The sequence below is a fragment of the Diplotaxodon limnothrissa genome, linkage group LG3 (genome assembly GCF_057381915.1).
Source record: "Diplotaxodon limnothrissa isolate DT_005_m linkage group LG3, D_limnothrissa_male_GT1.1, whole genome shotgun sequence".
In the NCBI taxonomy this organism is placed as follows: domain Eukaryota; kingdom Metazoa; phylum Chordata; class Actinopteri; order Cichliformes; family Cichlidae; genus Diplotaxodon; species Diplotaxodon limnothrissa.
In genome coordinates this window covers 48,960,418-49,025,441 of record NC_140598.1, presented here as the reverse complement: position 1 = coordinate 49,025,441, position 65,024 = coordinate 48,960,418, and the positions used below count along the sequence as shown (strand labels likewise).

The window sequence follows — 65,024 nt, the reverse complement described above, 5'->3', positions numbered from 1 at the left end:
AAAGACCACATGCATGGATTTTCCCCCTTTATATTATATGAAACAAAAAGGGAGGGGTGGGGGTGTTATCTGTAATATCCAGCATCATTATTTGCATTAAGATATAATCTCATCCTTTTCATAAACTCTGGAGACGTGGTCTTGTGATTAGTAAGAAGCTTTCGGCCGTACGCCAGGGGAAGGTTCCTCTTTTTCGAATCCTGGAAGTGGGGGAGGGTTTAAGCTGAAATTCCCTTCTGCTTCTTTCATAATAAAGCTGTTCAGGAGAAAGTTGTGTTTTTGTGTGTGTGCTGGAACGTGTAGCTCTTTTTTTTGTTTACTAAAGAGCGAAAAGTTGAAAGCATTGCAGGATGTGGGTACAAGATGAGGATGAGGACACTGCGGCTGCAGGTAAGACTCAATAATCTGGCCCTAAAGAGGTGCTGAAGGAGCTAAATAAAAGTTTCAGCGTTTAAAACGTCAGAAAAATAAAAAAATTTTACATTGCGAGGATGTTCATTGTGTAGGTTTTCTAGTTGATGCACATTTTTTGTGTTTGATTGTTTACAACAGCTTTTGTTACCAGCTAAATTCGACTGTGTAAAATAAAATAATGCTAAAATTTCACTTTTGATCTCATTGCAACTAAATCTTTTTTGACCCCCGCACAGCTGTCATGAAGTCGTACAGAAATGAGGAACATTTTTTCTGCTTTAAAACTCAGCATTTTAATGTGAGGGTCTGTTGGTAATGACTTGCTTTTGGAGCCGGCCTCTCTGGCAGTGAGTTTCTTACGCCTCAGTTTTTAAACAGCTTAAACAAAAGACATATGAGGGATTAATCTGTGACTTTTGGAGGTGCTGCTACACGTGTTGTTTAACCTGCACAAGCAGTGTAGTAGTTTTGGTTTCATAGGTAATGTGCTGCAACAGGAATGACTATTCTGATCTGACGCTCAGCAAGAAAGAGGATTCTTTCTTTGATTTCAACACTGCTGACTCCTTAGTCTGTAGGACAAAGTGAAGTAACAATGGGAAACTTCAGTGAGTCACAGGCCACGGAAAGCGAAAACCTCTAAAGGTTCCTCATGTGATTTCCACTTCCCGTATTCCTCGCAGAGCACAACAACCTCATGGAGTTTCTCTTCTATTCATTCTGATCTTTGGTCGTCTGCCAGTGTCTTTTTTTTCAGGTGCCATTTCACAATATAAAGTGTCATGTTTTTGCCCGCAGACTCGGATGAAGAGTGTGCTTTCTCCTCCGAAGATGAGGAAGACCTTCAGGTACTGATGTGACTGACACCTTTCACAGGAGGGATCGCTGAGCCCTGCTCAGGCTGGTGTACTGCTAGCTTGATGGAAGGGAAAAATTTGACTGACTCTGGTTTAGAAATCTTCCCCGTGTGCCAAGAGCCTGCTATTATAGAGAAAGGATAAAAATGAAATGACACAAAAATTAAACAAAATTGCCAAATCAAAATGGTCTAAAAAGCGCATAAACGTGATTACGTTGAAACGTAATTTGGCGCCTCAGCTGTCTGATAATGGAATAAAATGTGAATGAAAATCAGCTGCGTCAATTTGCCGTTGCTTGATTGATCTCTTTCTTCCGTTTTGCTGGTTGACATTTGATTGCCAGTGGCACATCCTGGAGAAGCAGAGGGACGAAGCCAATCACAGGCTGTCGGAGTTGGAGGAAGGTGAGACTCTTCACTTCAAATATCAACGTTGTTTACATGTTTTTTAAATGACAGGACTGTGGGACAAACAAATGAGGAGCTTTCGCACAGGAAATTGTCATGAATGTGTTTGTTTTGTGTGTTTTCTGAATGATTGTATCCTCTTCAGTATGCTTATATGAAGAGCTCGTGACTGACCACTGTGCTCTTTATCAGCTTCCAATCAGCTCCTGAAAGAGATCAACGTGCTGGAGATCCAGTTCCAGATAGAGCGCTCCTGCAGGGAGAGCGCTGAGGCACTGGCTCTCAAAGTATGTCTGTTAACTACTGGACTCTTTTTCCTTTCCTTTCCTTTTCTTCAGCACCTGAATCATCAGATCTCTATTTGATCTGGTTTTTCCCCAGGTGACCAAAGAGAACAAAGTCCTGAAGAGAAAGAGCCAGATGTTGATGCCACTCATCGCTGAACTACCTGAAAACCTGCCTGATGTGACCTTTGACCCTGCGGTTAATGGTGACGAGGTGGATGGTGACGAGGTGGATGGTGACAAGGTGGATGGTGCCGGAGGGAGCAGCAGCGAGGAGATGCTGCTGCTTGAGAGTCAAGCCAAGATCACAGGTTAGCTGGCACTACCCATGATATGAAAACAGCTATTTTGAAATTAGAATGGGAAAAAATAGAAAATGAAATCTTGTTATTTGCTTTGTTTTGTTTTTTGTTCCTGTCATGTGTGTCAGAGCTGCAGGCGTCTGTTGACGGTCTGCTGGCTGAGAAGCTTAAACTGGAGCAACAAGTGGAGGATCTGACCAGTGAGCAGACGCAGCTCAGAGAGCAGGTAATGTAGACAGTGTTTTTATATTTGTGGAGTCTGAGCACTTAAAGCAGGGATGGGGAACTCCAGGCCTCGAGGGCCAGTGTCCTGCAGGTTTTAGATCTCACCCTGGGCAAACACACCTGACTCAAATGATTAGTTCATTCCCAGGCCTCTGGAGAACTTCAAGATATGTTGAGGAGGTCATTTAGCCATTTAAATCAGCTGTGTTGGATCAAGGACACATCTAAAACCTGCAAGACCCCCCACCCCTGTCTTAAAGAATCCTACCAAACACAGTATGTAAAGATGCCTTAAAGCTACATTCTTTCTAATAGCCAGCAGGGGCCGACTCATCTAGCTATAAAATGAAATGTAATGGAATTAATGGGGAAATGGCCTGTGGCTCCCTTTACCCCGACCCTGAGTAAACTCTTTTTCACTCTATGGTCTCAATCATTTGTTTAAAGTCTTATTGAATAATACATGTTGTCCATTTAGCAAATTATGGTTCCAATTAGTGTTCAGGAGGTCAATAAACAGCCTTTTATATCACCCGTTGTGGCCGTTGCAATCTGCTGGTGTGAGCTTGTCGTGCACTTTTTTGATTTTTATCTCCTGGTGCTTTTGCTGTGGCCGGGTTGAAGACATGATTCTGACAGTTTTTACCACACACAGGAGCTCAAAGATGATTCAGAAGGAGATGTTGAAACAGTATGAATCAGATTCTTTGGAGAAACTTTAAAATAAGGTTTGCATGACGCTGTAATGAGTGGTGACACCTGCAGTCTCTCCCAGCACTCAGAACTGTTGGTCAGATCCGCCCTCGCTCATCGAGTCCAGTTTCAAAAAGCTCAATGCTTTAAAACAAGACTTTGCAAACCAGCGAGTGACATCCATCTTTCATGTACAGTCAAAGGGACTGGCTGCTTTGTGAAAGCGAACCTTACAGCTGCTTCTTTGTTACAATAAAACAAATGTAAATCATCAAACCATAAGACTATAACATGTCATAATGTTGAAGTTCGTGTTTTCTGTGTGTGTGTGTGTGTGTGTGTGTGTGTGTGTGTGTGTAGCTTGCTCTGGAGGTTGCAGAGAAGGAGGCCATTCTGAGGAAACTGAACAAACAAAGCAAGACTGTAAATAAACTCAAACGAGGTAAGTCCTGAGATGAGACTGAAGACTGAAGATTACTTTCATTATTGATTCACTTAAAAAATCCTTTCATGAATCAACAGACTTGAGATTATTCATTTTTGTGGTTCATTAATTTTTCAGTGTAACAACAGTCCAGCTTTTGAGTGCAATTAAAGGAGCATGTCACTGAAATTACACACAAACCAACACACACACACACACACACACACACACACACACACACACACACACACACACACCACTTTTCTCTAGTTATGCAATTTTTTTCCATCTTATAGACATATCTGAGCCATATTTGGTACATTGTGTATTTTTAATTCATAAATGACATTCACCCTAAACCATTATGCAATCAGGAGTCTGCTTGCTTCTAAATCAAAAGCATCATAAATTCGTCATTAATATTTATTTTGTGTGTCTCCCCCTCCCCCTCGTGTGCACACCCAGTGTCCCAGCTTGTCACCGATGAGTTCACAGAAATGTCTCAGAAGCTGGAGCTGGAGCAGGGCCTCCGGCAACACGCTGAAGTCTTAGCCACCCAGGTGCGAGCGCGTGCGTGTATTTGTGTGTGTGTGTGTGTGTTTGTGTGTGTGTGTGTGTTTTCAGCACTGGACAAAACATTTTGTCATATATGTCATCACACCTATATATACTGAGGGTGACAGGTCGTGCCACAGGAACGGGACAAGGAGTGTTAGCGCTGACCTTCGGGCGGGTGTGGGGAACGGACGGACACTCCAGTGAAAGGGGAGGGAGGGGGATGCACACACACACACACACACGTTTCTGCTGTCGCACCGCAGCTGATGTGGCGGGACAGCACAAGAGGTCTCCATTCAACGTTTCTCACACCGACGACACTTTGGTCAAATGTGTGTCGCCTCTATGAAGAGACAAGACAAAAGCACACACGCACTTGTACACATTGACGAAAAACATCAATTCACTTAAAAAACACACACACATACCCAAGCAGAATACACACAAACACACACACACAGCACAGTTGTTGCAGTCCCAGCTGCTCCCATAATGAAGGGCTTTTCTTTCCAAAAAAAAAAAGCTGTCTCTCTTCCCATTTAGCCCCTCCCTGCACCATAATTAGTGGTCATCACTGCCGCCGAAGGAGAATAGTGGTCTTTAAGCACAACCTGTCTTCGCCTGACACCTTTATGTTTTGCCGAGCATATAGCAATTGTCGCTTTTGTGCGCAGCCTCCTCCATTTACTGGACAGGCGCACAATGGGCTTCCTCACAGGGGTCCTTACCTGTGAAAAGGACCCCCGACTCTCCACACAATTCAGCCCCTTTACTCTCAATTCATGGTAAAAGACCCCCCTGCGCTGAATGCCTCTTGTGTGCACCACTATTTGTCTGTTTTCATGTGTTTTGAAAACAACAACCATTCACACCTCTCCTGTGTGATGCACGGTGGTATAATGATGCGGGGGCCTCAAACAGGAAACGATTTGGAGCTTTTTTTTTTCTGTGTGTGCTTCTTTGTTCCTTTGTGTTGCAGTGTGTGTGCTCGGGGTGTGTGTGTGTGTTTGTATGTATGAAATAATTGTGCTAATTGCTGTGCGAAAATTGGTCTCTGCTAAAGGGAGCCCACAGATTGAAGCGGTGTAATTTGCAGCGCGGAGCCTCGTGCTGCATGCTCTGACACCAAGCTGCTGCTTCAGTTTACTATCAGTCCCGATAGTAAAAACACAGAAATGAAAACCTCATTTTCTTACACTTCCTGTTCTCTGATCACGGACCTGCTCTCAAAAAAAAAATCTAGAAAATCTATCAGAGAGACGCCCATTATAAGCAGAGTGCACCGAGGTCACGTCCCTTGTATTGTTTTGAGGGGAATTAAAGGGTATTAGGGGCAGTTACACACAAAATAACACGTAGCAGGTTTTCTTAGCTGGTTTTATTTTGGATCTGGCTATTTGTGTCATTTAAATTAACCATCACCACCACACCAGACCATCTCTAAGGTTATAATTATCTCTGTCAGGATACTTCTTTAGGTGTGGTCAGCTTTTTTTTTTTTTTTTTTTTTTTTTTTTGTGTCACAGTGTTTTGGTTGGGGAACACATTACAAGACTATGTGGACAAAGTACTGTGCCACCTACAGATGATATCAACAGCAGCTGCTCAGCTGTGGACCCCCATGTCAGGAAATGACATGGGGGTCATGTAATGTAATGTAATGACATCTCGGTTTTGATGTCATTGTTGTTCTTTTCCCGTTGATCATGTTTTGTTTCCTGCCTTTCTTTGTCCTACATGCTTCCACTTCCTGTTTTACTTTGGCAACTGCTTTTCCTTGCGCGTCTCCCGTGCCTTGATTTCCTGTCTCTGTCTTCTCTCTGAATGACTGATCCTTCCTGTGTCTAATTCAACAGTCTGTGTGCATTAGAGGCGAGCTCCTCGATCCAAATATCGATAGCACCGATACCAATGTTGGTATTGGTATTCGATCGATACCAGCACGACACAATTGTGCTAATTGTTGTGGAAAATTTAGTGGTCATAAATATGCGTTCAGAATTAGCATCCAGCTCAAAAATCATGACAAACTGCTCTGTCCTACATAAGCTGTCTTTACGGTACTGTTATCGGTATTGGTATCAGCAATCCTGGCTTTGTATTTACTTGGTATCAGATCAATAGTAACATTTGCAGTATTGCGATGCATGATCATTCTGCACTTCTTTTGGCTACACATGTGCATTACTTCTCTTAACCACTTATCCAAGTTAGTGATAGAGGAGCTTGAGGATCACAGGGGCCCAGCTCACCCTGACCAGGCTGCTGGTTTGTCACATGGTCAACACAGAGAGACACACCTGCAGCCAATTTGCAATCACCAGTTAACCTAATGCTCATATTGCTGGAGACGAGAGGAAACCAGAAAAACAACTGGCACATGGAAAATGTTTGAATACACGAAAGCTCCAGCCATTCAGAAGGTTCAAACCAAGAAGCCTCTTGCTGTGAGACAACAGTGCTAACTGCGCCTCCCTTATTGGTTCGAAAACTAATCAAATCTGCTCAAACCCAGCATTTTGCCTATATAACTGTGTGCACAACTAGCACAACATTAACACATGTCACAAACGCCTGTGCAAAAGAGCACTCTGCTGATTGAGGAGATCTACACAGCAATGATTAAGCACAGCTGGTGTATTCATTTTCCACAGCAGAGAAGAAAGAAGCACATTTTCCAAACGATTCAAGGCAAAGTCTGACATTTTTTTTTGTCACAATGCGAGAACAATGATGCTTTGTCTCACAGAAAATAATCCTGTTCGCATTGCCGCTACTCTTCAGTGAAGCCGATGAGTAATACGTAACAAAGCTTCAAAGTCATTGTTCAGTCAAATGCTGGTTTGACAACCACCTGCTGGGAGACAATCAGCAACCAGTCCTTTAGATCTCACTTCATCTTTCCTCTAATTATGGTTCATTGTCAGTGATGTATTTCTTTTCCATTTTCTTAGAAACAAAGAATCCAAATATGTGTTGAAATTGTCAAAGCTCCATTTGTTTCTCCCCCCCCCCCCATCAGATGATCCTGGAGCAGAAGGCGGCCCAGGCCTCAGAGACAGACCTGAAAATGCAGGTGCAGCTGGAGCAGGCACTGCAACAGATATCCCAACTTAGCACAGCCCTGTGTGACATACAACTCTACTACCAGGACCGGGTGGGTAAACGTGATCACTGAGAGTGTCACGATAACAGAACATAGTGGAAATAACTGATATCTTCATCATGCCTCTGCTCTCCTGTGATCAGTTAAAACAGAGCCAGAGTGCTGTGGAAGAGAGCAGTGCCCTCTCTGAGCTGCAGAACCTGAGAGAGCAGCTGGAGAAGAGCGAGGAGGAGAGGAAGACTTTAGAAACTCAGCTATCTGACGCTAACAGCTTGGTCGCCCGGCTCCAGGAAGAAGGTACTCCCTTGTGCCTGAAGATACGACCTTATCACAACAAAATAACTGTACATGACATGGAATACATTTTAGAAAAGTCTTCTGATGTCTTAGAAATATTCAGGTTCTCTTGAAGCAGTGATTGGAGGTCATCACCTTCAAACGGATGTGCAACCAGTGATTCGCTTCCAGCCTCATCAGTTTGAGCACCGGTGCATTAAAGAGACTTTTAATCAGCTCATCCATATCAGCTTTTGTTATTTCCCATTCTCTATTCTCTTTCTTTTTAGTGAAAGAGTTACAACAGACACTCAACAGCGATGATAAAAGTGATGAACCAGGAGAGAAAGCCATTCCTGACTTCGTTCCACTGTCTCCTCTCCCTCCTCCGCCTCCTCCACCTCCTCCGCCTCCCACTACTGTTACCAAGTATGAAAAACATAAGCCATAGCTTCGTCTACTACTAAGAATACAAGTCTAAGTTTCACAGGATGGTTTCAGATATTGAATGCACATCAGCTGAGTTAAGTTGGTTGTGATTATGCTGGTGAGGATGATGTTTTAATATTAAATGTCCATATGTAAAACTCAATGGTCGACTGATTTCAGAGACATAATCCCTTTCTCTGCCTCCCGCTAGCTTTAAGGATTTCCTGAAGAGCAGGAAGAAACATGGTGCCAAGGCTGCTGATGATTTAAACAGTACGTCTAACCACACGCAACATAACCTTCAGCATGAAGCACTGAGATTTAACAGGGACTCTGCTTTAATCTTAGATTATCGACGAGATCCCTCATCTTGATATATGTCCTGTGTTCCTGGAAAGCATCTTAATTTTTTCAGGCAGTAATTCTACAGCATCTCTTCTTTGCATAAAACATTTGATGGAACAAACATACAAAACACGCAAATATACACAGACCCCTGACAGTGCAGTAAATAGCACAGATTATGTCTTCATCATGACACCTGTTAGTAGGTGGGAAATATTTGGGTGCAAGTGAACATTTTACCATGAAAGTTGATGCTAGAAGCAGAAAAAATGGGCAAGCGTATGGATTTGAGTGATTTTGACTCACTGTGATGGCTAGATGACTGGGTCACAACATCTCTAAAATTGCAGCTCTCGTGGGGTGTTCAGAGACTCCCGTGGTCAGTGTCTATCAAAAGCTGTCCAAGGAACAGCGGTGATGCGGTGACGGGCTCATGGATGGCCAAGGCTCATTGATTCACATTGAGCGAAGGCTGACCTGTGTGGTCTAAACAGACGAGCTACTGTAGCTCAAATTGCTGAAAATGTTCTGATAGAAAGAGAGCATCACAATTTGTTGAGTATGGTCCGCAAAGCCACAGACCAGTCAGGGTGTCCATGCTGACCCATGTCCACCTCTGAAAGTACCAACAATGGGCATGTGAGCATCAGAACTGGAGCATGGAGCAATGAAAGAAAGTGGCCTGATTTGAGAAATCACATTTTCTTTCACATCACATGGATGGCCAGTTGTGTGCATCAGTTACCTGGGGAACACCAGGCACCAGGATGCACTATGGGAAGAAAGCAAGTTGGCGGAAGCAGTGTGATGCACTGGGCAATGTTCTGCTGGAAGACCTCAGGTCCTGTCATCTATGTGAATGTTACTTTGAAATGTACCACCTACCTAAGCATTGTTGCAGACCATGTTCACCCTTTCATGTTAACAGAACTCCCTGATGGCTGTGACCACTTTCAACAGGATAATCTGTCCTGCCACAAAGCAAAAATGATCCAGGAACGGTTTGAGGAGCACAACAACGAGTTTGAGGTGTTGACTTGGCCTCCAAATTCCTTAGATGTCAATCCAATCGGGCATCTGTGGGATGTGCTGGACAAACAAGTCCATGGGGGCCTCAAATCACTTTTTACAGGACTTGTGAGATCTGTTGCTAACACAGCTACAGGGTCTAGTGGAGGCCCTGCCTTGATGGGTCAGGACTGTTTTGGCATCAAAAGGAGAATATTAGGCAGGCGGTCATAATGTTATACCTAAATAGTGGAAGTTGTCAAAATAGGGACAATACACCACACTGATTTAAAAAAAACTGTCATAGAAGACTAAGAAAGCAATCTCAGCACCAATATTCATTTTCATTACTTAAGAAGCAGCTCCCTTGTTGGACATGAAGGCAAGAGCAGTGGATGAAATGATGGAGAGAATAAAGAAAGGCATCGTCCTGAGACCTATGAAGAGAATACAGGTAGAAAAATCGCACTGTGAATTGACATTTGATATATGAGTGTTTTCCAAAGAAACTGATAAAAAAGCATAGCCTGCAGAAATAAATATAAACTCTGTCTCATAACCATCTAACTTCTTCCCACAGGAGGACGACAGTTCCTGGAAGGTCAGTTATCCCGCCGTTCTTCATTTTCTGTTATAACATAGCTGTGATCTGTGTCAGTGACAGATATTTGTTTTTTTGCAATCCACACTTTTCTTACAGGACCAGAAAAGTGACAACAGAAAGTCAGCCATCCTGGAGTTGAAAGGAATGCTGGTAATAACTATAAAATCAAATTTCACTGTGGGCTGAAAGTCACATCTGTGTTGCAAAAGAAAAAAAAAAACCTTACAGCCGTGAGCGATGCATGGCTTGATCTGCTGTGTTTGATCCATCTTTAACTATTTAATACATCAGGACAACATGAAGCGTCAGCACATCCGCAGAGTGCCATCCAGGAGGGGAACTGGCCGAAATGTGGGCGAAGCAGAGCTCCTGATGGTGCTCCAGAGGAGGAGGAGAGCAATGGGAGACAATCAGGAACCACCACCCTCAAATCAACCACAGGGTACGCTGACAAGCATGGTGTTTTCTTAACCATATACTATACCTGTACCTTCACAGTGTGACGCTGGCTAATTATAAATGGCCTGTCTGCCATTGATACATGAATGATTCATGCTTAATTAAGGCTTCAAAGAACAGAGAGTGATTTTACAACACTTGTTTTTGGAAAAAAAGCATCTATTATCACACAATATCCGATTTTGTTCTATCTAAAACATGAAAACATAGCTGCCAAAACGAATGCTGGGTTTTGTGCATGTGTTCCCACACTCAGCAAAATGACAGCTCAGGTGCCTTTATAATCTTATGACCTTCTAGAACTCTTTAATCAGCTTAAATTACAATGAGATCACAATAAATTGATTCTAATTTGTTTATTAGATTGTTTTCTTACATTATTTGTGCTTTCAGGTGCAAGGCACGAGCACAAACAGATGAATACACTTTTTTAGCCTTACCGAACACTCAAAGGTCTTTTAACTACAAGTCACACTTTAACTGTGTGCACTTGAGGCTCTTTATTTACCTCACATTTAGACCAATTTAGATCGCCATTTAACCCAACAAGTCTTTGGAGTGTGTGAGGAAGCCTTAGTCTCCAGAGAAAACCTGCTTCAATGGGTTTAACATGCAAGCTCCACACAGAAAAGCCCGACCAAGGATAAACACACCAGTCTTCTTGCTGTGAGGCGACAGTGCTAACCACTCCACCACCATGCCACCAGTTCTGATTCTGTGACTTCTGTGTGTCCTCTGTTGCTTATGTGCACCACATATAATTTCTATGCCAGGTATTTCAAACATAAGGTTGGGGAGACCAGAGTCTCCAATCTGGATTTTGTTCAAATATTTGTCATATATTAAAATGGGGCGCATTAACCTGAACTATAAGGGTTAAGTGGATCGGTCTTACTGTTGTTGTTTGTTAATTGTGTCTATTGTATATAAATATGATGCATTTGTTTCCCTGCTCAAAGAGGCCAGTTTAATTTGCCTTCCATATGTCCCACTCTGATATCTCATAAATGCTGTCAGATTGGGCACAAACATTCACTTTGACTCAAAGATGAGTGGAACTTGGTGGCGGAAGGTCAGCGTTACTCTGACCTCACAAAACAGCTTTGGACTTTACATGGAGACTTCATTTACCAACTAGACACAATTTCACAGAAATGTCTGATAGTGTAGAACGATGAAGATGTTACCATTTATATCAACCTGCTCTCATCTCAAGACATCGGATCCTGCCGTTTTGTCTGAAGCTGATGATGTCAGAGAAATGCAGTGGGTTCTGTTTGATAGGTCAAGACCTGCGAGGAAGTGGGAGTGACAGTGTTGCAGATCATCAGTGAGCCATTTCTTACCATCTGTTTAGGTTTGCTTTCACTTGCTGTTTATCTTAGCGTTGGAAATATACCCATTAAATCATAAACCCTGCACAGTGAAAAATAATGCATGTGTGTGTTCAATGCACATCAAAAATAACACACCCACTGCATTTAAATGTTTAATAAAGAAGGGTTTCTGTGCATAAATGACAAGCTGGGAGTGACATTTGTCTCCTGATTGCTGTGGGTGGCGTCTTGGCACCAAGATCTAAGGACACCTTTGCGCTTGTCTCCATGTCGCTAGCGGCTTGTGACAAAACTAAAAAGGTCAAAAGTCAACTTCACTGTGGCTACATTTCAGATGTGGTAGGGTACTGAATAGGTGACGCTGATTGGTTAAAGATCTTCTGTGCTGCTGGGTTGAAGACGTATGCGAGCCAGCCCTTCTGTAGTATTGATGGCTCTCATGATTATAACTTAGTCGTCCAAAAATAAATGCACGTGACACGTTTCATTAAACTCAAAGTGTTAGCGCAAATACCACATGAGTCTAGGGCAGATGTGAGTGGTCGGTGGCTTACAACCAGGAGGTTAGTTACAAATGCAAAGTGCCTACCAGGATGTAACCAGGACATATGCTTTTAGATGTTTTTCATTAGTTTAAAAAAAAGAGAGAAATTCTAGATGCCAGCTTTTAGTATTTGTTTGCATTAATACTTCTAATGATCTTCATCCACTTATTTTTAAAAAAGGAAAGAAGTTATGCAAATTCACTGTTAAAAGGGAAAGATACAGACACAAAAGGGAGAAATAACTGGCTCCCTTTCAGGCCGAGAGCCATTTCGCTCCCTCTGACTTACCTATATTTCCTAATCAGAGAAAACCTCTTTATTCTCTACCTGCTTTCAGTTGTTTTAGCCCACCCTTTAGCTCCCATTTTCAGACTCGTGCCTAAAATGAATATGCGGTGATCTCTGTGCAGATGTCCAACCAGGTTTGCCGTGTGTTCCAGTGGCAGGCGACGCTCCCTGGGCAGGTGAGAGCGGCAGCGCCCCTGTGCTCCGGAGGCTGAAGCAGAACCGAGAGAAGAGAGACTCTCGCATCAGAGCATCAGCACTGTTCATCAGTCACCAAGCCTGACAGCTGTGAGAGGAGGACATGCTGGTTGCTATTATTATTATTATTATTATTGTTATTATGATACTGCAGGTTTATATGACAATAGACCAAAGATGATTGAGCAAACTACGCATGTTTGACTTTAAAAGAATCCATTTTATCTTTACATCTTTCGGTATTTAAATGCACTGCCTCCTTGATGTCTTACAACAAACCAGCACTGCCTGACTTGCCTTGAAAATTTTAAATAAAAACTTTAGCTGTCAGCTCTCTATCCGACAGCAGTTGCTTGTGTTTGTTTTATTTTCTTGAGGGAATCCGAGGGTCAGGATTATATCGTAAACGAACATTAAATCTTGCATTTCCAGCTAAAGAAAAACAAAGAAAAGCATTTTTCAAATGCCGTTTAACCCAGGTCTATAAAAACCTTGTTGCGTGTCAAAGGAAATGGCACTCTTTCAGCCGTATTTAATAGTCAGCATCATCCCTTTCAGAAACTGGGATTTCAGCTGATCTAAGTGCAGAAAATAGATGGAAAATAGCCCGAGCCATTAAAGAAAACACTTGCGTGAATGTGATTGCCCGCTCCTCTCCCAAGGTGTCTGTCTCTTAAAGCTCGATCCAGCAAAAGAATAGTGGCAGCCATTCATTTGGACACATTAAAGCTGTCGCACCGAGAGCCCAGAGGTGCTGCTGAGATAAGAGCCTCGGGTGATCTGTGTGTGTCCCCCCTGAAAGTTTCTTTAAAATGTAGCAGGCTGCCTTTTGTTTTCTCACCTCCACACAGGTCCTGCATATATATGTGCGCATGCATGCATACATGAATGAATCCATGCACCTTCACACTGTGCTACCTGCCTCCCTGTCTATCTGCGTTTGTTAAAAGCGTTTGAAAAGAGGATGAAATTACTCCCACCTTTGACTTTGACACCATTTTACTGTCTTCACACTGTCTTCACATTATATATTTACTTTATTTAGCTCTGTACCAGAAGGTCTGCCTTTTCACTCTTAATCATGCATTTTTTATTGGTTTATATCTCAGTCTCAGAAGTGTCAGGCTTTGAGACATAGTGTGTACTCGCGTCTTTCTAGCTGTTGAATCCATGCACACAAAAGCTCGTGTCTAAGTGCGAGAGAAAGAAACGAAGCCCTCTGAAAAGGATCCTATAGATACAGATGATATTAAAGATGTGTCATTGACTCACACTGAGGTGAGATTCAAATAATGTAAATTAATTTTCCTCTTAATGTGTTTTTCTTTAACTATAAATGCGCGCTGATTTCCTTGCAATGAGCTCTAATCGTGGCTGCTATTAAACCCACTTCTAAGTCTACGTATCCTGAATCAAATTTAACTGAGCCAGTGGCCCATTCTTCAGAAACGAACACAGAGATCTGGTCTTCTTGGTTAAAACTAATTTTTGTATTCATCAGCTTCCTACAGGGGAGGCTGAAAAACTGCTTTAAGCTGCAGAATAAAATAATTACACAGATATCGTTAATCTAAAGTATATACAATGTGGCTACTTGGGGACCAAGAGAAACGAGGTTTGACGTCCTACTGCTGCTGATGTCTGTGGTTTGTATATTTAATTAACGGTGGAAATACTTAGAGCACACATTTTCCTCACTTTTTCTTACAGATTTCCTGCCATCATGAGCTATAGTAGGAAATATTTTGACTTCATAAGGATACATTTGGTCTTACAGCTGTGGAAGCCTGAAACTGCCATAATTAAACACGAATAAATAAAAAACTAAATAAAGAAGTAAAGAATACCCATTAAATAAATCTGCTTCTATTAAAAGCCTCAAAAATATAAAAATGACTAAATCTACGTTTTAAATAAATTAATACAAGTAAAAATGAAATGTTAATGTCACTAACAGGTGAATTAATGCTAACTGAGATTCTATCTCAGCTGTCACGTGGTTGCTGGTCTGCAGAATGACCAACAATCATGCACACTCACACCTACTCTTAATTTAGAATCACTAGTTGGCATGAGATGCATGTCTGTGGACTGTGGGAGGAAGCCCATGCAGCCCATACAGAGCGTCCAAACCCGACACAGCTGGCTGGCAGGTTTGAACCACTGTACGCTCGTGCTGTGAGGCTGTAGTGCTAACCACTGCACTACTGTAACTGCTTTAATATAAACATTCATATCACATTTTTGGCGCATTTAATGGCATATTTGTTTGTTTTTGACCATGCCAGTACAATTTATCACGATTTTGACCTTTATTAAATAGTAGATGTAGTAATTGTTATTTAGAAAGAAATACTTTTTGACTTGATTTCTTAAAGATTGACTTGAACATTTTTACAAAAATTTTGACTTACTGTATTTTCTTTCACATTTCTAAATTTTTGTGTATTTTTGTGGTTGGCACAAATAGATTTACATGGTGAAATTTAACATATTATCATTAAAATATCTTTGGACATTTGGAGAGGGTGTACCCGGAGACCCCCGTCCCACAAACACACACATAGAGGCACCACCCTTTATATTTTTTTTATTATTAACTCAAAAAACATTATTCCTCTGGCGTTGCATTACTCCTCCCACCACAGGTGGGACTGTAACTAAACAAGTCAGTCCTTCCGGGCTCTGAGGCCTGGCTTTACGACTCTCCTCAGCTCGTACTGAAACACCAGGGGGAGGAACTTTGACCAGCGCTAGTTAGCTACCAGCTAGCTGCTCTCTCTATTATTTTCTTATTTTGTGTGCTGTTGCATATGCAGAGCAATGTGGTTTATTTATTTACTGAGCTGGCTGTCGCTGCTCATCCAGATATCCTTCGTCACGTTAGCAATAGGTAAGTGCTTGCTGAAATCCCCCTGCAGCTGTTAGCCTAGGTAGCTCATATTTGCCTGCCAATGCTAGCGGATCAAGTCAGCAGATTAAGGTGCGCTAGCGAGTGATAACTGAGCTCCGCTTTGCCAACAGCTATCGACTTAAAACGCAGTAATAAAATATGCATGTAAGCCGTGTTAGTGAACGAAGCAGAGTCCTGAAAGCTACCTACTGGCGTCTGGGCTAGTTAGCTTTAAAGGACAGGAAGTTAAGAGGAAGAGAATTGATTGAAAAAAAGATATTAGATATTTTGTAATGACTACCTTTTAAATGTTAACAGACAATCTTTATTAGGTAAATGTTCAAATTTTCTTTTTTTGGGGGGGGGGGGCGCAGTAGAATCACTTTCTCTTTGTCTTTAACTCCTAATCGATACTAACTGATCAGCCGATTCAGCAGCACAGAGTTCGGCCTCTTTTTGTAATCTGGTGTGAAGACCGACTCCAACTGCAGGATTCATGCTAATCTAACGTGAAGGCTTTAAATTACGCTCATGTATTTCTGTTTACATCAGAGAGGAGGATGTTAGCGCAGGAGAGGAGCAGCCTACATGTACGAAACTTTTAATGAAGGCTTGGCCCAAAGCCAGAGGTCCGTCCATGTAGACTTTTACCTGGCCACGTAACACCTACTGCATGACACGCTCAGTCATGTGACCTGACCTGTCGGCAGATGAGAAAATAAAACAGCAAATATTCATGACGTATATCGTTTTCATTTTCAATGAGACAACTCATGACATGAGTTATCTCATTGTGTCCTCATTTTTTTATAGATCAAATCAAATCACTTTTATTGTCACATCACATGTGCAGGTACATTGGTACAGCACATGTGAGTGAAATTCTTGTGTGCGAGCTTCACAAGCAACAGAGTTGTGCAAAATACAATAATGTAAACAAGCAAAATACAAGAATGGCTACATCTGAAACTAATAAATATATGTACAATATATAATAGTATATGCATTTCTGGATGTGTATACTAAATATTTTTCTACGTGTGTGTGTGTGTGTGTACACATATTTTACAAATTAAATAGAGTAAACAATAAATAAAATATATAAAAATATACAGAGTAAGACATGTGCAAAACAGTGGCATTACTGTACAGTATGGAGTGCATAATGTTAAAGTTCCAGTAGTGAAGCTGAGGTGTCTATGACGTGTTCAGCAGTCTGATGGCCTGGTGGAAGAAGCTGTCTCTCAGTCTGCTGGTACGGGACCGGATGCTGCAGAACCTCCTTCCTGATGGAAGCAGTCTGAACAGTTTATGGCTGGGGTGACTGGAGTCCTTGATGATCCTCCCCGCTTTCCTCAGGCACCGCTTCCTGTAGATGTCTTGGAGGGAGGGAAGCTCACCTCCAATTATCCGTTCAGAGCACCGCACTACTCGCTGGAGAGCTTTGCAGTTGTAGGCGGTGCTGTTGCCGTACCAGGTGGTGATGCATCCAGTGAGGATGCTCTCAATGGCACAGCGATAGAAGGTCCTGAGGATGCGGGGGCTCATGCCGAATCTTTTCAGTCTCCTGAGAAAGAAGAGGCGCTGTTGCGCCTTCTTCACTGTTTTGTTTATGTGTACTGACCACGTAAGATCCTCAGCCAGGTGTACGCCAAGGAACCGGAAGCTGCTCACTCTCTCCACAGCAGCGCCGTTGATGGTGATGGGGGTGTGTACTTCTCTGCACCTCCGGAAGTCCACTATCAACTCCTTTGTCTTTGCGACGTTGAGGGTGAGATGGTTGTCTTGACACCAGTGGGTCAGGGCGCTGACCTCCTCCCTGTAAGCCGTCTCATCACCGTTGGTGATAAGACCCACCACTGTAGTGTCGTCCGCAAACTTCACAATGATGTTGGAGTTGTATAGATCAAGGCCAGCGTACGCCAAGCTTAACTGCTTATTAAGTGTTCATTCGTTTTAGAATTATTTGTTTTAATATTTTTGGACACGTAACAGTGTTTGTTATTACTGTTTAAGGACTATAGTTTGAGTAAGTTTAATTGTGTGTGCAAGCTGCAAACACATGGCCTTCAACACACAAAGCCATTACTCATAACTCAGATGCTTATTCTGATTAATAACGCATAACTTCTTTTAAAAAAAATCATACTTTAGCCAATAGTAGTTATAGAAAGCTGTTATATTTAGTGAAAGAAGTACAGACATGTTTTATGTCTTGGCTTCTCCCTCACAGGTAGTATCCAGTTCACACATATTGACGAGTCTGATCAATTTACTGTCTGTTTGGCCTTCCTTCCACATGAGCTCAGTAACTGTGGGTCGTGTCAGTGTTGCTCAAATGAACCTACATTATTTGGTCAGTCTTTGTTGCTCTGCCACGGCTGTTCACAGGAGCTAGGTATTGAATGTCGATAAAGCCTTTGCAACAAATCTTGAAAAATGTCACATACTCAGTTTGCCTTCAGTAAATTTTAGCTGCTCAGGTGTTGAATCCTTTCTCCTCGTGGCTCCAAAACCTAAACTGTACCACCTGCTTTCCCTAAATTTGTATGTAAATGTTTTATTTATTTCTTTTTTTAAGCAGAATGATTTGCAGCAAAAGCGACAGAACAAATTTAGCAGTCTATAAAAAACAAAAAACAAAAACAACCCTAAAAGTAACTGTGTCTTACTCTTTTATTCACACTGACGCCCCTCCCCAAGTCTTCTTCTTTGGTTGCTCATTACCTTTCATTTTCTCTCAGCTGCTGGCCTCTACTACCTGGCTGAACTAATAGAAGAGTACACAGTAGCCACCAGCCGAATAATAAAGTACATGATACTGGTGAGTATTTGGGTGTGACTTAATGATGAGATTGTCTTTAGGTACTTGTTTTAATGATGTGCTGTACATGCAGGTCAACAGTGGTTTTTACGATTTCTGTGGATGTGTCCAGTTCTCTACAGGGGTGCTGGTATGCCTCTATATGTTCGAAGGCTTTCCAATGTTGATGGTGGGAGTCGGTCTCTTCACAAACCTGGTTTATTTCGGACTCCTGCAGACCTTCCCTTACATACTTCTGAGCTCCCCAAACTTCATCCTCTCCTGTGGTAAGTGTAACACACATTTGCCTTGAATTATTTGGTAAAACTAAGCAAATACAATCTGAAAAGGGGGGAAAAGTTAACAAATCAATAAGGATGCTATCTGCTATTAACACTGATCAGCCTGAACTGCTTTAACTGTGTTTTATTGATCATATCATTACCAACCAATATTACACTGGAAAGCCTTGAGTTCTGGTAGTGGGCTGTTTGTTTTGTTTGCTGTGCAGTGAAGCACATTATCCTGCCAGTGGAGGCCACTACCAGCCAGATTAATGGCTTGGTGAGCTGTGTCAAGCTTAAAGAAAAGGTTTTTGTGTCAGAAAAGCGGCTCTCTTTTTCTTGGTTAAATCACCATGGTAACTCATGCGAAATACTGATTCTTGGTTGGAGCAAAATCATGTTCAATTTCAGATTTAAAAATCACCTGGAAGCGCCGCATTTTTACTGTTTCTTTAATTTAGAGCTCGTTTTAAGTGCATTAAAGATTCTCTGTATGATTTGGTGGCTGTGGCTACATTGTAGCTTGCCATCACCAGTGTGTGAATGTGTGTGTGAATGGGTGGATGACAGGTTGTGTAAAGCGCTTTGGGGTCCTTAGGGACTAGAAAAGCGCTATACAAATACAGGCCATTTACCATTTTTACCATTTAAATAATTAAATTGTTAAGCTGTACTTTTTATCATCATCATTATCATCTACTAATGTCTCTGACTGGAGTAGGTGTCACTCACAGGGATCATTTTGTGCTGATGAAGAGTCACATGACCTGTGAAATGCTCCTTTATAAGTGAGTGCTGAGGGCCTGAAGCAAGCTTAACAGGAGTTTTTATAGCTGCCATTTGTGATAACTGTTGTTGAGCCAGCTAAAGGAAAGAAAGCCTGGTTTTGTTAAACTTCTTGTATAGTACACCCCTCTGGCATCCAGACTCCCCAGATCCAAATCAAATGAAACGTATGCAGCATATCCTGAAACAAGCCCAATCCACTTTAACTTTCCACTACCAACAGCCCCGTGCCAGGACAGGTCAGAGCTGTTTTGGTGAAACAGTATTTTGCAGGAGGTTTTAATATTTTGGCCTGGTTGTTGTGTGCACATCTAGAAGGATAGATTCATTTTCCTTTAGTCCTAATATGGACTTCTTACACATTAAACTGTGAGTCAAATGACAGCGTTTGTCAGTGTAATGAGTGTAAATTTTCTCGCTGCAGTGTTGGTGGTGGTGAACCATTACATGGCCTTCCAGTACTTTGCACAAGAGTATTACCCATTCTCAGAGGTAATGTAATCTCAGATTCACAATACTGTGTACAGTTTTGGATATAGATCTTTTTATATTTCTCTTTCTTGTATAATCATGTGCCATTTATGCTCAACTGGACATAGGTGCTTGCCTACTTCACCATCTGCCTGTGGGTGATCCCCTTTGCCTTCTTTGTGTCGCTGTCAGCAGGAGAAAATGTTCTCCCGTCCACCATGCAGCAAGGAGGTAAGTCTCAATGCTGCCATTGCTTTTAACAGACTTTGCTCATCAGCCCGGCTAGCTCAGTCGGTAGAGCATGAGACTCTTAATCTCAGGGTCGTGGGTTCGAGCCCCACGTTGGGCGCGTTCTTTTTTGCACTTGCTCTTAGTTTCTGAAGTACATTGTAAGTTTTTAAAACCTGTTTCCTGCCTTCTATGTGTCAGTGCAGTCAGAAAACTCATGTTTTAAATGACATTTCCTGTTTCCCCCTCCCCCTTTTTTTTTTTTTAGATGATGTAGTATCTAATTACTTCACCAAGGGCAAACGGGGGAAGAGGTCTGGGATCCTCCTGGTGTTCTCTTTCCTGAAGGAGGCAGTGCTGCCCAGCCGACAGAAAATGTACTGAGGGCTTGAGAGTCTGGGGCGCTGCCTCGGGGGTCAGTGGGGATGTGCGAGTACGTGTTGAAGATCAAAGGGGAAGCAGGAAGGACAGTGGAAATTGTTTCTGGATGGGACTAAAACGACGCTGTGGCCAAATGGGGAAGAAAGGCATGTTAAGAAATAAATAACTTAAAAAAAAGGACGGACCAATGAACAGATCAGAGCTTCCTGCTGGACGAGCCCGGCGAGTTTACCCAGGCCACGTCTGTCTGTCTTTGTCTTTCTGTCTGTACTGACTGCCAGTAACACCCACCAGAGACCTCGTTGTGGGGATCCTATGTGTAGCGTGATGCTTTCATGTCAAGTTGGACTCATTTTTTTAAAGCTTTAGTAATAAAATATCTACATGTGGGGTTTAAAAAATAACAACCAGAGATAAATACTTGTTTTTCCTTTCTGTCGTACGTGTGTCAAAGGCCTCACACTTCATCTGATTCCATACACGGAGTAGTGTTAAAAATAAGAAGAAATTCTGATGAAGAGGATTTCTTAGATATGAGACAGATCAGAGGTACTTTATGATTCATTCCTGCACTCCAAACTTGGATTTTGGTTTTAAAAAAATGGCATATTAGTTGCTACAGGTCGCCAAACAAACATTTTAATTAGATTACTGGAAATGAAGAAGGACAAACTGTGGAGAAGTCCTGCTCTGTTTTACAAAGTATGACATGGTATAAACAATATCCCGCCTGGCATATAATATCTCAGAAAATGAATTCAGCAAAGGCACTTGTGAAGGTTTACTTTTAACTATTGAAGTGAGCTACGAGGCATGTTTCCTGCACTGGATCTCAGCGCTCATCAGCATTTGGCCACAGAAACGATAAGATTTCATGTGCTTCTACTCATAAACCACCAGCACTACAGCATCCTTTGTTTGTTTTTGTTTTTGTTTTGGACTGTTTGTAAGAATTTAAACTGACATACCTGACATCAAAGACAAATGTAAACACTTGTAGAGATCAAACTTTTGCAGTGACTTTTTTTAAGCTCACCGCTGTTGGGGAGAAAAGCTGCTCAGTGTGGTATAAAGAGACAAACATTAAAAAGGACAAAATTCCTTTTATCAATTCCCCAGTGTGATTCACTGCAGGCTGATATGCGCGCAGCTGTGTAATTAAAAGAGTTTAGTGAAATAACTTTGGATTAAATGGTTATTTTTTACAGGCTGAAATAAAGGGAACAGAAACACTTACTGATGTTTATTATTTACAGTTAAATCAGGTTATAGCTTCCAGTCTGTTACGTTGTATTTGCACCGTGATGGATTTTCTAACTGCTGTCACGCCCCGACCTGTCAAGTGTGTGTCGGGGCAGATGGCTTTCTTATTTAGATCCCATGTGGCCTAGATCACAGAGTACACCCGGTTGATGCTAGTGTGCACTTTGACCCCCATCAAGGTGTGAAGTGCTCCATGAATTCAAAGGAAGGAGGAGAAAAAATAATGCATGCAGACACACACACACACACACACACACAAGCCTTCAGCTGACAGGCCACAGCTCAGAGTTCACACTCTAATGCTGTTGACAAGCCCTCACCTGGATCCCGATTCACTTCCCTGGGGGAGATGAGTGAGAGTGCAGGGATACACCTGTGACAGGCGACCCAGTTCACGGAGGTTTTCTCACCTTTCGTTCACCCCTCTGTTCACCCCGCATTTATAAGTTCAGCTTCAGGAGCGGATGGCATTTTTAATTTTTGTCACTTGCAGCTGAGGTTGTGGTGCAGGTGGAAGAGTGGGTTGGCCACCAATCGCAGGTTCAATCCCCCCGGCCCTTCCCACACAGAGTATCTCCTGATATATGCTGTGGGTGTGAATGATGATGGTTGCTGGCATTTATTGGAAACTCTCAGGTCTAAAAAGTAGACAGGATAAAGAACATTTAACACTCCGGGATGCCTGGATATTCTCAAAGACAAGGTTCAGTTTTGTGCCTGCTGAAGCTCTTGAAGATCAGCAACGTATCCGTTTTCCCAAATGCTTTTCAATTTCGGGGGGTTGTTTCCGACCAGGGCCCAAAGATTACTAGACACTTTAAATAGTTTCAAAATAAAAAAAATAGCAACAACAGCTTTATGTACGACCTTTTATTGATATTTTTAACTTGATTTAAAAACTATTAAAAGGGACCTTATATCTTTCAAGTTATGAGTACATATACAGGTAATCCCCTGGAGCAAACGCTCATGTTTCAGAGAATTTCTTTCTGCTCATGCCTCAGTGTGATGTTAATGGGATCAGATATTCCTAATCTAGTCATCTCAGTTACATCCATCTGGTTCTGTCTAAATCTGCTGACGAGGGGCTGCCAATCAGAAGAATGGTGTCCTTAAATGGAGAGGAGCTGAGAACGGCTTGTTTCAGACATGATGATCTGAGGTGCTGCACTAATGTTTAGTATAAGGATTATTATGATCTATGAGTCATGCAAAGCTACCCTAGTAGAGTTCAAGAATGAAAAAATATGAAGCTGAAAATGAGCTTAATAGTTCCACTAAATGTTTTTTCACGTATGTTGATGTCAAATGTTTCCATTTGAAAAAGCTATTTGACAAACTCTAAACATAGTGACACTCAAGCTTTTAATGCATTTCTTCGGAGCCTGTTCCCAGTTTCAGGTTAAATCTCTTCAGCCAAGACTGGGAAAGTCAGTACTGTCTAAACTCCAGCACCTCAACCAGACACATGGCCACCTCTGTCCAGGGGGAGGTGTTGTGCTCCTGAGGGCATCCTTGATGCTTGACCTCCACCATGTTCTGTGACTCAAAGTCCTGTGGCCAGGTGATCCTGGAAGGGAAGGCTCTGGGAAACAACACCCTCTCAAGGACATCCAGAGGCAGGTTAGGAGCGGGGCGAGGCGTGCTGTCCCACCTGGTGGTGTACTGAAGTTGCCTGCTGGAGCTGTCCCTCCAAATGGTGACGCTGTCACGGAGGTCGGGTTCTGCGAGGGGTTTCTTTGGCTGGAGGCCTGTGAAGATGCTCCATGGTTTGAAGGGTGGCTTAGGAAGGGTGTTCCTGTCCTCTTTAATGCCTTCAGGCTGCTGCTCCTCACAGTGGGCCTTTGCATGCTTTGACTCACAGTTGCTCTGATCTGCTAAGAAGCACTTGGTGTGATACTTGCTCACCTGCTCCCTGAGGGAGAAATCCTTCAGGAGGGCCACGCCTTTCTTCTTTGCCCACTCAGCCACCTTTTCATCAGTGAGTGTCTAATGATGGAGGGAGAAAGTGCAAACAGCATAAGAAAGCTGTTCATAAAAACCTTGACTCTACTATAATAAAGCCCCCATTTACACTGCAGAGGCCTTCCTGCCTCACGGGAGCCGCGGTTTTATACTTTATGAGCCAGTTTAAGACAAAGCGTTGATAATGTATGTGTATATTCTTTATATTTAAAGAGTATACACATACACATAATATTCTATTTAACTTTCCATGTCATATAAACAAACTCCTATAAACTAACCTTTCTGGTGAGATTATTCTGTTTGGCCATGCCCACAAGATCAGTGTATAAGGCCTGAACCAGCACTCTCTCCTTTCTTTCTTTCTCTTTATTCACATGCCACATACAGCTCTTCAGATACCTGCCCACACACACACACAAACAAGAGATTTGTTTAAAGGAAGTAGCTGTTTCAACTACAGCAGTTTAAACTTTTATTTTGGTGTGAGCTTGCTCTACCTCGCTACCTTCCTGTGGCACCAGATGCAGGCTAAGTCCAGAGGTGTCTGCCCCAAGCTGTCCTTGGCCAAAACATCTGCTCCGGCCTTCACGAGGATCTCTGCACAGTCGAGAAAGCCCTCAGAGGCGGCCAGGTGCAACGGGGTCTGCCCCAAGTCTGTGGTGCTGGTTTGAAACACCCCCCAAAAAACCTCAGCTTTATTTATTATCATCACCATCATAATTATCATCATTGCAATCATTATCTCTTTTAAAAAGCATTTCTTTGGTAATTTGAATGTTGTGTATGCAGCCGCTGAGCGTGAACAATTTCATATTTCTAAAATAACCCAAAATAGAAAATACAGCTGCCTGCGCAGCCTTCTTACGCATTAACGTCGGCGTCGTGCTCCAGCAGGTATCTGAGACAGGCGCAGGTTCTGGGGAAGCTCTTGTAGGACAGGACCATGTGGAGGGGCCGGCGACCTTGGGAATCACTGCTGTTGATCCACTGTTGCCTGAACTTCACCAGGAGCTGAACATCACCCAACTCGCCATAAAGGCAGGCCATGTGGAGCGGCGGCAGACTCTGGAAGATAACGTTTCTACTCTTAGGTCTTTTTTATTTTAATTTATTTTTTTTACAGAGGACGATTTGATGTCACTGCAGAAAAACGAAAAGGTGTCATTAAGAATATTAATAACAGATATTTCAGTTTAGATATTTCATGTTCAGGGTCCTTGGCCTGAACAAAATTAAAAATGACGTGATTTTCTTTGCCTGTTTCATCATAGGCAGTGATGTATTTGGAAAATAATGTTTGTACATTTTCTCAAAAATGTTTTAAATCCCAAGAGTATCATTATCGTTGTTAAGATAGTTTAGGAATAAGTGTATAAGTGGGTAAAAATGATAATCTGATACCTTTTTGTGCAAATGTTTAAGAAAAGACAAAATGTTACAGTTTTGCTAATGATATCTTGGTCACAGCTCATTTTTATATACACAAAGCCATGTTTTTCAGTTCCTCCAATTGTTGTGACAAATTGAAAATCTTCTTTCAGTCCCTTAAAAAGACAAACTTCTGACTTTTCAAAATCAGCAGTTCTAATACTTTGGTCCTAGGAGTCAACAACTAGCTAGCAGACACCAGCTAGCAAGAACTTCTGAGCTGTTCCAGCTGGCTGATTTGGGTAGCTGATTAGCCAGCTGCTGAGCATGGACAAAAGTTTGAATGAGTCCACATCATCTGATCCAAACCAGATAAATGGTTGTTAGGATTATGAGGAGGTTCTTGGAAGATTTTCTCCCCTGTAAGGGGGTTCCCAAAAGTCTGAGAACCACTGCTCTAAATCACTTACAATTGCTAGTGATTCACCTTAAGTGTTAATTCTATTTATATTTTAGTTTTCTTTTCAAATATATGAATGTCTTTTAGAAATTTGTAATATCCCCCCACACACTGATTTCTCTCAGCTGTTCTGAATTACCTTTCAGTGTGTTTATTGGCTTGATAGGTTTTTTTTTTTTTTTAATTCCTTTTAACTATTCTGTGTAAGGTGATCACGAGTGTTTTGAAATCAACACGTTATCACTCCCAAAACGTAACATTTTAGGCTAGGTGACAAATCGTCAACATTTTTCGCTTTAGGGTACCCAACACGTTCCTAAATGACAACATCAGAAAAAAGAGAACACATGAGAACCGTTTGGACTCAAACTACACATGTTCGTTCATTTTCTTAAAATCGCCTTGGAAAACACTGTTTTACGTCCTTTAACTGCTGGTTAATGTTAGGAATGACGTGACAAAACGTCGGTATGCTACGCCCCGTGAGTGAGAACGGGCTGTTTGAAATATGCCTAAATAACAAAATCTGTTATCATTACTATTAATAATAATGCCTATGTTTTATTTATTTTTCCACAGGATGTTGTAATGTAGAGGCTACTACTGCTTTTCTTATTTTTCTTATGCACAAAAGTGGTCTAAAGATTTTTGAAAATCCTAATGTTGATCAGCTGTTAATAACTTTACCTGTTGGTGCAGGGAGAGCTGGTTCTCATTTAAATCACACTTCTCCGGGTTCCCAGGAGCCACAGCTGGGAACATCTGCCTGCTCAGCGCATCATAATGGGACTGTTTCCTGCAAGATTAATCCACGCAGAAAAAATGCTGTGAGAAGTAAGCCGTGAAACCTCAAAACATCCGAGAGATTTAAGCTACATATTTCCTTACATATCCCCCCTTTTAAAGTTGCTATTAGCCTGCTCTTACAAGATATAGTTTTCTATTAAAACGCTCATTACAACGTTTAAAGCGGCTGTTTTGACCAACCCACGGTGTAAATTTACACTTTAAGTGCATATGCACTGAAAAACAGCACCCAGGCTTTCAGTATTAACAAAGTTTTTACCCTTTTTTACATCTTCCACGTCTCCGTTTTCCGGGCTTGTTGACAGGTTCCATGGTTGCCATGGAACTGTAACCGGGAAACTAACCCCGCTTTACGACATCCGGCACAAGAAGGAGAGAAAGCGATGAATTGTTATTTCCGGTTACAATATGTGTTAAATTATTATTATTAAAACTGTAGACAGTGTTTTTCAACCGATTTAAAGATCTGATGTCACGCGCTGTTCGACACGTGATTTGTATTCAGACCAACGAGTGTATAAAAGTTTTCTACAGTCATTGGTCATTCAAACATTTTAACCCCAAAAACAGGGGCGACAAACATATGTCCCCAGGATCGGCTTTGGAACAAGTGAGCGCATAAATTCTGGACTTTTAACTATATTTTCCCACTGAAAAAGACCTCTCCCATTCCCATTAAGTAACACTTAAACAATAGAAAATACAGAAAATGTCTGTTGTTTTTTTTTCATTATCAACAATAGAAATTTCTTTTATACAATGAGACAGTAGGCTACAGTACAAAAACAACAACAAAGAATTTAAGAGAAGAAAAGTAGTACATTTTCTATGAATTCAAGTATTTTTGTTTTATAATTACAGGACAGTCTGGGCAATGAGATACCTGAACTTTTTCTTTAAGTTTAGACTTTTATGTCCTACAGTTTAAGCCCAAACAGTCACACTGACTTATTTCTTCATTTGCCGGAGCAGTTTTTTTTGTATGATGTAGAAGAGCTGGCACATACTGTTTAACTTGCTATTCTTTTTCATCTCTTGAGATATCTCAGGATATCATGTTTGCAATTTAACTTCTTTGCACTGACAGAAGGAGGAGATTCACTGGTGTGGCCCACAATGTAAAACGAGTTTGATACCTTTGCTTTAGACATTAGATACATTCAAGCAAATAATATTTTCCTCCATATAATGCAATAGAGGTGGCAAACATTAAGCACTACTATCTTAACATTATAAATAAATTCCATTCTCATTTTTATCACAATAAAAGCATGTGAATTAAACACATAAAACCATTTTCAAACTTATTTGAAGTTTATTCTATTAACTGGGCAACAGCTAGTTAACATGCACATCAGAGAGTGATAGTAAATCATTTTGTGATAGCAATACTGGCCAATGTTTTCATTCCCTGCCTATGGTCCACACATTGTGCAGGCCTGGTCGTTCTCCTTCTCATATCTACACGATATACTTGCTCTTTTATCTTTTCAATAAAACTGAAATTAAAAGTCATTTCTATCACATTTGATAGCACGAGTTATGTCTGAGTGTAATAGCTTGTGACAGATAAAGGTAGATCAGTGGTTGTATGCATGGCAGAGGCGCACTTCTACCCTCTCACGCAGAGTCCACAGCTCTCTCCTCATATATCCCTGGTGTGCTCATATTGATAGTTCATTACGGGTCCCTGCTGGCTCTTGGCCTTAGCAAAGTAGATCAATCTTGCTCGTGCTGCGCAGGCCACATGTGAGGCCGATATAAATTAAACAGTTACTTTATGGTCTCCATATCTCTGTGGCAGCAGGCCTCTCTGATCACAGCTACTGACCAAAGTGAATGTGACGGAGTGCAACTCAGTAGACAGATACAGTATGTGCAGAGGAGGGAGAGTGGACACACTGGACAAAGGATGCTGAAGATGGAGCTGCCAGGCAAGAAGAAAAGAAGTGAGGGCAGATATGCTGAAGGGTTGGTGTGACACAGATAGGGTGAGATGGAGGGAGATAATAAACTGCGGAGATCCCTAAAGTGAGCAGCTGGAATAAAAATAAGATACAGATGTCACTAAGAACTCTGTGCCGTGTCAGAAATACTGAAGTGAGTTAACAATTTCTGGAGCAAATTAGAAACACAAGCATGTAAATACAAGAAAAAGACTAAAACCAGTGGTGCATTAATTTTAACATTATAGAGTAGATTTCTTCTTCTTTCAGGATCTCCATTATACCCTGTCCCTGACATCCTCCTCTGACACACCAACCCTTTGCACGTTCCCTTTCACTGCATCCATGAATCTTCTCTGTGGTCTTTCTCTCTTCCTCCTGCATAGCGGCTCAATTTTCAACATCCTTTGTCCACTATATACAATATAATACAATACAAGACAAATTTATTTATATAGCACGTTTAAAACCAGGGGTACACAAAGTGCTTCACAAAGCAATAGACAATAAATGATTACATTGAGCAATGAAAAATTAAAAACACAGTAAACTGAAGGATAACAAAAACTAATTAGTGAGTAGAGATAAGGAGAATATATAATAATCTAGGGAAAGATGCAGCAATTAAGAAACGGAGACAATTAACACTATAACCACTGTCCCTCCTCTACACATGTCCAAAAGAAGTCGTTTTTAGACAGCAGGGAGGTCAACAAGAAAGGAAAAAGGTACATCAGGTTTTGACTGATGATCAATACATTTGAGGACTTTTATTGTTTAGTTTGGTTCTTTTCATTAGACTTCTTAACAGTAAGATAGAAAAAAATAGTGGATTAACATAACCTGGAAACAGAAAACTTATAAAGCAGCTCACAGAACATCAAGAAAGACCTCTGGGATTACTGGGTAACAGGATGCCACGGTTGCAACAAGTCAGTTTGTGAAATTTCTTGCCTCATAGATATTCAATAATCAACTCTAAGTGGTATTATTGTAAAGTGGAAGTGTTTATGAACCACAGCAACTCATCCAAAAAGGGTAAAGTTACAGAGTGGGGCCACTGAGTGCTGAGCTGCAGTCACAGATCATAAGAATTATCATCAGCATGAAAACTGTGCACCGGGAGCTTCATGGCATGAGCTTCAACAGCTGAGCAGTTCCTGTAGGTGTAATCTGTGGGTGGTCCAGAAGATTTGTCCTTACAGTGTATAAATATATGAAAAAACAATATAAATCATGTTGTTTTTATGTTGTTATTTAGGGTACAGTGCAGTGTTCATTATGCTGAAACAAATTAACCTAAAATAACTAACACAACAAACTAAACATGCACAGCAAAAATTAGCTTGGTGTGAAATCTTAAACTCTACGGTTGTGCAAAGAGTGTGGATGAATATTACCTAATTATACTGTCGTTATATAATAACAGTTTTTATTATTATATAATTGGTATGTAAATATAATTATTTAAGTCACACAAATACACTTCTTTCAGAGCTTTTCCCCTCACATAATGATAAAAACATCATGAAAAATCACAAGTACGTAACTTAACTAGCTTAAACCCATTTTTATTGACCCTTTTTCACATTTGTGACTCCTCCTTTCACTCTTTCGTTCTCTGTTAAAGCGATCAAGGTCCGGTGAAGGGTCAAGGACGAGCCACCACCCGCTTGTCTTCCCCCCCCCGAGGTGCTTTTTGCCTTTGTCACAACATGTCCTTGAAGCTTTCAGCTACTTTGGTGAGGTAGGTTTGGGTGTACAGAAACAGTGAGTATATGTGAACCTTGCGTGCGTGCGTGTTAATGTATGAACAGTCTTTGTGTGTGTGCACGCAAGCATGTGCCGATTAACAGTAAGAGAGCAGCACAGCCCCCCTGTGGCTTCAGCGGCTTCCTCTGACCTCGGTCACGTGCCGTGGAGGTTGAGTGGAAACTTTAGTGTAGAGCTCTTTCATGTTTGACTTTCAGCACAAGTCCCTGGACAGTGACCCCCAGCATGACCATTTCCTTTTGACAGCTGAGTGTGTGTTTGTTATGTGCTGTCAAATTCTCTCTGTGTGCCCAGTAAAATAGCTATGTTTCTCTCTTTAACGTTGTAAGGTCTTGACCTTACTGTGTTGTGTTTGCCCTCAAATGACTAAACAAATTTAAGCTGAACTGAATGAAATGCTCTCCCCCACAAAAAAATCATAAGAGCTTTCTGACATATGATGGTCTGGACATTAAGTTACAGATTAGTTTCTTACTCTAAGTTCAAAGGTCAGTTAAATATACTCTCCGATCTTCGTAAATGCTCACCGAATTTAAAATAGTGCAACGAAACCTGTGAATGCATGCGTGCAGCCGGTGCAGTGGAGATTAGCACTGGGCTGATTATAGCCATGTAAACCTGCTTAGGGTGAGGATGAAAATTAGATCACATCCCAACAGCCTCGCAGCTGGCTCTCCCATTGGTTTGTTACATCATCCATTCACAACCCATCTGTTTTTCTTGGTTTCACAATACAAGCTCCTTTTTGGCTAGTGGCACTGGCTATTGGAAATGGAAGAAAAACGCTCACTTAACTTTTTTCTTTATATATATATATATATATATAAAAAGATACATTTTTTAAATGGTAGATAGTGCAAGCTGGCTGAAATGATTGGCAGACTGTTAATGTGATTACAGCTAAGTGGGTGTGAAAAATGTTGATTTAGTTCTAAAATGATGAGCGCTACAGTGTTATTTATAAATGTAGTTTTTAAAGGTACTGTGTTTAAAATGTCACCACTAGATGTCAGTATATTGCACATTGCAGTCCACTAAGTTCTGTTTTCTTTCCCCTCCCAATTTAAGTGCATTCTAGCTATGATGTAATGAATATAGCTGTGTTTACCTCAGCTGTCAATATGCGGGGTGGTATGTCCGGAGGAGGCTGTAAAACATTGTGAAAGGAGTCGAATTCAAGTCATGGAGTGAGTGACACTTACTTATGTCCAATGACAGTGATGGACAGTGTTCAGGATGATGGAACTTTCCCGTTGGTAAGCACTGCTGTTAGCCTGAGTTAGCTGCTGTTACTAGGCATTAGTGAAACTTTCTTTAAAGTGGATCTAAGTTTGTTGGACTTAGATGAAACAAACTTGGATCTGAATCCAACTTGGATCCAAGTCATATCAGAGTGTATTCACAAGCTTAGTGAATAAAGTGAGGATGTAATATAACTGTTTATCAGAGGGAAAGTGTGATTTTTAGGACACTCAAGCTAAACAATAGCTGGCACAATATCAGGTTATAATTAGCTGTTGTTGTTTAGCCAGTTGTCTGGAGATGGTTAAGATGGGTGGCACGTTTAATCTGTTGACAATAAGTAATTGGGATAATATCAGGAATTAATATGCATGGTTTTTTTTATAATGTATTTTTATTAGTTTTTCTGTTTTCACAAATAATACATAATTACATAACATAATAAAGTGTACAATTCAGAACCAAAAATAAATAAATAAACAAAAACAAAAACAAACAGACTGATAATTAAGCACTGAACACCAGCTCAGTTCCATCTAAAAAAATAAAAAAATAAATGAATAAAGAGAGAATACAATACAGTACAATACCTGTGGTCCCAGTAGTACGTTGCAGTTTGAACACTCAAGAGAATCCTTGTAACATAATATTAGAAACGTCAGGTTCCACATAATTCAAGTATGGTTCCCACACCTTAAAGAATTGATCTGTTTTAGAGTGCAGTACACATGTAAGATATTCCAATGGCACTAATTAATATGCATGTTAATGCACGTGCAGTTCAGGAGGTGAGGCTTGAGGAAGAAGAGAATGAAGCCAGTCTTATTATCTCTTTCCTTTCCATTTTTGCTTCCTTTGGTGAAGGCGACCCCTTCTCAAATAATAAAACCTTAATATCTTGAATCTGAACGGTCAGGCAGAAATTAAACTGCACTTGAACACCTACGATCTCTTCTCTTTCACCTTTGAACTACTATGTATGTGATTGGTCTTTAGCGACAAACATAAAACACAATTATGTAGAACGTAAATGTCCGACTATGTATTTTTAATACATATAAAGGTACCCCAATTTTTTTAATGGATTCTTTCTGAAAACACATCAATTTGTTGAAAGATGTAATTATACACTAATTAATGGATATTAATATATTTTCCTTCTTTTTAATAAATAATCTCAAAAAACCAGCTGACCATACTATGTACAATAATACTGACTGATTATAAATAGAAAAAAATTAGGAGACAGATGTAGAAAACACTTAGTAACAGTTCAAAAAAAGCAATGAAGTGGAGAAGTGAACAAGAGAGGAACTGAGCAACAGAGAGGAGAGAGTCCTGAGGAGTTAAGAAGTTATAAAGTGACAATGTGGAAAAGAAAGAGAGAACATAGAGAGAGAAGTAGGAGTTGAGCCAGCACACCCTCCATGTGCCTTCATATTTGATGAGCCCTCTTACAAGGACCCTGTGCCCCTGGGGCTTCCAAACTCTGCTTGTGTAAGTGCGCTGATGCCCTCACTTTACTCCTTCTCTTCCTCTCTTATCCCCTCCTCTTTTTGCTGGCTCTCCTCCCTCTTTTGGCTTCCCTGTCTTTCTGCCTCTTAATCCTCTGCTTAGCTCCTCCTTTTCTCGCCTTCCCCCCTTCTCCCCCCTCCACTCCTCCTCTCTTTCTGAGCCTCGTGCTCAGCCAGGCGGCAGTGTGCTAATGCACCATGGCACATTCTGCAGCTTCGAGTCACAATGCGACCAGGCTTTATGCAGTGACCGCACAGCGACCTCCCTCAGCATCGCTGCATAGAGGCACTGTGCTGTGCCAGGGCCTGTTTAAGGTGAGGATGGAGGCGATGGATGGAGGTTTAGAGAAGGAGAGAAGAGAGAAGAGTATGGAAAAGAGATGAGGTGCGAGTAAGCAGGATTCTGCTTCTCACAGGTATCACCTCAGATGAAAGTAAGATTAATTAGCTGAAAATGGCTGAAATATCCTGAGCCAAGCGCGTATGCAGTTGTAGCACATAGTTCCTTACTTTTCACCCAGAAGACCCACTGGAGTCACTGGATATTAACCCTGATAAGGATAAGTGGCAGAGAATGGATAGATAGCTTATTATTTAATATCTCATTTATTTTTATGTTTCTCTTGCTGCTGCAACAGAAATCTGTTTTCTTTCTTTCTTCTTTGCCTTGGTCAGGTCACGTTCTTTTGTCCCCGAGGTCCCAACAGCTTCCTGCCATCACACCTTCCCATGATCCTGAGTTTTTTTCCCACATCCCTCAGACACGTTCTTCTCAGTCCTCACAGCTCAGCAGAAACAACCAGAGGGAAGGAGAGAGATAAAAGGACTTTGATAGTGAGAAAAGGAGTGGTGAGACCTTAAAGGTCAATATTATGAGGGTGGGTGTGGAGCGCAGGAAGAGAGACAGCAGGAGGGAAATTTATAATTTTTGTACGTAAGGGAATTCAAATATTTCACGGTAAACTTGTCCTGTTTTATTTATTTGTTGCTCGTGAATATTCTCAATATTGATGGGGAGTATGTCCATCTTTATAATTGCTCTGCCATAGACAGTATTACTGAGTGTTGAAGCTCTACTTCATTTCTCCACGAGTTTCTTTTTGAATAAAAATGATCGTAATGGAGCTACTCTGATTACAGAAAGCTAGTTATATAATGAAGAAGGGCATATATTTTTAAACAGTACAGAATTTACAGTAATTTTCTGTAAATCTGCAGGTTTATTTAGTTATTTGATTAAAAAAAACACATTTCCTGTGTTACGAAATCAGTTTCACCCCGGTTCTTTTTATTCCTCGGGCATCCAGAGACGGCACCGGACGCAGTAGTCATTTTCACAAAAACCTTTATTCATCTTCATTTAAGCATGCATCTTCTAGAAGGGGAGATGTGCCAGGCCGGTGTCCCTCTGCAAATCTTCACTCCTTTGTTTGTTACAGTCAGCTTTATAGAAGCGACCTTATCATAAAACCCCCATGGTGTGCTGCAAACTCTGTGTCTGTGTGAGTGCACTCACACCTGTGAGATGTACTTCAGTACTCTTATAACACTCTTGTTCAGCAGATTAGTTTCTAAGTAAACTGTCTGCTAGTTTTTGACGAGGACTTTATTCAAGCAAACAAGCAGCACGTCAGACCACGTTGTTAAAGAAGTTTCATCAAAAATCATCTTCAGTTCATAAACTGAAGATGATGAAGAATTACACATCAGTATACATCAACAAAGAAGTGTTTTCATGGCCATTAGAATAGTTTTCAGGTTTTCCAAGTGGTAGCTGCATAGACAGAGACCACCCTCACTAACGTCCGATGCACACCATGTTATTTTGTTGTATAAGCAGGCCTGAAACACGACACAAACTGCTCTGTTGACAAACGAGCTTCTAGGGTTACCCCAGTAGGCTTTCAAGAGGTAAAGAGCGAAGACAACCATCACCTGGTTGTATAGGAGAGCCTACATGGCTTTTTCAGTCTGAGTAACCACATCTGCTCATTCTAGCTGAAAATGACTGAATATTTGCATCAAGTTCAATCTGCAATATGTAAATACTCTTTTGCTTCTCATTACTTGCTCCACTAGATCATTAGTAAGCCATAAATTATAATCCATGTTTTCCTTTTAATGAAATTTAGTGCCAGTGGTCAGGCAATGTCACTAACTGTTAGCAGGGAAACGTGGGTTTTAGCCTCATGGTAAGATAGCAAACTTAAATTTAACTTGCATTAAAACAAGCACGTCTCTCCTAGCATCAGGGACTAGTCTGAGATGCATATATCATATGGTTGCTTTGAAGATGGTAAAAGAACAAAGGAGGGCTTAAATAAAATCAATAAACCATACAAAAGCACTCTGAAGACAGATTTCTTTGATACTCATTGACTTTACGGTCTCACAGTTTACTCGCTCAACTCCTGCGTGCACTTACCGTCAGTGTGTGTAAAGCTGCAAAGATCAACCACTCAGCAACAGCACAAACAAGGTCGAATTTACATGTACTTTATATCTGTCAGGGGAGTGCGCTTTAGCAGCTGCACTGCAGATGAACCTAAAATGTTGAGACACTAAAGTGAAAACAACATGACTTAGTGTACGATAACCAGGGGTGGAAGTAACGAATTACAAATACTCACGTTACTGTAATTAAGTACATTTTTTGGGTACTTGTACTTTTACGAGTAATTTTTCAAGTGTGTAATTTTACTCATACTTGAGTACAACTTACACCATGTAATCTACTTCGCTACTTATAAAATCAAAAGTCACTACTGAGTACGCCCACAATTTGAATTAATATTCAAACCTTTCGTCTGCATTTTTGCAGCCAATAAGGCCGTGCAATCGCAACCGCGCCAATTTAAGATGTAAGCAAAGAATAAACTCCGCTGCAGCAGCAGGCACAGGTGTCTGGAGGTGCTAAATGGTGGAGTATAAACTACTTTATAGACGAAAGATTTGGAGACAAAGAAGCCAAAATGGAGACAGAGGACAACACTGTCAACCATGAAAACGACGTAGAAAAGACGGAGGACGTGTGCCCGTGGCCATACCTGGAGGAATTTTTCGTGTACAGAGGAAGAAAAGGAGACAGCGTCCAGATGCAGTGCAAACTTTGTTTGACCTCTACAGTCATTTCAGCTTACAAGACTTCAGCATCTAATCTAAAAAAACACATTGAGGTAAGAGGTTTTACAACTATACGTGTATGATATTGCTTTCTTATTTTTCATGTGTGTTAAGGTTACTAGTTTGGCTAAGATATTGTCACCGCCATTGGTTAGCCTGATATTAAAATAAGACGGAGCTAGCTAATGTGCGTGTGTGCATGCATAACTGAGCTACAATTCGTAGGAATGTTTTAGCTTATTATTTGGATAACCACCGTCATTACAATAAATTAAACTTGTAGTCATTTAAAACTCACAGGCCTACAATCAGCTGGCCTATTTAAAAAAACAAACAAACAAAAAAACAAACAAACTTGAACACAGTGCTGAGCTGCATCTCAAATTAATCTTCCAGCTCTCAGCTGACATGTACCAGAGCCCGATTGATGGATCAGTTGATCAGTATCATTGGCCTGATATAGGTCTATCATAGTGACATGGCTCTTAATCAGTAGGGTTATATGTTTCCCAATATGATATCTTTTTTTAAAGAACATAATGTGGATTGGTTTTATTTGTTAGCTGTATGGGCAGCATTTTTGTGTATGTGATCCCTTTTCTTAAATTAGATTTGCTAGATACACATATTTTGCTCTCTTAGTATTTTTAGGACCTGACTAATACTGAAAACTTTAGGGTGATACTGATAAAAAGGAGTTAAAAATTTAGATACTGATACATTGGTCGATACTCTTTTTACAGATAGTATACATATTACAGAACTTAGAATGTATACAGAAATTCATGTTTTTTGCAATGATCGTTCAAAATTGGTTTACACTTGTGAATAAATACAGCAATATATCTGCAAGATTTGACAAAATTCACCACTCTTTTATACTATGCTCAACAATCAAAGATTAGCTCAAGTCTAGTTGAATAATGTTTTAAAAATGTGTTTTCTTTTAGTGTTAATCACAGTGATGTTATGAAGTAATGTATGAACCTGACGTATGATAATATTTATCTCTACAGAGGAAACATCCATCGAAGACTGAGCAGTACAATATCACTGTGGCATCAACATCTCGACAGCGAAAGACCACAGCCACACCAAACAAGCTCTCAGCAAATACACAAGCCAAGTTACCAGACCTGATGTTGAGAGCTGCAAACAAACATGTTCCACAAGCAACTGTTGACAAGCTTGTCATCAATTTCATATGTGAGGGTCTACAGCCATTTGCAGTGGTAGAACAGCCATCTTTCAAAGAATTGGTTACCACATTACAACCTCAAGCCAAAGTCATCTCCAGACCCACTGTCCGTGCCAGAATCTGTGAAGCTGCTGATCACATGAAGATGACTTTGGTTGCAGAATTGGATAAAGTCAAATTTGTTGCTACCACTACTGATTGTTGGTCAGCTCATCAGAAAAGTTACCTTGGAGTCACATGCCATTGGATAGAGGAAGCGTCCCTGGAAAGAAGATCTGCAGCACTAGCATGCAAAAGATTGAGAGGGTCTCACACATTTGACATGCTTGCTGGTGCGCTTGATGATATCCATTGCCAATACAAGATTAGAGGCAAAGTTGTAAGAACCACAACTGATAGTGGATCCAACTTTGTCAAGGCCTTCCACATGTTTGGGGCACAAAATGATGCAGATGAAGCTGAAGATGAAGCAGACCCAGAAACTATTGACCTGACTGACCATAGGGACTACCATGAGGCAAGTGCAATTCTTGATGAAGACTCTGGTTTGGAGTATCAACTTCCGCCTCATCAGCGATGTGCATGTCACCTGCTAAACCTTGTGGCAACAACTGATGCTGCCCTAGCAGAGAGCATGAATGAAACCTACAAGAGGCTCTCCCGTGCAACCTTTGCAAAATGCCAGGCCATTTGGAACAAAACTGGCCGATCTCATTTGGCTAATGAAGTGGTAGAGGACAAGTGTGAGCTACAGATCATTCGTCCCAATGCAACACGATGGAATTCAACCTACCTTGCCATTGAAAGGATAATACGCATCATTGATGAGAAGGGGGAAGATGCCATCAGGAGCATTTGTGAGGAGTTCAAGGTGAAAATGTGAGTAAAATTGGACACCTACCAATATGGTTTCAAATTTTGTGAATTTTCCTTAATGGATGGTTAAAAACGTGAGCAGACTCTTAATATTAAATCAGAAGATCCCTATTATAGTCATGGTGGGTTTTGTTGTTGTGTCTTACAGGTTGAGTCCTGCAGAAGTTGCATTCCTAAGGGAGTACTGTACCACCATGAAGCCACTGGTGAAAGCTTCAAACATCCTTCAGTCTGAGTCCACTTCCTTTATGGGATGGCTCCTGCCAGTAATCCAACAACTACTGTCCAAACTTAGCAGGCTGGAGACATCAAGCAAGACATGCGTGCCACTCATCAGAGCCCTGCAAAATGGCCTTCAAAAGCGTTTTGGAGCGATGATGGAGGATCCAGAGTTGGCTGCAGCTGCAGTCCTCTTACCCAAGTTCAAGACTTCCTGGACTGACAGAGCAGATGTAACAGAGGCTGGTAAGGATTCATGTGATCCCATTTTTGTGTATTTTTACATTTGAACACATGCTTAAGTGAGTATTTCACCTAATACATTGTAAGTTATTGATGGTCTGTCCTGAATACTAAACAATCCTTTTTGAGAATTTGCCGATTTTAAATTTGTGTTCAGGAATAATCACTGAAATTTAAATAACAAAATTGTGTTATCTACTTGCAATTACAGCCTTGACATACATCAAACAACATCTTGAAACGACAGAGCATGAGAGTGAGGATCAGCAAAGAGAGTCATCTGATGAAGATGAATTCTTCTCCAGACCAATCTCCAGAAGGCTGCAAAGTGCAGTTGAGCTTGATGGTTATCTTGCTTGTGCCACAGACACCATGGAGCTGCTGCACTCCTTCTCAGCCATCAAAAACCTCTCTCTTAAACTAAACACAGCTCTGCCTGCTTCTGCTGCGTGTGAACGACTTTTTAGCTGTGCTGGTCTACTCTTCACTGCCAAACGAAGTCGGATTGCCTCTGTTAATTTAGAAAACCAGCTCTTGCTGAAACTGAACAAAAGGTTCAGAAAGTAAAGTGTGAAAGAAATGCTAAGACTTTAAGACACTTACCTGCCTGTTGTTCAGTGTATGGGGAAAAGTTTAAATGGTTCTACGCATGTTCAGAAACATTTTTGTCATTGTTTTAACAAACAAAATTCCTCCTTTTATATCTACATTTATTTACAAAACAAGTTACCTTTCTATACCTTGTTCATCTGAAAAATGTGCTTTGAACATAAATATTTATACTGGTGAATCGAGTTGAATGCCTGCTATTGACAACAGAATAAAACATCAGTCTGTTAAAAAGTAATTAATACTCTGAGTAGTTTTTGAGAACAGTACTTTGTACTTTTACTCAAGTATTTTTTTAACACCAGTACTTTTACTTGTAATTGAGTACAATTTAACCAGTGTAACAGTACTTGTACTTGAGTACAAATTTTGAGTACTCTTTCCACCTCTGACGATAACCAATCTGTCCTGTATGCAGAGTCATATGTTGTGTTGCAACTAACACTCTGATCCTTTCTTATAGGATCACCTCTCCTCTTCCATCCAGGTCACAGAGCATTGAATCAGCCCGGGTCATCATGAGGGCAGCGCTCCACAAAACTCATTGCCCTTCTGACACACATCCTGATTATATTCATAAAATGGTGTTGGAAGGGACACCATGACGCAAAATGCTAATGCCACTGGGACAGTGATACCATAACAGCTTCAGGTCAGTCAGCCACTTTATAATGTGTGCACACAACGCTTAAACAAACATGATACAACCAGAAGTGAAAGACACACACAAGCATGCTGGCCAACACAAAGTACAAATGGTGTTTTCTGCCTGAGGTTTTTTTTTTTTATCTATTCAATTAAAGTGCTTGCATTTTACTCATTTTCTGAAGCCACAGTGCTGGAATTAGGCCAAAGCAAACACAGTGATGTTTGTGGAGGATGGATAGATGTGTGTCTAGTAGATGGACAACTGATATGATGATTTAATTGATTGGATCTCAGAGTGTTATGACTACAGGGCACGGTGACAGGAGTCTGCAAAATTTTCAGGTTTTAAAATATTTAGTATAGTAGTATAACTCAGCATAGCACAAAGTCAAACTTCTGGGATATGAATATGTCCAGGTAAGTAAATACAGTAAAATTAATTAATCTCATATCTTTTAAGATAAATATCACAAAGTCCATGAAGGGCAAATTACTGCAAAATAAACATAAAATGTTACAGATCAGGTGGATCCACAGAGCTCAGGCTCAGTGGACGAGAGCTTCAGAGTCTGAGGGGCATTGTTGCAAAACGTCTGTCACCTTTACCTTCAGTTTTCAGCCTCGTATGATCATTTCGAGGACTTATTGAGCAGTGATGTTCTGAAGAACTAGGGCTGGGCGATATGACCCAAAATTCATATCTCGATATTTTTTAGCTGGATGGCGATATAAGATATATATCTCGATTTTTTTTTTTTTTAAGCCATAAAGTAAGAACAAAAAGAGAGTTCTTAGTCAAAGCTGTGTCCCAGATGTCACACAGGCACTTTTATTAACATACAGCACAGATGTACATGAAAAATTACTCAAAATTAAATTATGAGCATTCATTAAATAATCATGCTCCATAAATAAAAGAAAACAAGGTTGTTTTTGTGCTAAACAAAGAGCTCACAATTGTGCAGTCAAAATGTAAACTAAAAGACGCTGAGCGTAATAACAAAGACAGACAGATTTCACAGCTGCTCTGTTCCCAAGTTTTACTGTGTGACTGATAGCCTGGAGTTTGAAATCCGCTTCATAACCACGTCTCTTACAGGTGCCATTTATGGTCCTTATCCACACACAATACGGTAATATTATGTTGATGCACAGTACGTATCACTCCGCGAAGCTCCTCGGTAGCCGTAATGCGCCGACAATCTATCAAGCGGTGCAGCTCCGTAGCTTACCAAAGTCGTACTCAAACATTTTTGACAGATTGCTGAGCGCCGTGTACCACATAAAATCAGTTCGCGGCCATCAAGCACAACCAGAATTCATACATAAGGCGCGCTATCAACTTTTGAGAGAATGAAAGGATTTTAGGGTTAGCGCTGTTAGCTCGTTAGCATGTTTAGCTCGTTAGCACGTTGACGCCGTCCAGCCCCACGCATGGGGCGATGCGCAGTAACTCGTTAACGGAGATTTGCCGTGTCCGTCTTGTCGCTGCCTGCATGTGAAGCGATGGGGGAGGAGGGGGAGTTGTCTTCAGTGAAGGCGAGGCGGAGTAACGTTGCGTAGAGACAAAAGTGGACGAAAGAGAGGCAAACTTGCGGCTCCACAACTATAATTATAACGTAACATAGACTATATCGATATAAAGGATATTGTCACATCTTATATCTCGTATAAAAATATATCGATATGTTTTAAAAACTCGATATATCGCCCAGCTCTATGAAGAACCTACAGAGGCTCTGAGGAGGTTTTGTTAAGACAAGTGGAAAGAAAATCCGAGTATGATCAGTGCATGATGCTCGACTGTGAGCACAAGTCCCACTAAAGGACCTCATGCAGTCTGTTTATGACAGTTTTGATAGAAACATCCAGATGAGTAGCCTGCTGGAGGTCATTGCAGGGTTCCAGCAGTGGTCTTTATGTACCCACAAAAGAGCAGATACCAGTCCTCCTGCCCTGACCCTGTCCAGTTCTGTTTGTGTGGTATCTCCTCCACACTTTGAGGCTGTGATGGGAGGAACAGCACACTTTCTTTTGATGGATGTGGAAGAGCTGGTCTATCAGTGCAACCTGAGTGGGCAACAGGTACCATGTATATATTTCATGTAGTGAGAAGAATGCTAGCAAAAAGAAAAAAATAGAAAAACATCTGTTAGGAAACTCTGATGAGCCACTGTTCCCTTAATTCTTTTGTCATCAGTGTGTATCCATTACAGCCTTGCATGTCATCATTGAGTCAGCAGAAACACTGTCCTCTGTCACTTGTCTCAGACCGCAACAAACCTCTTGGTGTATTAGCAACTAGTAAGCTGGTGGTAAGCACAGAGGAATGTTTGCGTCAGTTCACATGAATTAGCTAAGCCTCCTTTAGGAATAAGAGGAAGTCTGTGAAACCCCCAAAAGTTTGACAAGCCCTCACTTATTCTTAAAAACAAAACCTAAGAGTATTCTGACAGAACTTGCCACACACCAACCTCAATCACCCAGTTACCACCTTAAATGATTCAGTAGGATGGAAGTTACATGCAGAATAAAATGTCCATTTTCAGGCTAAAATGATGTAGCTTCACACCACGTGTATCACACGCTGATTGCTGTTTTTTGATGCTGGATGTGCTGCCGGTTTTATCAGATAGAACTGAGGAAGACCAGTGTTTCACCACAATGACTAAAGCGCACATAAATTAAAAAAACAAACAAACTGAAGAAGTGTAAGTGAATAGCATCGCAAATAAAACCTGCTGAATCAGTTTATTGTTGAGCAAATCTTCTAAGGCCACATTTACTTGTGCTCGAAGAACTCTGATTAAACTCACGTCACTCCTGCAACATGTGGGAGACTCAGATGTCTTATGCAGAAATATTTAGCGCATCAAGTTCAGCTGAGGGTAAACTAGTGCAGCTAGTACCGGTTGACGCATGAAAAACCAACATCCACTTTGGAAAGCAATTTAGGGTGCACTGAAACTGAAACAGTGCATAAATGTGTAGTTCTTATTGCTCTTCATACTCTCTGAGTACAAGTGGCTGGTCTGACGAGGGAGAGCAGGCATGTTTTAACTATGGTGCTCAGAATAGAGGCGCTCTGTATTAGTGCTGGGTATCATCACTGATTTCTAGAATCGATTCGATTCAATTCGATTAAAATCTGGGAAATTTTGCCTCAGACAGTCAGAAATATTATAATTCAGATCAGTGCATTTATATATTTTTGTATCTATAAAAAGGAAGCTGACACTTTCCAGACTTTATCAAAGGTGTGAGCATCACAGCAGAGGCCTTTGTGTCAAAGTAGCTGAAGATAAAACACAGAAAAACATGAAGGTGATTTTCCTGGCCTGGGATTTTATAAAAATATTCTGCAGTACATCAAAAATGAAAGAAAACCATTAATCAACATATGAACGTTACCTCGGAAGTTACAGCGGTTTTATTAGAGACACAGCATTTTGCATTTTGCATAATTTTAAAAAGTTTACATTTGTTCAGAAGCCTATTGAAGAGCAGAAATGAGGCTTTCTTTTCAGAAGTAAGTAAAAGGAAAAAACAATGGTAGACTTGTGCGTGACAAGCAAGCGAATAATGCAGAAAACAGATTTTTAGATGGGAAGCTGTTCTTGAAGTACAGAGAGAGAGAGAGAGAGAGAGATGTGCATGAAGTGTGATTTTTATTGTGGTGGAAGCAAAACAGCAAAAGTCAGAGGGAATTCATGACGATGTTTATGTGAGGCGTAGTTTGGATCTTCTTTTGCTGCTGGTTCGGTCAATATTGTTTGCAGAGAGATAAAACAGCTTTAGAATCAGCGCAAAAAAGGGCATAAACGCTGGCTTTTTTGGGGGGGGAGATGAAAAAAACAGAACTTTGGTTTTTAGTTTGACAGCAAACCTTTTTTGGCATTATCAGGTTGATTATGAAAGGGGTTCAAAAGTTCAAGAGGTTGGGAAGGGATTCCCCTTTGGGCAGATGTAAAAATCATCAGTAAAGGGACTGCAGTTTCAGGCTGCAGAGCACGAGGATACAAAGTTCAAACAAAGGTCTTCCTTCTTTACTGTGAAAGAAACAAAAATAAAAGCAGAAATGAAAATGATCAAGCCAGCATTCCTCTGCTGGGCATGAATGGAAGGTCGTCAGTGTTCAGTCTGAGCACTCCTGGTGATTAAAAATGCTGAAAACATTTGATAGATTATTCAAAATGTTTTTTTTTACTCAATTTGTGCTGCAGCTGCTTATTAGTTTGAGGTCACGGTGCGTATTATTTCCACAAATATGTAAAAGATTCTCCCAATAATATTATTGTTTCAATGTTTAAAGCTAGATTTCCCCTTCAGTTTGTATTATTCTATTGAAAAGTCATTATTTTATAACTGATAAAGACCCATAAAGTTCAGTATAGTGATCAGAGCAGCTTTAACTAACAGTACTGACTCAAATGTGAAAATGTGATACGCTGCTTTCTCAGATACAGTAAGAGGAGCCGGGCTAAGATGTTTTTTCTTCAGCAAGTGTGTGATCCTCACCTCCCCTGGCATTCCCTGCAGTGCCAACGCTGAGGTCTGCCACCCTTCCTCTCCGGCTCCTCTTACCGGGGGTCTCGATGTCGGCGGGGCACAGGGCAATAGATTTTGATGCCGTCTGGCATGTCTGGGTTTTCCTGCACTTTCAGTCAGTCCGCGTGAAGACACCTACAGCTTGGTGCACGTCTCGTTCCTCTTGTGCGTATAGTTGCAACATGTGGTGCTCGTTTACACTGTCACATGATCTGTATATCAGTAAAACGTGTGGATGCTATGCGTGTGCGGCTTCACACGGTCACTTCTGTCTGTTTCCAGCTTGCGCTGATGGGTTATGACCCATAAATTCAGGCAAGTCAGGTGAGGGTTTCTCCAGATACTTGACCCAAGGTCGACTTAGCAATTGTGATCAAAGTGTGAAAAGAAGTCTGGGCATGAGAAATCAGGGTTGAATCGCACCCTGGACCTGGAGTCTAGCTCCTCTGTTCTCAGGTGTTTTCTCACCTCAGATAATTCTAATGTGCAGAGAAGAGAGGAGCGTTGAGAGGGTGTTTTCATAAAAGTGGTGGACAAAGAGACACTGTTAGAGGGCTATTGTTCTCTCACGTTTCTCTCATCTCAAACACCGGCGAGTCACAGATTTGAAAGCAAAGTAAAAGTTTCCCCGGAGAAAAGCAGAGTTACATATTATCCAACATTTGTGTGTAACAACTCCAGAGTTGCGGATATGAATATGAATATATGCACCGAAAATGAAGCGCGGCACATGACAAGACAGAAACGTGCAGGGTGAAGATACAGAGCGGATCATGGGGGAGGGTGATGAGCACTGCAGGGTTTCTTTTGAGGGAGGGGGGAAAAGTTTATTGTAGAGAAAGCAGCTTTAATATTTGGTTTGTCCCCACACATATTTAACTTTATAAAAATGACTCAGAGGTACAGCATGTGCACCATATAGATGGTAAAAAGGAAAGAAAAACCGATAGAGCAGCTCGTGTTTCTGCTGTCTTCTAGTGTGCTCTCACAGTTAATCAGATGTCCCGACATAACCTGGGGTGCACCGCTACGTCACCGCTGCTGGATAGCCGGTTAATCCACTAGAGGCCAGCAAAAACGACATTTGCTGCTCCTGTTATGTTGCCCACGAAAGTTTAGTTGAAATTAATAGTTGCAAATATGACGGCTAAAAAGACGAGACACTAAACTCTACATATATATTACTACAGAGCTGTTTTGGTGTAATCTTTTAAGTGCTTGTTGAGAGATAAAGAGTCATCTTAGTGCTCGTGGTGTTCAAAGGTTATGCACAAAAGGACCTCGTGCAAAAGGACACCTGCCATTTGTCTGTTTTTCAGATTAATCTACTGTTGACTTAGATTTGTTCTCAAAAGTTGTCACCCTTCATGCTAAACTAAACTAACCAGTTGATGGTGAAGAGGTTTAGAAAACACCTCATTATTTGGCACAGAACTTTCCTGGGTTTACTCAATCCATTAATCTTTTGGTTAATGTGACAATCAGTTACACAGAGACCTCCAACCGCTGAAGCTGGGTTGGACTTTCATCCAACCCAGCTTCACTGTGTCAGGAACTAGTTACAGCTATACAAAAAAACAAAATTTTCAAAGGAGACCAATTCTGAGAAAAATTAACTGCACACCATAATTCAGGAGCTTGTATAATCACATTTAGCAACTACTTGACGTAACCTGAAGTAATTGTTTCTTGTAAGTCTCTGAGTCTCTCACATCTTTGTAGAGCAGTTCTGTCCCACTCTTCTTTACAGCATTACTTCAGTTCACTGATGTCTAGTGACACTCATTTATGCACAGCTGTCTTAAGGTCCCACCACAGCATTTAAATCAGGCTCAAGTCTGGACTTTGACTGGACCGTTGCCTGTGTTTGGGATCATTTTGCTTTTACATGACCTCACATTTGAATCTAGAATACTTTGGTATACAGAGTAGTCCATGGTTCGAGTCAATGACTGCAAGGTGCTTTGGCTGCAAATAAAAGCCAGAATCATCACCCCTCCACCACCGTGCTTGACAATTGCTGATAGTTGTTTGTGTTGATATGCTGTGTTAGTTTTTTTTCCTAATGTGGCACAGTGCATCATTGTCAAACTTTAACCTCCAAGGACCTGGCGTCCACATATGTGGACATCACATTTTGGGTTATTTAGACCAAAATACTAAATTTTGCTCTACAAGGGCCTGATATCCACTTACTAGGACGTTATACTGCTACTGTTCTATCAAAATTTTAAACGAATATCCTCATATGTGGCTCTTATTTTTCTTCAAAACAAAAATAAGGTAAAAAAAAAATCTGGTAATTCGTTGTTTTTACATTCATCAGGCCCCAATATGCCCGAATATCAAAGAGAAATTAAAAATGGCTGTGGAAGAGTTCGGGTCTTAGGAGGTTAAAGGACATTGTCAAATACTGTGAAAACATTCTTTTTTTACATGATGGTCTGTTTTTATGTTGATGACGTCTTACTCACTCCACCTCATATTATAATCCCAGACATCCCCATTAGGATAAACTATATATTATATGTATTATAGGCTGCTAAATGCCCCTTTTGCCTGTTATCTAAACGTCATTCTAATAGCACCAGCTTTATTATGTTATGACTTTGTAATTACACAATATTTACCCTTTATTACAGCACTATTATGAAAATATTACCCCACTATTCCCAAGTGGGCTCTACTGTAATGTCCTACCAACAATTCCTTTGGTGTTGCTGCTCCTATGCAGCAGCAGCTCCATCACATTCTGTTCGCCCGTGCAAATGTCAGAATATCCTTTACCCTCCACATCATCTGCTCCCCGCCAGGTCCCTTCACCCTTCAGCAGCTGCAGAGGAACCGCACGCTTTTATATCACTGCGATTTTGCTCTCAGGCAGTGAGAGGAAATGACATCTCACCTCACCTACACAGCCAACAACACAGGCTTTTAAAAACCTCCCCGGTCCTTTCCTCAGCTGTGTCCTCTCCAATATTACACCACCAGCCTAAGAGCTGTGCTCCCTGCTCTGCTCTGACCTAATGGGCTGTAAAGCATTGAGGGCGGGGAGGAGGGGTAGGGGGCTGGCTATCTCACACCTCTGCCTGTCTGTTTTCTCCTGTGCATGTTCCATCTTTTCATATTTTCGGTTCAGTATTTGATCCTGGCTGTATTTTTCCTGTGAATTTGCTGGTCTACAATTAATCAGAAGAAGAATTCGCCCACAGGCATGCGCTGGGGTGAAGCTACGCGTTTGATGCTTAGAAATCGAACATTTCACATGTTTGAAGAGATCACAGTCAGACTGGGTTCAGCCTTGGGATCATGGTTGGGGAGAGAGTTCATTTACTATTTGCCCCCCTTTTGTGTAGATGTTACCCCTTTGTAGCTTTTTCTCCTCATTAGCAGCTTTAATGAGGGAGATCAATTAATTCACTGCATGACTGAAACAGCACAAACCGATCACGCTGGAAATGCAAGAAGTGATTTGATCCAGGATCATATCAGTCTAAAAGAAATGGAATTTGTTACTTTAGGTGTTTGTGTCGGTATAATCAGCTCATGTAGTCAAATGCAATTAAAAGGAGCAACCAAAACCTGTATGCCTACTAGATCTTTCAAGACCTGATTTGCACTGGTCTGAAACCCTTTGCTGGTCCATCTATTGAACCAGACTGACCTTGAAATCCATCTTATGAAGCTGTCCTATGTTAATATCACCAGACCAGTCCAGTCTGGGCTCTATGATTAGCTTTCTGTCCGCTGGAAAGAGGGTTTGGTTTGACAGCTGTTTGTCGCGCTCTTTAAATGCTGACCTTGCACAATCACAGTACAGGGAAAAGCCTTTAAGTGGCCCTACAAACTAACTGTATTAATAGCAGGACAGCCTCTTCAGTCTTTCTTCCGGCTGGATGGGCAGAGTGGCAAAGATGGCATCATTAGACAAGTCAGCTCAGCCAAAGGCATCAGAAAAGAGATCTCATGATGGATTATAGTGGAACTGAAAGCTTATACCAAGGGGGACTTTTGCCCGCAGGACACAAACAGCAGCACCTCAGTACTGGTCTAGCTCAATGGTCAAAGTTTGAAGATGATGCCTGGTCAAAGGAGCCCTCTCACATTGGCCTAAATGACCTGACAGGACTTGATGCATTTCGCTGCCCGGAACATAAGCGATCTGAAAACGTGGAGCTATTTTTGCTGATGTTAATTTGCTCTGTGTTAGGGCCCTGGTTCACAGCTCGGTCAGCCTTCCCTGATACTATATTCCCGTTTGTTTCTGTAAAGGTTCTCCCGTCACATTGCATTTAGGTCGAGATGCCTGTGAACTGTGAAAGAACCGCACGGAGGGACTTGGCCACGCTGAGGCTCCCGGGTCCTGACGTCCGCCGAATTCAGGGGAAGGTTACTGTGCTGAGGGAGTGTTTTTATAATCATGCCTGAGTTTGCTGAATGAGGAGTGCAATTAATCCCTGTGTCATTAAAAAAAAAGTAGAGTAGAAATTTTAACATATATGTTTGCATTCTCATTAGATTATAGAGCCTTAAAAAAATATATATATATATATATACTTTTAATAACAGTTAATAAAATATTAACAGCAAGAAGAATGCAATAAAATATGAAGGTGACTGTTTTGTAAATTAAAAAAAAATACAAATTGTTATTTAAAAGCAGATATTTGTATCCAAAAAATATATTTCCACGCAATATTTCTAAAATAATTCTAAACATCATTAAGCACTGCAAGCTCTTTAAGGTAAATAAGCTGTCTTATTATTTAAAAAGTATTGGTTAAAAATAGATAACAACAAGTCAGGCTGTAAATTGCCACTAAATTATAAATTATTATATTTGTTTGAGAAAAAAAAATAATTACCTGATTTCTGTCTCCAGCAGCAGCAGCAGGAGCATCAGCAGCCTGAATGTGTGTCCTCTCAGAAAAGGCAGTCTCCTGTCTTTATACCAATCTCTCCTCAGTGGGCAAGCTGATCCCTTCATTCTGCGTCTCGTTAACTCTGATTTCATGAATAATTCATCACACAGTCAGAATCACAAATGATAATTGGTTGCCTTTTTTTTTTTTCAAATATATCACAATCACTATTATTGTTATTATTCCCATCTCTGCTGCGGTGCAATTAAACACGAAATTAAATTAATGTGATGGTGAGAAAAATATTTTTCTAATAGCCCTGCATTAACCCTCTTGTTAATTTGAAAACACATTCTGGGAAATTAATTTCAAATTTGAGCACAGTTTGCGAGGGGAAGACGACAAACTCCAAACAGCTAATTTAAGTATTAATTTGTGTAATAGCTCTGCTTATTTTTGCCAGTGGATATATGCTAATATTTCTTTTCGAGCCAGTGTGTTGGGGAGGAGCCTCAGAGGATTAAATAAAGTCAGCGTGGAGCTAAATATTGAAAACAAATTCTGATCAGCATTTTATGTGTAGGAAGAAAAAAAAATGCCAGAAGTTGTTTTTCTTCAATAGTCACTTAAGGCCCATATTAGAGCTGCTACTTTAGCCCGCTTCCTTCACTTTATGTCCCTTGGTAATTCTTTAACGTCAAATTAGCATTCCAGTGGAGCACTCACAAACACAGAGTCGCATTAGTGTGTATTATGTGAGTGTGTGTGTTCTCCTTTAAAACACCCGACGGCTGAGTGTACGCCTTACAGTGATGCGGTTAAACGGAGGTTAACACGTGTTGAGTCTTAATCCAAACATAATTAGGTCACGTTAAGTTCATGACGGAGTAAATATATTTCCTGAATGTACTTTTCTCCCTTCTTTCACACACTTTTATTGTTTTTTGGGGGGGAAGGAGAGGTTCGCACTGACATAAAAAAGACACTTCAGGTTACATTTAAAATTGATGGAACAACTACACTTACTGCTCGATGCTAAAGGCCCAGCTGGTTTACTGCTACTTCCTTTCTGCGTGCACGGATATGGATGCTAGCTGCATGAAACGTTTCATATGTCGCGACCCTGTTGTATTTCTTATTAATTTGAACTTTTATATTTCATAAGATAGTTGAATAAATGATAGTTTACCTTTTTCAGCGTATCACGTAAATCCAAATTCACAACTTGACCACTTTTACAGCTACTACGGTGGTTTTTTTTTGAGACTTTCAAAAGATTTCAAATAAATAAAAATGATTTCAAAACCTTTCGGAGGTTAGTTTCACAATATATAAGATTGCCATGAAATGCTGCGTCACAGGCAGAATAGGGACCAAATGCAGGGTTTTGAAGACGCTGAACTTAAACTCAGCTTTTTTGCTGGAACTGTGTTGAAAATGAAGAGCAGCGGGCAGGAATTCAAAATTAAGCTGGAATCCAGGCAGACTCAGCACTGAGGGAGGACATCACAAAGGATGAGGGAAGAGGCAGACAATAAATACACCAAGTAATGAAAGAAGAGTAAACAGGTGGGAAACACAGCAGCAACAAATAAGGAAATAACAAGGCAGCAGAGGTAAAACTCAAAACAAATTGTGCGAAACAACAGACTACCAAAATAAAACAGGAACTAACCAACAGCAAGACACCGACAGTCAACATCGAACATCAAACATCCGAACTTAACACAAAAACAAAAGGTAAACAAACATGGAGACAAGACTGACTTCTTAGAGAAGATATTAAAGTACAAAACACAGAAACAAGACTGGGACGGAATAGAAACAAATGGGATATCACCAACCTAATCTAAACCACCATCTAACAAAGGTATAAAAATTTAACAAGAATAAAAAGAACTAGGAATGACTACAAAATTAGAAGGAGCAAATAATATTGAACTTGAATTCTCTAGCCCCCAAACCCCCAAAGAATCACAAGTCAGATACCAAGAGACCATGACAGAGATAGATAGATAGATAGATAGATAGATAGATAGTACAACTGACATATATTGACTTTTAACTAAACAAAACACCCATTATATTAATCAATAGTATATAAGTAACCCATATTTTTACTTGTTAGAAGGAGTATAATGATCTACAAACTTAAATGATCCCCTTCCTTCCTGCCTAATCAATCATAGCAATATTCATCTCACTATCAAATGACCTGCCTATGGCCCATATACTCTCAGTAATCACTATGTACTAAAACATTTATGTTGTGTTAATATTTGCTCATTTATTAATATTATCATATTCATTCTGTTATATTGTTTCAGAAGATTTTAGAATGGAGCACCTGAGTTCACCTCTATTAAGAACACTTTCCACAGAGTGTTCTTCAGCAGAACCGGGTTAATATATCAAACCCCACACGTATCGTTGTAGTTCTCTGATGTACGGTGCTGCTGCACATGTTCCCTTCAGGAGCGTGTGAATAAGATGCGTTGCGATGTGTTGGAAAAACACTTGTAATAGTCCAGGTGTGTGAGAGGATTGGGGGACCGAGACCTGCAGAGCAGTAGAAAGGCGTCTAGTTTGCGTCAGACTGCATCAAAATGCACCTGCAGCAATGAAAGCACCCCCTGCTCTCTCGTTCTCGTTTTTATCTGTCCGTCAGATGGCGGTGGCAGCCGCAGGCAGTTACCATGGCAACAGAAGCAGACATAGAGGGGTGTTTCCTGTGTGATGAGATTTGAACTCTTGACCTCTGCCTTTAAAAAGAGAGAGAGAGAGAGAGAGAGAGGAATGGCAGTAATGGATATGGATTTATCTATGGGCTGTAACTATGTTGCCTCTGACACAGCTTGGCACCCCATATGCCACCGTTTGCATTTTTCATGATGCGGGCCTTCTTACTCGCAAGCATTTAATGATTTACTCTGCTCGCCAGGTTTAAGGCTCCTCTGCAGCGCACGTTCACTCTGCTTTTGGGCTCTTTAGAGTCAAACCTCTGTCCTCTCCAGCAGGTTTTTTGCAGCCATGTTAAATCTCTGGCTCTGCTGTAGACGAGGATCGATGCAATAAATCAAAGTGTAGTGGAAACAATGCACTGCAATCGAATGCAGAATGGCTGAACCTGCTGAATGGGACACTCTCACAAACATACGTGCACAGACACGCACACACACGTCTGAACCCGCTGTAGATCTAATTTGACAGATTGGGATACAAATATAATGGCTTTGGGCACAACGTGAGTCACAGCAAAGCTACAGTAACCATAAGGGCCTTCTTCTGCATGCTTTTCAAAGGAGACAATATGCAGTGTGCAGAGGCACTGTGACATCTTACATACACAGACAAGAAGCTGGATGATTGTCTCTTTTGGTAACATTTATGTTGTGTATTTAGCAGCAGATTTGCGCTGTATCCTGTAATCATTTCCTACGAGTTCACAGGAGACTTCAGGGATTATTAAGCCATCATTGTTAAAACTGGCCTCAGGCTGGACTCTAGGAAAGAATCCAAAAACTTCAATTCGTCTGTTATAATTTATTTAATTAGGTTTCTTAAAAAATGTAATCCTATGTATTCCTATACAGTCAACTACTTAGTTTACATATAGTAAGTCAGAAAGTAAGTAGTGTTTTCCTCTACTGTTGCTCTGTGATGATCTTTCTCTCTATTTCATGCCTGTTTACTGACTTATTAAGATTAAAACTGCCTAAGCTGCTAAAACGTTAACTAAAAATGGTGTTATTTTCATAGTTGGCCCTCTTATTCACTCTAAATCTGGGTCAGTTCTACAACAAACGCAAAGAGACAAACCCATTTCTGTCCGGCCACTGAGCTGATTATTTCCCCCACCCATCAGCCTTCCCAGCGCACAGAGGCATGACAGGCCTTATACCGCTTGGTTTAAACTCTCTGGTTCAGGGGGTCTTGTTTTTATAGTGTTTGAGGTAAGCGACATCTCGCTCAAGGACATAATAAAAGACACATCGGGTACTGCAGGGGTTGAGGAAATGATCTCACCATTACAGGATTGCTTCTTTTACCACAAGGTTGCCATACTGGATGTTTCAGATTTGAATGTCATTTGCGTCCCTGACAGTAGCCTTGACGTGGTTGCGGATCAAAGTGTGAGGAAAATATGCGATTCAAAATGAGATGGTATTTGTTTGAAAAAAAGCGACATTGACCCGCGGGTGTGTGGCGCTATAAAACGAATCATTTTTTAAAAACCCCGTCATTTATCGCTTATAAAGTAGAAGGTGCTGGAGACATACCCTGATGACTTCGTATAAGGTCATATTATAATGGTGTTTCAGGTCAAGGTGGGTTGGAGTAGTATGCAAAAGACTATGTTGGGTTGGTGCCAAATTAAAAGAAAATACAGGGAGATATGAAAGAGTTATAGAAACGCTAACTAACTATGAATTCCAGGCACCTAACATGAAGTTAAGGTCAGTGTTTTTCCTTCTTGGAATTCTGAAACCTTGAATTTGTGAGGTTTGCTGTGTTTTCCCTTAAATAAAACTCTGCTGGATGGATGAAATAAAACTGACATCATTTCATAATGATCATCAAGACTGAGCTCTTATGAGGTCATGGGTACTGTTCATAGAAAGCATGGCAGCGTGTGTGACATCCTCACCTTAGATTTTAGCTACAACATAGAAATAATCAGCATCATGTTCAGTAAAATGGCTTATTAATGTTCTGGCCATGTGTAGTTACTGGTATTTATTGTCTCACCATTGTTGATGTATTCAGATTATGATGTGGAAAAAAACAAGGGTGTTTGATGTTCGTTTCTTCTAAAATGCTTCTAACAAAAAACTTGGGGTCAGAGAAGTGGTAGGACAACAGCTTAATCTTGTGAGTCCATTGACTTTATAGGTGTCTGTGAACTTGTGGTTGTTGACTCAGGCATTAAATGTGACCCTCATCATGCGTGCCAAGACATTTTCAGTTAACCAGCTAGAAATTTTTCTGCTTGTGTGTGTGTGTGTGTGTGTTAATATCTTCTGTAGTAAGACAACTGAGGGTGGTTCATTTACTACAATCAGTGGAGTTGGTGTTCAGCCGAACGATTTAGATTTTTAAGACTGCTATTTTTCCTTCATGAACATCAGATGAGCTTGCTTGCGAAACTTGTTTTTGTGCATTTTATTCTTTTATTAATTAAACCAAAGCAATAATAAATCTAGAACATGGGAACAATGAGAAACACAACAATTTATACTCAATTATGTTATCTGAGTAGATATATATGAATGAACAACTGAGCTTTATATAGAAAAAACCTGCTCATCAGATACATGGAGTAGATGTTGTCTGGCGGTGTGATTGCAGCCATTTCACAACTGTCAATGAAAACATTGAATTAAAAAACAAAACCAAATGGATTTGTTTTTCACAGTAATAATGTGTTCAGTTTCTCTTGTTTGAAATTGCTGTCCAATCGTGACCGTGTTTTACTGAGGGAACAATGTTGTCTCGTCTCTTTTCGCTGAGATATTTGGTGCATATACAGGGAGTGCAGAATTATTAGGCAAATGAGTATTTTGTCCACATCATCCTCTTCATGCATGTTGTCTTACTCCAAGCTGTATAGGCTCGAAAGCCTGCTACCAATTAAGCATATTAGGTGATGTGCATCCCTGTAATGAGAAGGGGTGTGGTCTAATGACATCAACACCCTATATCAGGTGTGCATAATTATTAGGCAACGTCCTTTCCTTTGGCAAAATGGGTCAAAAGAAGGACTTGACAGGCTCAGAAAAGTCAAAAATAGTGAGATATCTTGCAGAGGGATGCAGCAGTCTCAAAATTGCAAAGCTTCTGAAGCGTGATCATCGAACAATCAAGCGTTTCATTCAAAATAGTCAACAGGGTCGCAAGAAGCGTGTGGAAAAACCAAGGCGCAAAGTAACTGCCCATGAACTGAGAAAAGTCAAGCGTGCAGCTGCCAAGATGCCACTTGCCACCAGTTTGGCCATATTTCAGAGCTGCAACATCACTGGAGTGCCCAAAAGCACAAGGTGTGCAATACTCAGAGACATGGCCAAGGTAAGAAAGGCTGAAAGACGACCACCACTGAACAAGACACACAAGCTGAAACGTCAAGACTGGGCCAAGAAATATCTCAAGACTGGTTTTTCTAAGGTTTTATGGACTGATGAAATGAGAGTGAGTCTTGATGGGCCAGATGGATGGGCCCGTGGCTGGATTGGTAAAGGGCAGAGAGCTCCAGTCCGACTCAGACGCCAGCAAGGTGGAGGTGGAGTACTGGTTTGGGCTGGTATCATCAAAGATGAGCTTGTGGGGCCTTTTCGGGTTGAGGATGGAGTCAAGCTCAACTCCCAGTCCTACTGCCAGTTTCTGGAAGACACCTTCTTCAAGCAGTGGTACAGGAAGAAGTCTGCATCCTTCAAGAAAAACATGATTTTCATGCAGGACAATGCTCCATCACACGCGTCCAAGTACTCCACAGCGTGGCTGGCAAGAAAGGGTATAAAAGAAGAAAAACTAATGACATGGCCTCCTTGTTCACCTGATCTGAACCCCATTGAGAACCTGTGGTCCATCATCAAATGTGAGATTTACAAGGAGGGAAAACAGTACACCTCTCTGAACAGTGTCTGGGAGGCTGTGGTTGCTGCTGCACGCAATGTTGATGGTGAACAGATCAAAACACTGACAGAATCCATGGATGGCAGGCTTTTGAGTGTCCTTGCAAAGAAAGGTGGCTATATTGGTCGCTGATTTGTTTTTGTTTTGTTTTTGAATGTCAGAAATGTATATTTGTGAATGTGGAGATGTTATATTGGTGTCACTGGTAAAAATAAATAATTGAAATGGGTATATATTTGTTTTTAGTTAAGTTGCCTAATAATTATGCACAGTAATAGTCACCTGCACACACAGATATCCCCCTAAAATAGCTAAAACTAAAAACAAACTAAAAACTACTTCCAAAAACATTCAGCTTTGATATTAATGAGTTTTTTGGGTTCATTGAGAACATGGTTGTTGTTCAATAATAAAATTATTCCTCAAAAATACAACTTGCCTAATAATTCTGCACTCCCTGTATGGTGAGATCTACTGAAAAAAATTAATGAAATTATTTAACTGAAACTGACTGAAACAGAAACACGTTGCTGTACAAAAACCTTGACGCACTCCTCCTTTCTCTACAGTTTTCTTCCAATTAAATTCAGTTCAGTTCAACTGTATTTATATAGTGTCAAATCACAACAACAGTTGGTTCAAGGAGCTTTTATCATAAGGTAAAGACCCTAATATAAGACAGCAGCCAGTCTTCCTTGTCATTTAAAAGAAATATGTTTATTAAGATTTTTAATATAAAAAAACAACACAACAAGGGCACTCAGAAACTCAGAAGGAGCTTAAAAATTGTCTCCTCTTCCGGAAGAAATGGAAAATCGAGTTCTTTGTCATTTTTAAAGCAATAGTTCTCCGGGTTCTTTCAAAGTTTGCCTTGCTGATGTGTTTTCATTCATTTTCAGTAGAGTCCTTGTATCTGATTATTTCTTTCTTTGTTAACTATAACTAGTTAACACAGACCTTCATTCAAACATAACATTCAAACATCTACACATAGATAACTTAACAAAGAACAAAACTGAAATTCTATCTCTATACACTTTGTCATCAGCAGCCTGTCACAAAAATACATCATTTGTATTTCTTTAGTTGAATTTGCAGTGATTGTCAAAGATGATGCAGTTTCACAGGAATAAAATAGTATTTTTTCACCAATGAGGTTATTCCCATCTGAAAGTCATCGTCTTAAAACATAGGAAGGAAAATCATTGAGAGGAGGTAAGGAAAGGGATATGGAGGTGAGTGTCTACAGCCATGTGGAGGCTCTGTCATGATTCGTTGCTACATTGCAGTCAGTGGTGTTGGAGACCTTGTCAAAACTGATTTGATCCACCATGTAATACCATCTGGAAGTTACATCTTATTTTCAAAACTTGTTAGAATTATACAATCTCTGCCTTTTTTAAAACTGCATTTTATGTATGTTTGTACATGTTTCAGTAAATTACTGCACCTATTTCTCACCTTTCTAGCAAAACATAAAGAAATACGAGTTGGCTCAAGACTCTTGGACTGTAGTTGCATGGATTTATCCACAACATGCAAGCCACCGATACTGTCTACTTAACATGTAACACTTTTGCACACTAAGCAGTGGAAGAATAGTTCTTCTCAAAGTGACTTCAGCGTACATGCAAAATTAATCTTTAATCTCCTCACCCTCAACCCAGAGCTGTCACTTATCAAAATTTCATAAGAGTAATCGAGATAAAACTAGAAGAAAAAAACCCCTCCTTCCCTGTAATCCCAGAAGAAAGGTGTTACATGGTGCCAGACAGCTCTCCAACTTGGCTTTTCTTCCCAGATATGCAGCCACTAAAATATTCTGCAGGGGCCAGGGAAGTGGTCTCTGTGTGTGTATGTGTGGTTCATAGTGCTAAGCCTTTCCCGCGTAGAGGGTGGATATTTTGTTCTAAAATGCAATTGAAATTCTTTATCTTTGAGAGATTAAGAAAGGAAGGAGTTCAAATAAGGTAAAAAGCGTCCTTGTCCTGTTGCAGAGTGGAAAAGAGAGTGAGGGCATGAGTAATAAGTCGTGTAATACCCATTACTCCATCACAGAGATCTGGTTTTTTTCTGCTCAGTCTTATATAAAGTAGCTACATAAGGTTACCAGGTCATTCGAGGATATGCTGGATTAGGCATGCGGTGTGTGAGTTTCAGTGTGTGTAACTGCCAGTGACGCATCAGTGCACAGGAAGAGGCAGAGAAACCGCTTGCAAGTGATGCAAATACGCTAGAATAAACACTGCCTACAGCTGTACATTCACGCTCGCATCGCTACGGTGTATACATCGACAGCCATTACGCAATAAGCGAAACACATTATAGAGCGCACAGACTGTACAGAGCACATACTTGCACACACGGGGATTTGTGCGCTCATCCTCTGTGAATTTTTGACCCCTGCTCCTGGGCATTCAGACAACATCTGTTATTACGTGATCTAACTTTGATGTATTAGGCGAACATGGTAGTACTGGCTTCTCCAAATGCGGACAGAACCTCTGCCAGATGATTAAAGGGGCAACGCAAGCAGAGCCTTGAAGTGATGCAAATTGACAAACTATGAAAGAGAGGAGGAAGAGAAAAGAGAAAGATGCCAACGTGGGTGGAAAAGGGAGAGGGTGGGTGACACAAGAGTGCCAACAGATTCCACTCATAGACGTGTAGCTCTGATGGCTCTCTTCATCTTTCATCTATTTCTACCAAGGTTAGATCACTAAATTGCACTGCTGCCCCCAGAAACCTCAGGGGTCAGGGGACTCAGGTTTAAAATGCTTTATAAGTCAATCAAATAAATAGGAAGAGATGCATCTGGCTCATATGTGGAGAGCTTGGTGGGCATTTTACATGTGAATGTCTAAGGACATACAGCTTTAAAACCCATCCATGCTTTCTTGTCAGTGTGGTGCAGCAGCATGAGTAGCTGGCTTGGCAGTCACTGATGAAGACACTATGAATAGATGGGGATCTTTGTGATGCTAACTTTGTGGCTGTTAGGTTTCCCTCCACCCATTGCCGCCCATATAGAGGCGACTACAGAAGTAAAACAGATATTGAGCAACCAGCCATGACTGAAACATGAAAAGAAATAGTACACGTGAACGAGCTAATTCAGGTGAGAACAGAGAACCATGAGACAGAAGGAGGAACGGTTAGAACAACACTCAGGGAACTAAACTCTAACCTGCCGGTGTCCTGCAGGTTTTAGATCGCACCCTGAGTTAACACACCTGAATCAAAGGATTAGTTCATTACCAGGCCTCTGGAGAACTTCAAGAAATGCTGAGGAGTCATTTAGCCCTTTAAATCAGCTGTGATGGATCATGGACACATCTAAAACCTCCAGGACACTGACACTCGAGGCCCTGATGTAGAGTAAATGGCAACAAGAACTCAAATGCAATAAGAAATAGTGACCAATATTCTGTAACGACAATGAAACAGGAAACACTTTATCTGTTGACTGAGGTCTGTCTGTGTAGGCTCTTTTCGGCTGCAGTTTCCTGTCACAGTCTGAAGACATGCATGTTTTTGAGATACTATGTTTTGGTTTCAGGATCTTAAACAGACCTGAAACACTTCCCTTCCTGTCATGTGTAAATACATAACTCCTTGCACTACACACCTGTTTGTTCTCATTTCTGTGCCCCACACTCCGCCCCCTGTTTTGTAGTTTTCTCAGCATTGTCAATCACTCTCAAATGAGAGCCACTGCTGTCTTCAGTCAGCATCCCGGCTATCATCATTTTCATCAGCATCAACATTTGGTGGTTGGTCTCAGTGGTAGTGAAAGGCTAATTGGCCATAGGTGTGAATGTAAGTGTTGTAACCCTTTGATAGACTGGTAACCTGTCCATGGTGTTCCCAGACTCCTCCGCAAAGACAGATGAGATAGGCTCCGGCCCCACCACGGACCTGAAGTGAAGAAGAAAAAGAAGAACATGGGTGGATAGATTGGCTGATTATAAGACAAACAGAAAATATTTATTAATAAATAGAAAACCCCAAACTTTAAAGAAAAAAAAAGACTGTCACCAAACCCAGTCAGCAAGTGGCATTTGTCAGGTCAAGTCAAACCAAGCTTTGAATCTATATCATATTTAAAACAACCTCAGGTGACCAAAGTGTTGTACAGGCTGTGCAAAATATACATACAATTAACAACTGTAATTCAACCAGTACAGAATAAACCTAAATGAAAACATCACCGCATACACCAGTTTAGAAATAAATTAGACTATGCTCACGTGATAAAAAGTCATTTATCTTGCTAAAGAACAAGTGAAAGCCTCCGTTTCTCATCTGTTTTTAAGCCTGGATCCAGGAACGTCTTTCTTCACCACCTGTCAAGACAAAAGTTTCAGTGTGTGTAAAAAAGTTTCTCTTTGACCCAGCTGGCCAGATCCTGTTCAGCTTATTCAAGTCAAAGTACAACTATAAAAACATTTGTAGGATGTTCCACATAAGAGGTTCTGTCTTTAATATGTAAAAACTAAAATATTTTATTCTTGCTGCAATCCCCACTTTTAGAAGTCTCTCTGAATAAATAAAAGCCATATGTACATACTCTTTTTTTCTTTTTTTTCTTTTTTTACAGTGAGTGGAAGTAAATCATATCCTGATGATGTTTTGCAATGTTTTTACATTCAATGAAGCCTTGAAGGAAGAATGAATTACAGCCCTGAAAAAAAGATCCTCTGTGGACGCATCATAACTCATTCAGCCATAAGAGGGAACCGAAACACACGAACGATACAGCTCGCCTGCTGCAGATACAGAGTGATGTACATGTGCATGAAACTGCTTCAAATAAAAAAGCAGTAAACGAATGTTGCCACATTTTTACATCATTTTAGATAATTCGACACTCTCATGTGTTACACCAAAAGTTAATAACATTTAAAAAAGAAAGAAAAATGCAAATGTCTGCCCCACAGAGCACCTGTAGTGTGCAAGTTGTTGAGTTTGTCTATACTTATACTTCGCTTATTTAGCTTCTTTACCTTGTGCCACACTGGATATGAATGCTGTGAGTTTGACTCGTAACACGCTCTGACAGCTGCTCGCGCAGGACTTGATCAGCCAATCATTTGCCTCCTGACAGGTTTTCAGCCAATAGGGTGACATTAAGCCCTCGGGGTGGGTGGGTAGGTGGTGGCGGTGGTGGGGTGTGGGTCTCATTAGCTAGATTCCAGGACCTGGCTGTGGCCCACTGGAAGCGCTCAGCCAGAAAGGATGCAGTCCAGAGGGGGATTCAACATTTGCAGCATCATCTCCTCTTCCTTGTTCTCTCTCTCTCTCTTCTTTTGCTCCATCTTCAGCAGACGAGAAGGAGGAGGAGGAGGAATTTGAACTGAAGCACAAAGGAAAAAAAATGGCAGCCTCTTCGATTTTTTTTTCTGAAAATCATAAACACACTGTCATTCAACAATCATAATCTCCTAATTTTACACATTTTTCTGTTATAATTAGCTGGTTTCTCCATATATCTACATAGCTAATGCCAACAGTGCCTGCCGCTTGTGCTGTTATGCTGTTATGTGTTGTTGTTGGCTTGAAACTTTAAATCAGTGCGTCATGGTGATAAAGATACGCTCATCCAAAGCATTTGTCACACGTGACCAAAGCATCGGATTCTTTGTTGCGACTAATCATCCTCGAGCACGGTGAAGAAATCCCTATCTTGTCTTCCAGGTATTCGATCCTTGCGGTGGCTTTGTGTTTTCTGAATGGCACTTTTTTTTTTAGCAACAGCAAATGTGCAATCACAACATGAGTTGTCATAAACTGGCACCAGGCTGCCGTGCTAATTACGGTGAATCCGAATTAAACCTGGAGTATTAAAGGCACTTGAATATTAATGGAGGTGTTAAAGCGGAATCACATTTATTTCCTTCCCGGGTCAAGTACCGAAAAGAAAAAAACAGTGCTGGAAAGACCATTATTCAAATGAGAGTGCACAGACCTTAATAGAAATCAGCCAAACCATTAACTTCTGTTTTAACGCAGCCCAGTAATTTTGTTTCCAGCATTTGTGGACGTGATTGACTGAGCTGTTCCTGTCTATTGTGGTGGATGTAAATGTGGCCCTCTTCCATATTTCCCAAAAAGCCTCATTCAGGTCCTTAAAAGGTTCCAAATAAAGATAAACTAGGGTTAGCATTTTGCCTTAATCTGAAATAATGCCAGCTAAAACCGAAATGAGTGCCCAAGAGTCGTTTCATCAAGCACTGTTTTCACCATTCAGTGAGACAATCCTGATGTGGAGCACGTATTCACCTTTGAACTCACAGATATAGTGGTGATTTTTGGATGGCGAGTGACCTTGAATGGGAAGAAGAACAGGCGTGATGGATTTCCTGGGGTCACAGTTCACATAATAAACACATTTTATATGCTTCTACTTTTAAAATCCTAAACTTGTAGATTATTTGTTTTTCTCTACTAGGTGAAGGCCTATTTGTGTTTTCTGGAAGGCAAGTACCCGCATGTTTGTACACAACCATCTCTTAAGTTTTCAAGAGTTGGTACAAACATGAGAAAATGTTCCCTAAGTTTCCTAAGTGAAAATGCTTTGTTTTTGCCGGAGGTCAGAGAAGAATGGTCAGACTGCTTTCACATGATTGGAAGGAAACAATAATTCAAATGACCACTTATTACAACCAAGGTATGCAGAAGAGCATCGCAATGCACAGATGGGCTGGGGCAGAAGACCGCATCAGGTACTACTGCTGTCAGCTAAGAACAAGAAATTCAGGCTACAGCGGGCACAGGCTCAGCAGAAGTGGACAAAAGAAGATCGGAAAAATGTTGCTTAGTCTTGATTTTTGTTGCAACATTCAGATGGTAGGGTCAGAATTTGGTATAACGGAGTGACAGACCATATCTATCCATTTACAACCGCAATGTACCCATCTTTTGATGGCTGCTTCCAGAAAATAGGTGCACTTCTTGTCACAAAGCTCCGATCATCTTCAGCTGGTTTCTTAAACCTGACAGTGAGTTCACTGTACTCAAATGACCTCTACAGTCTTCAGAGCTGAATCTTCAGAATCTTCAGAGCTTTTGGGTGTGGTGAAACGGGAGATTCGCATCATGGACAAGCAGCCAACAAATCTGCAACTGTATGATTTTTTTCATGTCAATATGGACCAAAATCTTGAAGGGATGTTTCCAGCATCTTGTTGAAACTGTGTCATGAAGAATTAAAGTAGTTATGAAGGCAAAAGGTGGTTGAACATGGTAGTAACAAGGTGTACTTAATAAAGTGGCCGCTCAATGTATAATCACAGCAGTTTTTAGTCTGTAGGACAACAAAGTCTTATGTCAGTTTGTGAAATCGTTCAAAGATTGAGTGCTTTCAGAACCAAAAGAGCAACAAAGTCCATGATAGAAAGCAAATTTACAGGACTATTATTTGTTTGCTACAATATTTATGTTATACACGCACTAAGACATATGTGGTAAAGCACTAAATGCTGAATCTATCTATCTATCTATCTATCTATCTATCTATCTATCTATGGCTATTACCATTTTTTCAGAAATGCACTCCAATCAATGCAAACTTATAATCAATAAATCAAGTGTTGTGATATTATAAATAATATATGTAATGATAAATCTAAAGGATTTACAAATGAAAAAGAGCAATGCTTGTGGGATATTATAGCTGGGTTTGTGTTGGCTGCCTCATATCTTTAAGACATTATGCTAAATGTATGAAAATTATGTCTCTATCAACTTTAATTTGACAACTTTTTTCTTCCTAATTTCCCCCCAGACGCTTTGAAAGCAGGCCTGCCCTGCGGAGATGATCAAAAGAGCAGCGCTCCATCTTGACACAACACCCTCTCATCTCGCCTCTAAAGGCAGCTCGCATTGAATGGACAGATTATAAAAACATTGCTGCCATGTTAGCTACAGACCAGCACTCCCACTACATAATTATTAGCCTGATGATTGCACACAAGTGTTTTTGGATGCTGCATCTGGCTCGGCGGATGATGGAAGTTGTTGTATGTATCCACCCGCATTTTTCTGGCTGTCAAAAATTGCATTCTGAGAAAGCCGTACTTCTCTCATCAAGAGTCATAATTTACTTGTCAAAGCAGGAGTCCTCTCAGCATGTGGGAGGCTCCCTGGGGTTATAATTGCGAGACGGTTTGGTTCTCCTGAAATGCCTCCAGGCAAGACGGAGCACGGGCCTGCTACTCAGGCTTTGTGTACTCTTTCCTTTTAAAAGTAGCCATTTACACAGAAAATTGTAAAACACGGTAAAAAACGAATATATATATATATATATATATATATATATATATATATATATATATTTGAGTAGCTTCACTATACTTTCACCATCAACTCCTTATAATCTGTGACTTTCAACACTGATTACTTTGGTAATCTCTACACTGACACAAGGTCTCCACCTTGTGGATGAAGTATGAAAGTGACTTAAATGCTGCCTGCAGGTCAGCCAAGGTTCATCTAAAAAAATCATGCTCGATTATCTTATATATAGAAATATGTAAATATACATGTGTACGTGTGAGACCATGTTGGATAATTTTATATGTATATGTATTTATCCATCCAAACATCCATCTTCTTTTGCTTATCCAATTCAGGGTCACGGTTGGGCTGGAGCCTAACCCAGCTGTCACAGGGCGAGAGGCAGGGTGCACGCCGGATAGGAGATATATACTGTGTCTATATATCACTATCTATGTGTATATATATATATATATATATATATATATATATATATATATATATATATATATATATATATATATATATATATATATATAATATATATCAATACAGATATATAGGAAGATAAAGATATATATAGCTTTATTAAGAGATATAAATAGCATGATCTATAAGTTTAACATGATGAAACACATATAGATGAACTTTAGCTGACCTGCAGGCAGCATCCCACATGTTTCAAACACACCGGTGTTGTGTCGTCGTACATTTTACTCTTACAATTTTTTAACAGCCATAAAGGTTTTAGATTAAGATTTCACGTTTATCCAATAAATGACAAGCTTTTAAAACACTTTGTTCTTTATCGCTAGCGTGACCTCATAAAAACAGGAGACCACACA

At 40.6% G+C, this 65,024-nt stretch overlaps 4 protein-coding genes and 1 non-coding gene across 5 annotated transcripts; 4 read left to right on the top strand and 1 right to left on the bottom strand.

The window, feature by feature from the left end:
- The first annotated feature begins 330 nt into the window (after nt 1-330).
- On the top strand, nt 331-12,844 carry shtn2 (shootin 2). The gene is made up of 17 exons (XM_085350785.1): nt 331-390; nt 1,213-1,262; nt 1,618-1,678; nt 1,874-1,968; nt 2,063-2,276; nt 2,396-2,493; nt 3,546-3,627; nt 4,075-4,169; nt 7,190-7,324; nt 7,417-7,570; nt 7,840-7,978; nt 8,190-8,251; nt 9,688-9,785; nt 9,912-9,932; nt 10,032-10,085; nt 10,227-10,377; nt 12,687-12,844. Exons 1-17 carry the CDS (start codon nt 351-353, stop codon nt 12,842-12,844), a joined length of 1,707 nt encoding a protein of 568 aa, XP_085206911.1. The 5' UTR covers nt 331-350.
- Nucleotides 12,845-15,500: 2,656 nt separating this feature from the next.
- tex261 (testis expressed 261) lies at nt 15,501-21,744 on the top strand. Its single transcript, XM_085350784.1, has 6 exons — nt 15,501-15,652; nt 18,397-18,476; nt 18,589-18,742; nt 19,950-20,017; nt 20,125-20,227; nt 20,493-21,744. Exons 1-6 carry the CDS (start codon nt 15,583-15,585, stop codon nt 20,606-20,608), a joined length of 591 nt encoding a protein of 196 aa, XP_085206910.1. The 5' UTR covers nt 15,501-15,582; the 3' UTR covers nt 20,609-21,744.
- On the top strand, nt 20,273-20,345 carry trnak-cuu (transfer RNA lysine (anticodon CUU)). Its single transcript has one exon. It is a non-coding gene; the product is annotated as a tRNA-Lys (tRNA).
- Nucleotides 21,745-23,299: 1,555 nt separating the features above from the next.
- On the bottom strand, nt 23,300-26,792 carry ankrd53 (ankyrin repeat domain 53). Its single transcript, XM_085350783.1, has 6 exons — nt 26,731-26,792; nt 26,352-26,460; nt 24,702-24,901; nt 24,334-24,498; nt 24,115-24,235; nt 23,300-23,857 (listed from the first exon to the last, which is right to left on the bottom strand). Exons 1-6 carry the CDS (start codon nt 26,790-26,792, stop codon nt 23,300-23,302), a joined length of 1,215 nt encoding a protein of 404 aa, XP_085206909.1.
- Nucleotides 26,793-35,998: 9,206 nt separating this feature from the next.
- Nucleotides 35,999-39,586, top strand: LOC146636290 (zinc finger BED domain-containing protein 4-like). Its single transcript, XM_085349509.1, has 4 exons — nt 35,999-36,122; nt 37,086-38,146; nt 38,292-38,608; nt 38,817-39,586. The coding sequence occupies exons 1-4, from the start codon at nt 36,042-36,044 to the stop codon at nt 39,170-39,172; spliced, it is 1,815 nt and encodes a 604-aa protein (XP_085205635.1). The 5' UTR covers nt 35,999-36,041; the 3' UTR covers nt 39,173-39,586.
- The last annotated feature ends 25,438 nt before the right edge of the window (nt 39,587-65,024 follow it).

What these genes read in the sequence shown, in the direction of transcription:
- shtn2 (XM_085350785.1), top strand. Translation starts at nt 351, where the DNA reads ATGTGGGTACAAGATGAGGATGAGGACACTGCGGCTGCAG. An exon ending in CGCCCGGCTCCAGGAAGAAG is followed by an intron (nt 7,571 to 7,839) that starts GTACTCCCTTGT and finishes CTTTCTTTTTAG; the next exon opens with TGAAAGAGTTACAACAGACA. An exon ending in CCTCCCACTACTGTTACCAA is followed by an intron (nt 7,979 to 8,189) that starts GTATGAAAAACA and finishes GCCTCCCGCTAG; the next exon opens with CTTTAAGGATTTCCTGAAGA.
- tex261 (XM_085350784.1), top strand. Translation starts at nt 15,583, where the DNA reads ATGTGGTTTATTTATTTACTGAGCTGGCTGTCGCTGCTCATCCAGATA. An exon ending in CTTCGTCACGTTAGCAATAG is followed by an intron (nt 15,653 to 18,396) that starts GTAAGTGCTTGC and finishes ATTTTCTCTCAG; the next exon opens with CTGCTGGCCTCTACTACCTG. An exon ending in AGTATTACCCATTCTCAGAG is followed by an intron (nt 20,018 to 20,124) that starts GTAATGTAATCT and finishes AACTGGACATAG; the next exon opens with GTGCTTGCCTACTTCACCAT.
- ankrd53 (XM_085350783.1), bottom strand. Translation starts at nt 26,792, where the DNA reads ATGGCAACCATGGAACCTGTCAACAAGCCCGGAAAACGGAGACGTGGA. An exon ending in CACGACGCCGACGTTAATGC is followed by an intron (nt 24,499 to 24,701) that starts GTAAGAAGGCTG and finishes GTTTCAAACCAG; the next exon opens with CACCACAGACTTGGGGCAGA. An exon ending in AGAATAATCTCACCAGAAAG is followed by an intron (nt 23,858 to 24,114) that starts GTTAGTTTATAG and finishes CTCCATCATTAG; the next exon opens with ACACTCACTGATGAAAAGGT.
- LOC146636290 (XM_085349509.1), top strand. Translation starts at nt 36,042, where the DNA reads ATGCAGTGCAAACTTTGTTTGACCTCTACAGTCATTTCAGCTTACAAG. An exon ending in ATCTAAAAAAACACATTGAG is followed by an intron (nt 36,123 to 37,085) that starts GTAAGAGGTTTT and finishes TTATCTCTACAG; the next exon opens with AGGAAACATCCATCGAAGAC. An exon ending in GAGGAGTTCAAGGTGAAAAT is followed by an intron (nt 38,147 to 38,291) that starts GTGAGTAAAATT and finishes TGTGTCTTACAG; the next exon opens with GTTGAGTCCTGCAGAAGTTG.